At 34.1% G+C, this 72,089-nt stretch overlaps 1 long non-coding RNA gene across 1 annotated transcript; it reads right to left on the bottom strand.

Annotated features, from left to right (window-relative positions):
* Positions 1 to 19,592: 19,592 nt before the first annotated feature.
* On the bottom strand, positions 19,593 to 60,970 carry LOC143646149 (uncharacterized). The gene is made up of 3 exons (XR_013157341.1): positions 60,839 to 60,970; positions 52,108 to 52,172; positions 19,593 to 19,731 (listed from the first exon to the last, which is right to left on the bottom strand). It is a non-coding gene; the product is annotated as an uncharacterized LOC143646149 (long non-coding RNA).
* Between the last annotated feature and the right edge of the window lie 11,119 nt (positions 60,971 to 72,089).

The raw sequence follows: 72,089 nt of genomic DNA, 5'->3' as shown, positions 1-72,089 counted from the left end.
TTTCTGTGAATTTTAAAATTAAAATTTCCAAGTATTTATCATAAGAAATTATTTGTTTTAGAAGACATTTTGAATACTGATATAAAATTATTGCATACTGTCTTGCTGATAATTGACTATTTGATTTGAGATTTTTGGTGCAGGTCTTAACATAATGTTACAGAATTCCTATCTCCAAATAAAAAAATGTATGGTGGCATATATTGTTTGGAACTTTTTGGGAAAACCATGTAATTATTTTTGATAGCTTTAATAAATTAATAATGATGATATTAAAAGATAAGAATGCTTGAAATTATGGAAAGTGGGCTAATATCAAATAAGCTCACAGCCCTAATTAAATGAGACTTCGGGACAGCAAAAGCACACCCAAAATCAATTAATTTTATAACTTTGTTCAACCAAGAAACTGCAGTATTTCAGTAAATGGAATTTTCTTTTACTGTATATCGTTTTAGGAAATATAGGATACCTATTGTTTTCTCTAATTCATTGACTTGACATTTATTGTATACTTTTGACAACCATGACATTTAAAATCCTTAAATTTTATTTGAACTTATTCAAATGGAGGAGATAGAATTTTTTAAAAATCAGCTCTGAATAAAAGAGTGATTCTGAAGATGAGGCTATTTCTAGCTGAGAAGGGTACTTTTGGAAGGAAGCTTATTATAGCTGAGAACCACTCTGGGGCTGTCTCTACCATTGGGTTATCACTGACTCTTCCTTTAATGAGTATATGTTTTCTTCCTTTAGAAGGTTGTCAGCAGATGATTGCTAAATTATTCTTTCCCACTTTAAATACTATGTCATTAGAATTGCATTTGTCTTCAGAGTTATGTTGAAACATAATAAACAATTATGAAAACATCATATTACTATGACTATAGATCTAGAAATTTGTTACATGGGTGCTGAAAAGAGTGTCCTGAATTAAGTCATGAATTTTTATAAGGAAGATATATTATTCTAGGGGCAGGGCCCTTTAAAAATCAGGCTTGTCAAACAAAAAATTCAGAAATCTGTGACAGCGTGGGTGCCTGATGAAAGTGAGTATGCTGAATCAGTTCTTGAATCTTCTGGGACGACTTCTCACCTGCACTTAGCAGCTGTTTATTGCTTGGTTCACTGGAGCATATGATGCTGAGCCAAACCACGGGTCAGGAAAGTCATTTAAAATGATCAACCCTCTGAGTGAAGAGGTGATGAATCAACCAAAACTCCTTGAGGCAGCAGACCTAAGAGGAGATTTTGCACTTTAGGTAGCAACACATAATCAAATGAATCAGCAGCCTGCACATCTCCATAACTGATTTTTCTACCCTTGGAGAAAGCAAGCAGCAAACTTTTAAATGCTTTCCTCCTTTAATAGAGATATTAGTGATGAACATCAAACTATGCAGAAAACATTTAAACCTTGACCCTTAAGTATTTAGACAGCAATTTCTTGATGGCATTTTATCAGATTTGAATTCAACATTGACTTTGATGTTTTTTACGTATGTAGTATTTTCTCACACTAGTTAGAAATAATAAAATCAAAATATGTTTGTAATTAGTATAAAAGTGACATTGCTAATTAATACTGCAACAAACTCATAATGTATTTATTTTATTGAGCATGTTCTATGAGGCTTTATATGCATTACTTCATTTTAAACTTCACACCAAAGTATGAGGCAGATAGTTAGTCCCATTTATGGAAACTGAGTTGATAAAAAAGTTAACTAATGTTCCCAGGGCTGTAATGCTTCTGGTTGGGCCTATTTGGAACTTGAATCTAGGTCTCTCAAACTCGAAGTCCATGCTTTTAATCATATTATGATCAAATAGGACATACACTTAGATAATAGTTTTCATAAAATTAATATTTAATTTCTGAAACAACACTTTCTAGATTGTTGCAAGTTTGCTTGTTGTGTGGCATAGAATATTTCCAATGGATATATGAATTAAATGACAGCTTGTTATATTTATGTATTAATCACAAGAATGAGACCATCAGAATAACAGCACCTAATTTTGGAGTCCAGAGAATGCAATCTCATGTTAGCTGCTTACATGACTTAATCCTTATATTACCACAAGGCAGAGATATGTTATCAAGGCATATGAAAGGTGAAATAACTCGTCACTGCCAAATAAATATTAAGTATGAATGAAGAGAAATATAGTCAGAATTCTAAACTCTTCCTACTCAACAATACTGTATGTTAATCCAATCTTGATTTTTACTTTTACATGCCAAACACCAAACATTTTTGTACTTAGGCACAATTATAGGTGACTTATGGCACACATAGGTAGAGGGTTTGGGCCCTTTGTATATGTTATTCTGATTGGCCCACAAACATGGTATATAGCTTCATGGAAAGAGTCACGTACTCAAAAAATATTCAAGGGCTTCCTTGGACAAGATACTGAGGTGGGTGATATGTAAAGTCAAAATATTTTAAGAAATGGCCCTTGCTCTTTAGTAGTTTACAAATGGTAAGGCATAAACATATGCAAAAAACACAGCTAATTAAATGAGCATTCAAAACAATGATGCTTGATATACTTGACAAATATTAAATTAATTGAGTCCAGAGAGAGAAGTTACCATTTACACTTAATGTGGTCCAGTAATGCAGATGAGATATATTATATAAAAAACAGATGTCAGTTCTGTTTTTACTGAAGTTGAATAATTTGATATTAGCCCACTTTCCACAATTTCAGGTAACAGGAGAGCCAAAGTCTTCATCATCAGTTCTATGAGTTCCTTGAAATGCTAATGTTTTCAAGGTCACATCAGGCCCAAATATAGGTCCTTTTAGTTTATAAAAAGTCTTACTTTTTCCTATGAATTGCCTGAATCACGACCTATTATTTATCTTCCCTTGAGACCTGCACAATGCTGTCCCAGATTTCCACAGATAAATTTTAAAAAGGAAAATATTTTTGCATTTTCCTTTTTCTGGATAAAAAGGTTTAATGAAACTTGAGAAGAGATAGGAGAGGCAGGGGCACATCACAGGGATGCTGTAAGCTAAACATTGAGTCATAGACATACCAGTTCGTAATGTTTTCAGTCACGGAACCCCAGAGATTTTACTCTGGTTCTGTCACTATATGTGACACTCCAGGTTCAGACTAGCTCAGAGGCTTTACTTATCTCTCTTTCTATATATACCATTTCTCTACCTAACCTCTTATTTCTTAAATTGTTTAAAAGAATTCCCAATTTTTCTCATTTTGTAGTCTGGAGCCATTCAATGCTTTCCAATTCCTACTCCCAAATTATAGGCAAACCCACAAAAGCTTTCCAAACCCAGCAAACTCTCCTATGTTTTATATAACAAGATATATTCTCCATAGTAGATACATGTGTATATGTGTGAATGCATAGGTATGCATGTGTATATATATATAAGTGTGTGTGTGTATTAATGTACATGCATGCATACATATGTATTCTCTTTTGTTCTACAATGATAAGGATGTTATGGCAAATGACCTAAGGGGAAAATTGCTTATATGCCTATAGAAATCATTAAATCTCTCACCAAGTGAGAGATTTATTTTCATTTAAATTGCTCAAATGATAGAAACTGAATAAAACATGTCTGATTTTTTAATACTATTTATATAGAGCTAAAGTCTGATGTGCCCCTGCCTCTCCTATCTCTGTGTGTCTGTTTCTCTTTAATTTCCTGGATCCATGTAGCAAAATTTTAATGCTTCCCTGATGGTTTCATTGTTCATTTAACCATTTTCATATAAAACTTCAACCTACTAGTCACACTTTCATTAAACGTATTTCTTTCCTGTGGTCTTATTAAAATAAATATGGTGCCCTTCCCATCAAAACCAGCAATATTTTATGGTCATTGGTTAATGGGCCACAATAGTACACCCAAATGAGGAATATATTGTCTCCAAAATCCAAAGATTCCAACTAGGTGTTGTGCCTCTTTTGTGGTCTTAGAATGGGCCAGATGGAACAGTTTATTCTTCACATTAGAAGGGATATCTTGACATGCCCCATAACCACTGGACACCTAAAAATTACACTGAGGTAGAAGGTTCCTGTTTTTTATTGGATTTATCTACCATCTTTGGCATGCAAATGCTTTATCAATGAGTCTAAACTAATTGGTGGTATTTTTTGCTTGCTAGGCCCAATCAAAATGATATCAATATAATGGACCAGTGTGATGTCTTATGGGAGGGAGAAATGATCAAATTCCCTGGGACAAGATTATAACTTAGGCTAGAGAGTTGATATACCCTTGAGGTACGACAGTGAACATATGCTTCTAGCCTTGACAGATGAAAGCAAAGTGTTTCTGGTAGTCCCTACTAAGAACTATTGAGAGAAAACATTTGCCAGATTAATAGCTACATACCAGCTACCAGGGGATGTGTTGACTTGCTTGAGCAATGATACCACATCTGGAACAACAGCTGCCACAGGAGGTGACTGGTTAAGTTTACGGTAATCCGCTGTCATCCTCCAAGACCCATCTGTTTTCTGCACAGGCCAAATAGAAGAGTTCAGTGGGGATGTGGTGGGGATCACCATCCCTGCGTCCTTCAAGTCCTTAAGAATGGCAGTAATCTCTAAAATCCCTCCAGGAATCTGATATTGATTCTGATTTGCTGTTTTCCTAGGAGAAGAGGGAGCAGTTCTATTGGTTTCTACTTGACCTTTCCTACTGTAATAACCCTCACTCCACAAGTCAGGGAAGTAATGCAGGGAATCTGCCAGTTGTTGGTTATGCCTATTCCAGTTATGCATTCCAGAACTGGAAATAAGCACAGAATAGATCCAGGACTCACTGGACCCACTGTGAGATGGACTTGAGCTAAACTCCATTGATCATCCGACCTCCATAAGTCCCTACTCTGGCTAGTGGGCCATGATTTGGGATTCCTGGAATTAATGTCACTTCTGAGTCCATGTTTAATAATCCCCTAAATATCTGGTTATTTCCTTTTGTCCAGTGCACAACTACCCTGGAAAAAGAGGCTACAGGTCTCTTTGGGTAAAGCTGGAAGGAAGAGTAAAAGTGTAAATTTTTGCTGAGGTAACACATTCCCTCCTTCCAGGTGCTCTGGGTCTATGAACTGTCTTATATTTGGAAATTGATTGAGGGTCTGTGACTTTCTGGTTTTGTAATTCAAGTTTTACCTTTTTTTTTTTCTACTTGAGAAAGAACTCTTCTTAACAAATCAAACAAGAATTTAGTTGACTGCCCATGTATTTTACTTCTAGGTACCTTATTGTCTAGTAGCTAATGCTATAGGGCTCTATGAGTCAGCTTTTTTTTTTTTTTTTTTTTTTTTTTTGCATGGGCAGGCACCAGGAATTGAACCCGGACCTCTAGCATAACAGGCAAGAAGTCTGCCTGCTAAGCCACCATGGCCTGGTTGAGTGAGATTATTTTGAGTCTGCTGTCCATTATTACAGCCAAATCTACCTTTTTTTTTAGTGATTAAGTACTGCCATGTAATTTCTTCCAATTGGAATCTGATCATCCCTATTGTGCTTAAGGATTTCAGCTCGGTGACAGCAGTTCCCATAGTAATATCTGACCTACAGAGAAGAGGAACTACAGAGCTCTTCAGGGATGATGCAGTTAGTCTCACAGATTTACTCCTCACAGTCCTGTTAAAAGTCCTGGACATTCCTTGGTGTGTGAGCATGTATGTCTTCCATGATAAATCTACTCTAACGCTCTAATCTCTTAAGCCTTTGGATCCCAACATCTACGTTATACAAGAGCAGGTCTGGTATTTCAACCTAAGGTAATTTTGGCCAGCTTTTGATCCATATTTCATACAACCACCCAAACATACTGTTAATGCCCCATCTTACTACTCAGGTTAAAACAATGAATTCAGAATCTGTTTAGCAAGCTCATATCAATAAGTTCAGCCTGATCCAGCTTTATATTTCCTCCATCATTATCCCACAACCTTAATATCCATTTCCACATGTATTCCCCTAATTTTTGTCTATATAAATTAGAAAACTCATGCAGTTCTTTTGGAGTATAGCCTATCTACTCTTGGATCACACTTTATACCTCACCTTGTGGGTCATATTAGAACTTTTCTCTAGTTATAGGCTGGGAAGGAAAGAGGGGTATTGGGAAATGGATCATGAAAATAATTAGATGTGTCTTTCAACCCAGTTACCTCAGGGTATTCCCTTGAAATTTCACCCAATGAAACAATATTAATCTCTCCAGACAGAGGAGTAAGGACTATTTCCTCAGGGGAGGTAGTTCTAGGTTTAGCATGCACTGAACGGTTAATTTCTTCAAGTGGAGTTTGGATGGAAGGAGATCTGGCTGGAGGTGCATTTGTATACTCATTCATGGGCTGTTGTTAATGGTTTGGTTGGATGGTCAGGTACTTGGACAGAACATGATTGGAAAATTGGCAACAAAGATGTCTGAGGAAGAAGTATATAGATAGACCTTTCTGAGTGGCCAAAGTACACATGGTTCATCCAAGGATGACTTCAGCAGACGAAGGTTTTAACAATCAAGTAGATAAGATGACCCTTTGTGTGAATATCAGTCACACTCTTTCCATAGCCAATCCTGTTATTGCAAAATGGGCTCATAAACAAAGTGGTCATGGTGGTAGAGATGGGGTTTATGCATGGGCTCAGCAACATGGACTTTCACTCACCAAGGCTGATCTGGCTATAACCACTGCTGAGTATCCAATCTGCCATCAGCAGAGACCCACATTCAGCCCCTGATTTGGCACCATTACCCAAGGTGATCAGCCTGCTACATGGTGGCAAATTAATTATGTTGGACCACTTCTATCAAGGAAAGGGCAGTCATTTCTTCTAACTGGAATAGACACATACTCCTGATATGGGTTTACCTTCTCTGCATGCAATGTTTCCACCAAAACTACCACCCATGGACTTATAGAATATCTTATCCATCATCGTGGTATTACACAGAGCATTGCTTCTGACCAAGGAACCCCACTTCACAGCAAACGAAATGTGGGAATGGGCACATGGTCATGGAATTCTCTGGTCTTACCATGTTATCCATCATCCAGAGGCAGTTGGGTTGATAGAATGGTGAAATGGCCTTTTGACAATGAAATTATGGCACCAAATAGGTGGCAATACCTGCAGGGCTGAAGCAATGTTCTCCACGTGGCTGTGTATGCTCTGAATCAGCATCTACTCTGTGGTTCTGTTTGCCCCATTGCCAGGATTCACAGACCCAGGAATCAAGAGGTGGAAATGGGTGTGCCACCACTTACCGTTAACCCCAGTGAATCCTAGGGATCCTACCTCTGCAACCTTAAGCTCTGCTGATCTATAGTTTTTAGTCACAAAAGGAGGCGTGCTTCCAGCAGGAGACACAGAAATACCAATTGAACTGGAAGTTAAGACTGTTCCCTGACCACTTCAGATTCTCATGACGCTGAATCAAGAGTAAAGATAGGGGAGTACTATACTGTCTGGGGTGACTTATCCTGAGTATCAAGGGGAAATAGGATTGCAACTACACAATGGACGTGAAGATTTTGTGTGTGTGTGTATGGAAAAAGGAGATCCTCTAGATAGAGCATCTCTTACTATTTCCATGCCTTGTGATTAAAGTCAATGGAAACCTACAGCAACCTAATTAAGACAGGACTATCAATGGCCCAGAAAGTTAAAGCATGATGGTTTGGATCACCCCAACAGGGAAAGAAACATAGTCAGTTGAGGTGCTTGCTGAGAATAAAGGGAACATGGAATGGTTAGTGGCAGAAGGTAGCAATAACTATGAACTAAGACATTATGACCAGTTACAGAAATGAGGACTGTAATGGCATGAATATTTCTTCCTGGTTTTGTTATGAGTGGGTTTATATTTGTATATAGACAAATACCTTTTTCTTCTCTATCTTATCCATTTATCATATGACATATGTCGTATTGTTCATTTCATAGTATTTAAGTTGTAGGCTATCAAGTTTAAGAGTGAATATTACCCAAAGATTTACACCCTATTATGAAGAGATTTTCTGCATTTCCAGTTGCATGCTGTACAGTTGAGTATTGTAACAGGTGAAAAATACATCTGCTATTGTTTTGTTTTTTTTTTCCTTTGGTGATTAAGCATGGTTTAAGGTGCTATGTATAGCTCCAAGTTGACAAAGGATGGACTGTTCATGTCTCAACTTGGTTAGGCTATGGTGCCCAGTTGTTTGGTTAAGTAAGCACTGACCTGTTTCTGTGAGGACATTTCATGGACTTAAATCATCAGCAAGTTTATTGCATCTGTGGCTGATTAGATCTTCTGCAATGATAGACATGTAATCCATTAAGGGGAAGATGATGGCTTCAGCAATCAGAAGAGAGAACTTTCTTCTCTTCCTCAGCAAGCCAGCCTCTCCTAGAGAAATCATTGTAAAACTTCACTGGAGTTGCCAGCTTGCAGCCTGCCCTCATGCATCCCCACAGTTGCATGAGACAATTTCATAAAATCTCATACTGTGCACAGATAACTCCCACTGATTCTGTTTCCTTATGTGTAAATAGGGTCATTTCAGATAGAATTATTTAATTAAAAATGAGGTCATACTGGAGAATGTTAGGCCTCTAATCCAAATATGACTGATGTCCTTAGAGGACAGAAGAGGCATAGAGAGATGGTAGGTGATGCCAGGTGATGATTTAGAAAGAGTTTGAAGCCCAAGTGTAGCAAGCCACTACCAGAAGCCAGGAAAGAGAAACATGGGACAGACTCTTCATAGGACAGACTGTATCCAAAAGCCATTTGGGGGAGCATGGCTCTTCTAACACTATGAATTCAGACTTCTCTTCTTGAAAACTAAGAGCAAATATAATTCTCTTATTTAAACATCCAAGTTTGAGGCACTATGTTATGGAAGTCTTAGGAAACAAAAACAGCAGGAGATAGAGTACCTAGAATTTAAAATTTACACAAGTGATTGAAACATATCACCTTTTGGTACCTCCTAACTCCTCTTCCTTCTAAGCAGAATGTGTCTTACTACATGGAAGTTGTTTTAGATTTTCTGAGCACATAAATGGAAAGAGCTACAAATATTTTAGCCAGGAATTTGTGAAGATATGTTAAAGAAAGCTTAATTGTTCTTAATTTTGTGGTTCCACTAAAGGATGTAATAAGATCACATATTCTCTTGAGATATGTGATATTATGTAATTGATAGGGAGAATAAGAAAAATGGAGAAAACATTGAAAATCACAAAGATTTGGGGACTGTCTAATGCTGTGTAATGAGATAATGGAATCCAAAGAGGCAAGATGTGCCCTTGTCTGACTTTAAAATTGAATGAATGGGAGTACTATACACAGAGATTACATTAATAGTAGGAAGAAACTGTAGGAAAAACAATGGAGATGATGGGTTTGTTCTGGAGTATTAGTGAATTTGAAATATGAGAGAATATAACTGTGAATTCAATAGGCCTTTGGGAATTTGGTCTGAATTTTCAGGAGAAACTTGGGAGCAACTGTCACATACATTGTAGATGAAGCCATGTGACTGGCTGATATTACTGAGGACAGATCCTTAGGGACTGCCAACATTGAAAAACAAATTGTGGAAGAAGAATGATATAACAAAGGCTAAGAAAGAATGTTAGGAAAATTGAAAGAAAAATCTAGAAGGGAATTTGAAGAAAGAGTATCCCAGTTCTTTAATTCTCTGTAACAAATCAGACCAAAATTTGGGTGCCTAAAATAGAAACCATCAATTCCATTACTTCTCAAGGTTTCATCAGGTCAGGAATTCAGGAAAGGCTTGGCTGTGTGCATCTGGCTGAAGGTCTCTGATGTGGTTGCAGTCTGATGGTGGTTAAAAAGTGGCAGCTGTGTGCTGCTCATGTGTATATCTCTCTTCATTTAGTCGCAAGCCTTTTCCATGGGAGATCTTCATATTGGCATGTGGGCTTTCTAGTGGAAGGATGGCTTCAGAACAGAGGGACTGCTTCCATGGTGGCAGAGGGTTTGATTTCAAGTGTGCCAGCTCACCCGCTGTTCCATGATCTTTTATGACCTAGTCTCAGAAGTCATACAGTACCACTTCAGCAGGGTTCTGTGTATTACAAACCTGTCCAGATTAAAGGGAAGAGGATTAGATTCTACCTCTTAGTGAAAGAATGGCAAAGTTCTAGTAAAGCGTGTGGAATGAGTGAAATTATTTCCATCCTTTGAAAATTCAAGGTGCAACAAGAAGGAAGTTACACAAAGTGTCATATAATATGGAGAGATAAAGTACAAGAATTAAAATGTGACCCGTTAAGTTTAGCACTGGCAGAGAGGCATTTTATAGGTGTTATATATATATATATACCCAAGCAAATTTTCAGTGACTTGACAATTGATGAGAGGTGAGGAAATAGAGTAGGCACAACAATTCCATTTTTAAAGATTGAAGATGAAGAGAAATAGAGTAGACAGTACATGAAAGATTAAGCTTTTCAAATATCAGCTTTTTAATATGGAAAAAAGCTTGAGCTTGTATATGCTTAAGGGAAATGTACAGGATATGGGTTGGCCAATTATGGTCTTTGGGTCAATTTTGGTCCACTGTCTGCATTTGTAAATAAAGTTTTATTGGAACATGTCCATATTTTTGGGCTTCAACAACACAATCAAATAGTCATGAAAAAGAACATTTGGCCCCACAGTCAAAGATATTTATTCTCTGGCACTTTAGAGAAAAAGCTTGCCAGATCTTGATCTATAAGAGAAAATGGTAGAACAACATGAAAAATGTTGGGCTACTTGGTGAAATGAGAGTACTGAACAGGTGGAAATCTGTGTGGTAAAAAATCTGTCCAAATGCTGTTATCTTAGTTGTTGAATTTAGCAGGCCCTGAAACTTGCTTATTCAATGATTAAGAAATGAGTGAATGAATATGGGGGTGAGCTTCACTAACAACTTAATCCACCTTTAGGAGTAAATGATGAATAATGACCTCTGATTTATATTTCTTTTCCACTGCAGGGTGGGGGTGAGTACAAAAGGAGTGGGTCACTAGTTCTAATTCCCGTTTTCCCTGTAAAATAGTATTAGTGAGTTTTTGTTTGTTTGTTTTGAGTTGGGGTGGAGAAAACAGTTCAATTGTATGAGATATGCAACCTGAGGACTATGATGAATGTAATGGACTATTTGAGGAATGCAAGGGATATGCAAGCTTACATATTAGATGTTCTAGCTGCAGTGAGTGGCCTGTTGCTACCCAGGATATTTAATCTGTTGTCTGTTTTACCACAATCATGGTCAAAGTGATATTTCTTCATTGTTAAATAGGGAATACTCATCTTCACAGTATAGTCTTATGACTGAATCAAGGAATTCTCCGATAACGCCCAATAAATATTAGCCATTGTTTCTGTTGTTTACTTTTTCTCTATATGTGTATTTAAAAAATTAATTAGAGAAGTACTAAGTTTACAGAAAAATCATGTAAAAAGTACAATGTTCCTATTAACCCCCATTATTAATACTTTGCATTAGTGTGGTATCTTTATTAACTATTGATGAAAAAATATTATAATTGTACTATTAATTATACTGTACAGTTTACATCAAGTTGTATTTTTTTCATATAGCACAGTGTTATTACACCTTCACAAGGACAGTACATGTGTTACAATTCATGAAAGAACATTTTTGTAATTGTGCTATTAGCTATAGTCCATCATTTACAATAGGGGTCACTGTGTTGTACTATCCTGTGTTTTATCTGTTAGGTTTTTTAAACAGTTTTATTCACACACACTACAATCCACCTAAAGTGTACAATTAATGGCTTTTGGCATAATTGCAGAGGTGTGTATTCACCACTACATTCAGTTTGAGAGCTTTCTCAATGCCTGAGGAAAAAAAAAACATTCTTTATATCCCCCTGTTATTAATGCTTAGCTTTGGTACAGTACCCTTTGGTTGTTTTACGTATTTGGAAAATTGGCAGGGAGGATAGCATGATGGTAGAGGACATTTGATGAGGAATTAAATGATAGGGTTTTCAACATGAATGAAAATATAAAAGGCACAGATATTTCAATAAAAGCATAGTTATGACTCATCTTGCTTACTGTAGAAGAGGGGGAAAATGGAGTAAAAGTGAAGTTTAAGGTTTTCTTTATCATGAAAATGACAAGATATTACAACAGTATGTTGAAAATATGGATTCAAATATAATGATAATAAACATGGGTTCAGGTAAGAAACTCATTATCGTTAGGGATGCCAGTTTTGTCCTAAATAAATTCCAGTCACATTAAATTAAGGCAGATTAATATTAAGCCAAAAATTAGTTAATTGATCAAAATCATGCTTCCATACTTAGTAGATATAGGGCAGTTTTATTTTCATATTTTACTTTAATAGACATGAAATACGTGCTTTTCTGAATCTTTTTCCCTTATCAAGATTTTGCCTAGCTTATAATGGAGGATATTTTTGCAGTGGCTTTCAAACTGAAATTCTACCACCCCATGAGCAGAAGGGATAGAACATTCATGGGGTAATTTTACTTTTGTCACAAAGACAGAAGGGTTTTAATGGAAACTAGTGACAATGACAAAGAGTGCTAAATACACTACCCTACTGGGTCAGAACTATACAACCAAGATTATTCTCCTAATAACAAGCCTGTTAGGAAAGGCTGTGTTGCTCCTATGATAATACACATTAATGTGAAATGAAACTTTCTTTAGATAATTAAATGTAAAGGAAACCTACCTAGGTTAACTTTGAGGAATACTTTCAAAATCCCCATATAAATTAGATATTTTACCAAAGTAAAGGTTGTTATTTTATAAATCCCTGCAAATATGACCTAGTTTTAGAATAAGGATCTATTTCCTACTGAAATATATCTCTCTAAAAAAGAAAAAAAAACATTTGGTAGACAGAAAAATAAGATATTAAGGTAGAAGCTCTTTTTTTGAGAAAATTAAATTTCACTTCAACTAACTTCTTAGGCAAAAGGTTAGAAAAGTTATCTTAAAGATGTTTTCTTCTTTAACTCTCTACCACTTTAATCTAAATTTATAATTCATGTTTTCGTTTTTGATAAATTTCAAACACTGTTAATATTTGAGATCATCAGTATCAGTACTTTTCAGTATTTACAAAATGACAATTTATGATGATATTCAGGGCAGAAATAAGTAAACAAGTTGAGCATGGAGTAGATCTTTGCTTTGTGTATGTGTGTGTATGTGTGTGCACGAGTTTTTATTTTTCTTATTTTGCTAACAACTATTTGGCAACTATATTTATTCTTGTTTGGTATTCCTTAAAAACTCAGTGAGATATTTTGAGGAATTTTTATTTAACTTCACTTACCCATGAACTTATGCATTTTTTTGGTCCCTTAAAAAAAAAAAAGGCTGACCAAAATTAATAAATTAAAATAATTGCAATTTATGAGATTTTTTTGGAAATACCATCTTCGGCCACCAGAAATTAGTCATTGTATTCAAGAATTAAGATTCAGAAGAAGAACTCGTAGTCTGTTGCAGTGAATGCAGGAGCAGGGACAAAGGCCAGCATTGGAAAACACTGGTGACCCAAGCAGGGCAAGTGTCTCTTATGTTTTGTTTTCATTAGCAGGAGCTCATGGCATAACATTTATAAGAACAAATATAACAGTGTGGTAATTGGAGTAATTGGTTTACTGGTAGACCTAAAAGATGTGAAATAGAAGTATCTTTCCTGTTAAAAAGAGAAAATGTATGGCAGATTTTGGTACCTCAGAACATCAGAAACTGGTTACATGCAAGGATCCTCCCTGAACAAAATTTCCTCTAAAACAAATCACTTAAGTGAAAGAAAATGGAATATTTATCTCTAAGGAATGCAGGACAAAATCAGGATGCTATTAAAAATAATATTTTAGATAATAATTTAGCTTAGCTGAAGTTTAGTATAAGAAGGAGACAAATTTCATACTAGATGTTTTTTTTTTCATTCACTTATTCATTCTTCATTCAGTATGTCCTTACTGAAACATGTGTCAGTTTTAATTGCTGCCACAACAAATTACCAGAAATTTTGTGTCTTAAAACAGTGCTAACGTACCTTACAGTTCTGTAGTTCAGAAATCTGACATGGCTCTCATGGGATTAAAGTCAAGGTATCGGCAGGTTACATTCCTTTCTGGAATTTCTAGGGGAGAATGTGTTTCTGTGCTTATTCAGATGGTTTAAAGAATTCAGGTCCTTGCAGTTCTAGGACTGGCTGTGGGCCGAGGGCCACTCTCAGATGTACTTTAGCTCATTGCCTCTTTCTTCCATCTTTAAAGCCAGAAATAGCAGTTCTGCTTTCCTTCGCACTGTGCATCTTTTCTCCTCCATCTCTTTTGGGTGTCTCTCACTCTTGTCTTTCACTTCTGTTTTAAAAGTCAATATGTTTCGATTAAGTCCACCAAAATAATCTGAGATAGACTCTTTCTTTTAATGTTTGTAATCTTAATTCCATCTGCAAATTATTCCCTTTTGCCACTTATGGTGGCAAACAGATGCTCACATTCCAGGGATTATGGCATGGGAAAATTTGAGGGGTGATTATTGTGCCTAACAAAAAGTTCTATTATGAACCAGGATCTATATGATAGGTATCAAAAGTTTCATGTGTGGGAAAATTAAGAAGGAGCCTGTGATTGTAATTACATATGGAAGGTGGATAATCACTAGGAGTGCCCTAAATATAGAATTACACTTCTAATGTGTCAGACAAAGTAGGGTAGATTACGTGGATGTTCCTATAAACTGCTCCAAATATCTGGGTATTAAAATGAGAAGGTCTATTTTTCTCTCATGCATCATAGAATGATCTGCCAATTATAGGTTGGTCCACGTGATTCTCAAACTGGGTTCCATATAAAAGTAGCAGAGAGCATCTGAGAATGCTTGAAAAGACTCTTAAATATTGACTCTTAAAGCTCCTGCCTGAAAGTGCTCCCATCACTGCTGTTCACCTTTGACTGCTCAGCCATGTCACATGGTCACACCTAAGTTCAAAGTGGCATCGAAGATACAATTCTATAGTATGTTTGGGAGGGAGAACCATAAATATTTGGAGATCACTATGAATAATTCCAAATAGATTTGTATAAGTACTGAAGAAAGAAGGACCATACTGCTTGAAGAGGTATTTGTTGGTTGCTCACCTAATTAGAAGCTTCCCTGATGAATGATCTTTCTTTCAAGCTGGGGCCAAAAGATTGATAGGTGCTAAGAAGTGAATGCCATACAAGATGAGGAAGCAGCTGCCAGCAAGAAAGGATTCCACATGCAAAGTCTCAATGGGTGGCAGAAGGAATCCTGAAAATTTTCTAGCCGGTATATATGCAGACATATAAAACCTTCTATTTTATAATAAAGATTTTTAGTTTTAGGAAATATTGTACAACTAGATTCCACGTTAATCTTGTAAAAAATCCCAACTATAAATAAATCTGAATCAAATTCACAGTCATAGCTCTCCCAATATTCAAATTAAAAACGTGATTTTTTTTAACAAACTCTAAAGGGCCTCTCAATCAGTATTTTCTAAAGTCTCATCAGTGAATCACCTACACCAAAATGACTTAGGATGCCAGGTAAAATGTACAACCCCTGGCAACTAATAAGATTTAGAGGTGAGTTCCAAGATTGCATTTTTAGGACGCTCCCCAGGTGATTTGCTTCACTATAAGCTTTGGAAATAGAATTTTAACATAAGGAAAGTTTCAGAAATCTATATATTTTTGCATAGTTGCCTCTGGGGGTAATAAACAGTGTCATAAATGTGTGTCCATATGATGACAGGTGTGAGCAAATGCATCCTTATTTTTTTATGTTTATAATGGCATAAAGAACGATGTGCACACATTTCAAAACACCTGGAAGGCAAACAGTGCTGGTATTACCAGGTACATTAAAGGTTCATATCTACTGAACTGGCTGCAAGAAGTGCTGCTTTGATTGCCAGGGATTGATAGGGCAAGAGTGAAAAGCACCTTAATATATAAAATATGGATTCTTGCAAAGCGAGGGACAAAACAAACAAAAAAGCAGCAACTGTCTCTGTGGATTCCCAGTGGCTTGACTCGATTTAGAGGAGACCAAATTGAGCCGCTACCCAATCTTGTAGTATTTGCTATTTACCTATATAAAAGTCCCTGGTATTTGCTTTAGAGTCCCTAAGAATTACTTTTTCCCACTTCATCGTTCCCATACATGAATATTATAAACTGAATTTTATTTGCGTTATAATTGTCTTAGTAAGTACTTTGGTTTTGTTGTGATTTTATACCATAGCATATGAAATAAGCATAATATGTTTATGCATCGTTTTGTATTTGAATATAGACAAGTCATGCTTAAATAAATACTCTAAATCAATTCTGGAACTCAGAGTTTTGTGATTTATTTTTTATTTTTCCTCCTCTTCGTGTTGGGTCTATTATAGTCCAAAAGTTTGAGAAACAAGAATCTGGGATATTATAATACCCAATTTGTCTTGTTCATTTTGTTTCACTCTTAGCATCTCATGATAGATATCTCTTGCTCCAGGTTGCTCCCTAGGACCTCACAAGAGCTGAATTAAGTACTTTTCAGTGGAAACCCAGAAAAACATTTATTTACCACATGTTATCAGAGCAAGCACCTCAGAGAGCTGTAATTACCTTCCTCCCCTAATCTGCAGGCACTGGACACTTTCCAGTTGCTCATTCAGATCCACTCTATGGTATCTGGCCTGCTCTTTGCTCTGGGATGCTGCTGAGTATGGACAGAATCAAGATTGCCTCCTGCCCTCCGGCTTCCAGTTGGTTTAGAAAATATCAAGCACTAGTGTATGAGCAGGGCGTGGCAGGGAGGGAGTTCAATGCATTTATTCTAATTTCACCCCTTTAAAAGGTTCACCTTGGGCAGGATTTGTCTCTTGAACAAAGGGCACTGTCCCTTTCAAGGCTGCTTTATTCTTAGAACTCTCACTTAATGAGTTCACTTTCCTCAGAATTAGAGGAGATAATGAGGGCAGCTGCTAGCCTTGCTCACTTTTTCTCCTACATCTTTACCAGGCCTTTCTACTCTACTACACACCTAATATTTCTTATTGGCTGCTAACTATATTCCATGTATACAGATTCTTGCCCTTAAAAGTCCACTCTACCTCTAGCACAGTGTGCAGGATACATAAGTTAAAAGAAAATTTCTTTGATGGATAATATTAGTATTGGCTGGAAGTATTGATTAAATGAAGTTAAAGTACACATCTAGAGAAGAATGATTCTATTGGGTACACTGTAACTTTTAAAAAACATTTTCAATTTGTGCTTATTACTTTAAACCTCTGGTTATTTGTATTCCTAAAATTTCTGTAGATTACACTTCAAGCTACCAAGTAATTTTAAAGCAATAACTCCTTTGTAAAGATAATTTTTGCGAAGATGGTGGGACTCTGGTTCTTGAAGTAACCTTTTCAATAAAACTAGCATGCATCAGTAGTTCCTAAAATATGGTTAGATTTAGGGTTTTTATTGTTGCAATTATGTGAGTGTTTACTATGGCCTTTTGATTACATGACATTAATAACACAATATTTATCATATCTAGTGCCCAGTCTTTAAACATGACAAATATAATAAATATCAAAGTTGAGTAAACAATTTAGTAGATGAGTATTTTTGAAATATTTGCATCAGTCAATACACTCTGAAAGTGCACTTTAAATGGATGAAAATGTCACGTGCATTTCAAAGATTTTAGACGCAAGATTTTAGATTTTAGATTAAATCTTTAAATTCAAAGATTTAGTAGAAAATGTCCATATCAAAGATGCATTCAGAAATTCCATTGAGAGTTTATCTTCCTCTTCTGTGTAAATGTTGATTAAAAAACTGAATTACCACTGTTCATTAAAATAAGTGCATAATAAAACATAGGGTGCTCTACACACTTTTAGATGTACCTGAAGAGCCTGTTAGATACCTATAGCTCTCATCTACTAATACTTGAGCTAATACTTTTATCCACTAATCTCCAGCCAATACCTGAGATTAAAACAACCTGGCCTGCCTTCTGAATTATTTTTTAACACTCCATTGTACTTCTCCTTATGTCTCTTTCCGTTTTGGCTCACAACATGGTATTCTTTATGCTGTAGTCAAGGTAACATTTCCAGAGAACATATTCTTCTCCCTTTCTTGTTCAAAAGCCTGAAGTGTCTCCCCATGCACTGAGGATAAAATCAAACTTCATCTTAAATATACAATTCTCTGGTATCTAGCTCATGCTTAACCCTTTAACCTCATAGCTTAAATCTCTCTCAAGCACAGCCCTTGGCGGCCCTTCATAATGAAGTCCTTAAATTCTCCAAATAAATACCTAGAAGACATTTAGTTCTTATGATCTGGCAAGAACATAAAAATTACATGATACATGTGAGACCTCAGGTTTGTACATTCTGTATTTTGCTGGATATAAAATGTTGGAATATAAGTCATTTGCTACATCATTTAAAAAATACAGATAGCCCTGTATAGATACAAACATTTAGATTTTTTGTCCTTCAATCCTAAAGTATGTATTAATTTGGGGTTATCCATTTTATATTAGTGAGCAATGCTTAAATATACCTTACAATATCAGTATATTGAAATATATATAAGATTTAACTGTCTGTAGTCAAAATTATAGGGTTAAAGTTTTCTTTTTCTTTTCTATTTTAGAGCTGGTAAAGTAGAGGTAATTGCACAAAGGTAAGCATTAATAAAAGTAATCTCATTGAATCCTCTTTGGTCTTCCTGTTGATCTAAGACTATATTTAGGGAAAATGTTCCGTTAAACATATTCATTTATAGCAGGAACCATCATAGTTTACAAGGGAAAATTGCCCATAATATGCTCTTACTTTGTTAGAGACATTTGACAAGCATGTGAACTAACGTGTCTTGATTTTCCCTAAGAATCAAAGAATGCTGCCAAATGTTCTTCCAATTTCATATTTAATACTGAAACCTTTTGTGCATAGATTTATTCCTTGAATCTCATGGATTTTGTTTTTGTTTTTTATATTCTACTTTACATTGCTCAGCATTTAATATACCATTATCTTTCTTTTATCAATCATTTTCATGCTAGTTTTCTAAAAGGAATCTGGTCAAGAAGTTCATGATATCCAAATAATTGCACTTTAAAAGGATGACAATTTTTTGTCTTGGATAAAATTGCATTTTTTAATCAGTTTTTTATTTGCAGTTTTTCCTTTTGTTTTCTTGCCTTTCATTAAACCATCTCTCTTCTAATAGAGAACAGAACATGTATGGCATTACCAGAGACCTTATACTCTAACAAATATAGGCAGATAACTTCAGACAGGAAACCTAGTTACCAGCACCTATTACTGCTCTCCAAGTGACGGATCACTTTCAAGTACCTGTACTGGCAAGTGGCTATCCTACTTTCAGGAAGAGAGAGTTTGAAACAAGTGGTTTCCTCAATAAGCTTGGATGAAAAAGTCAATGTGAAACCTCTATCTTGTGTAGAATAATGCCATATTTTTTAAACTTACAGTCTGCTTGTTTTGCACTTGAATTCTACCTTCTTTTTTTCGAACCTGCCGACATGCAATTTTCCCCAATTGCATTGAAGCTTGTAAATGTATCTCCAATTTGTAAGTGTCTCTTTGAATTATTGTCAGTATATTTGGCCACAATCAAATCTGGCAGGACAAAGAAAGAAATAGATTCAGCAATAAACCTAATCACCTGAGAACTGAAAAATCTTGCACTTCACTCATTCTAATCATTGAGAATAATTTTTCAACAAATGGATATTTGTTGAAAAACTTCAAGAACTCATTCCATAGACACTTGAAGGAAAAGAAAGACATGTTCTGTTTCCCTAGAATATTTACAGAGAAAACAAAATAGAAATTAGTTTGCATATTCCCAAAATTGTTCCCTCTGACAAATCTTGATATAGTTAGATACTATGTTCTATTTTTTTTAATTGTTCAAAGAATACACTTAGAATCATGAAAAATATTTAACATATAAAAGTACATGCGTTTACATACAGGAAGCTTAATTTAGTTTCAAAAATTTTAATTTTGAAGTGATAAATAATAAATGGAACTAAAAAGAGTAAAAAGAACAAACTAATGAGAGGATAAGGCTTATGGAAAACATTTGTGTTAGTATCCTTCCATTCTGGGATATAAGTTTGGATAGATTTCCATACCTGGAGTATGCCCAAGAGAGTTATTTGAAATAAGAAACATGGCAAATGTAGAATACGAATCTGTCCTCTCTGGGCAGATTTACATGACTTCCTTTTTCTTTGAAACAAAGACACAGTCTTTTTCTTTTTACACAATTCAAAACATTTCAATGTCAAAGGAATGGAGGTGCCTTCAGATTAGCAGTTTTAAATCTTTGGTTTTAGAAAAGAATGGCAATATAAAGCAAATACTGGGGAAGGTGAGTGAAAATAATATCTAGTTTATCAAAGAAATTGTTTTCACAGCCATAAATATTTCACACAACAGTTATAAAACCTGAAGTGATTGGCTTTGAATTTTAAAAACGCTGAGTTGAAATTAAGGAAAAAAAATTGAAAAAATAAAGTAGATTTCTTATGAGGGGTCAGATAGAACAAAATCAATAATAAATCAGTTATTGTATCTGCTATTCTGCTATATGGGCCATTAAATATCAGCTTGAAATTTTTTGAGGTATATTCAAATAATCATGTGTTAAAAACAACATATATAAGTCGAGCTATTTACATTATAACTTGTACTATACTTTGTACAATTGTTTAAAATTATTCAAAAATGTTAACATTTTATTTATATAAACAAACAAACTGAAAATAAGATTTTGCCATCAAGGAAACCTTATTTCTCGTGCATGATTGACTCCTTGAGAGGAAAATAATTGTTGTTATATTTGTCAGCTTAACTTTTTATTCCCTGAAAAAGGTAAAGTCATAAATGTGATATTGGAACAATGATATGTTTTTTTGAATAAAAGAGCAGAATATAGACTTTTCTTAACAGATATTAAGACAAGCTACAAAGTTAAACTATTTAAAACATTGTGGGATTGACATAAGAATATATAATTAACCAACAAAACATATTGAAGAGCACTGAAGCATAGCTATATAAATATGGAATCTCAGAAAGAGTGATATCACAAATGGGGAATGGGTGAATTATTCGGTAAAAAGTGTTGAGAAAATTCCCCTCTGTATAAAAAAAAAGTTTAATCCTTACTGCATACCACACAAAATTCAAATGAGTTAAAGTTTAAATGAAAGGCAAAATTACAATGCTGATAAAGAGCCTCACCACAAGACAAAGACATGGATCCTTTAAATAACTCACCCACCCTTCTCTGCCTTACTTTTATCCATCAGTAATAATAATAAAATAGTAATAATAATAACAACAACAACAACAACAATATCAGTGTTATTTAGCACTTACAATTTACCTAGCATTCACAAAATTCTTTAAAACCAACAATGAGGAAGTCCAGGGAGAAAACTGGAGTTAGAAATATTCAATAACTTGGCCAGGGATACAAAGATAACAAATGTCAAAGCTGGGATTTGAAACCATGATATTGACTCCGCACTTAATCATGCCACATAATAGTCTCTCACATGGTTCTGCTGTAATGTAGAGTATGACAAGATGCTGCTGGTTTATCCTTTCTACAAGGTCACCTTGGGATAAAAGATACAATACTAACTGGTTTATTCCCTTTTAAGACTCACTACAAGGAAGAATTGCTTACAAATAAGTTAAATTATTGTTTCAACTTATTAAAGGCAAATTTGTCTTATTTAACCAATAATCTGAATAAAATAATTCTTAACATTAAGCCTTATTAAGTCACTAAAAAATATATCTACATGAAGTATTCCAACTTAAGTATGGTTAGGATTTGTTTTAATTCCTATTTACAAGTCACTTTATCGTACTAATATCTAGGACTGGTAGTATATATAAAAAAAAGGATTGGTTGTGCTTATTAGAGGTTCAAAGAATTGTGTGATACTCCAAAATTTAAGAACAACAAAAACGGTTAATTCATGCAAGCAGATTGCTATTTTGGTGTGCCAGTTTGAAAGGAATATGCACCCTCAAGAAGCCATGTTTAAATCCTGATGCATCTTCTGAAGCAGCTATTTCTTCTAATCCCTATTTAGTACTGTAGGTTGGAAACTTGATTAGATTATCTCCATGGAGTTATTACTCCCCCAATTGTGGGTATTAACCTTGGATTACAGGAGATGTGACTCCACCCATTCCAGGTGGCTCTTAATTATTCCTTAAAAGAGGAAATATTTTTGAAAGAGCCACGAGAACCATGAAAACCCATGCAGCTAGAGACCTTTGGAGATGAAGAAGGAAAATGCCCCCAGAGGAGCTTCTCCAAGAAGCCTAGAGAGAAAGCTAGCACAGGTCACTATGTTCGCCATGTGCCTTTCCAGTTGAGAGAGAAACCCTGAACATCATCAGCCCTCGTGAACCAAGGTGTCCTTCCCTGGATGCCTTAGATTGGACATTTCTATAGCCTTGCTTTAATCTGGAGATTTTTATGGCTGTAGAAATGTAAATTTGCAACTTTATGAATTCCTCTTTTAAAAACTGTTCTGTTTCTGTTATATTGCATTCCAGCAGCTACCAAACTAGAACATTTGGTTTCTAAGTTTCATAAAATATTTTCTTCCCTGCTACCATTTATGTGTTGTTTATCCCTAAATAGTATGAAAATCCATTTTGTTTTTCAGTCAAGTTTGGAAATGATTGTCCCACGTTGTTTTGAATATATTAGGCAGGTGGAACTATCAAAGGCGATTAAATGCTTAGATGTTCATTTGACAATATATACAGAGTTGTGTCTTCTAGAAATGCATGTTAAAATACCTACACTTTTCCTTCCCTTGCAAATGGTAATAACTGTAAATTTCATCATATTGCAAGCGGTGGTAAATTAAAAGAGAAAGCCAGTCATACAAAAAATGGATATAATGTTCAGAAACTTGAGTCATGCTAACATTTCAACACAAAATGAATGTGACATTGACTACAACAACTTGGCAATGTGCGCATGCATCTATTGAGTCTTAGACTGAGACCAACACAATGCAATATTCCATAACAGAAATGATTATCAGTTTCCCATTGTTTGCAGTTTCAAAATAGCTAATATGCAATGCCTCTTGTTCCTTCAAGTCTACCAAGAAGCGGAGAAGCTGATTTGCAAGTCATTTATATTAGGTAAACAAAACAAAATCTCTTTCTGTCACCACCCCTGTCTTCAAAGAATGAAAGAACGTGGTGGAGATTAATGGTCTTGATTAACTCCGTACAAGTTGTGGTTTCATGCCCCAGTGATTATTCTGTCATTATTCTGCATGAGCCGCCAAGAGAGCCACACAGGTTTTCAGCCACAAAGACAGACAAAACCAAAGGTCAAGCTACTTGGTCGTTTGATATTCCTTCATTCTGGCACATGTGCTTATGGCAAAAACCATTGCAGTTACATAATTAAATTGTTAACACAGATATATTGGCTTATGCAGTAGAATCCAACACAGAAATTACTAAAATGAGATGAAGACATGAAAACTCTTGTTCTTTTTAAACTGCTGGGCATATTCACATGATGAATGCCTTAGACAACTAGCTTTGATCAGTTTAATGAGGACTAATCTTGAAAGCAGTTCTCACCCTCTATTCCCCATAACTATCCCAAATAACATATCAAATCATTCTGTTTTCTGTTTTGTGAATTGTGGATTTCGAATTCCTGCTCCTTTCTTACATTCACCTTTATTCTACATTTTAGGAGAATTGGACATTTCACTTAGTTCCTCAAAAAGGCTCTAAACCTATCTCTTTCTATTAATCAGTAAAAAATATAATTCTGTGAGTTTATTTGTCAAAATAGAAAGTGTATTATCTGTACAATATAGTATGTGCCTCAAATTATAATCCTCTAAAACACAAAGAAAAGAAAAATCTCTGTTTTGTTAGGAAATACCTGCAGATAAAATTAAGCCTGTTCCTAAACTTTTCTGAATGCCCAAATGCATCCTTACTATTACTTCTCATCATCAAAAGTGCAGGGCAGGGGGGTTGCAAAGGTAGTTCATTGGTAGAATTTTTGCCTACCATGTGGGAGACTTGGTTTTCATTTCCAGTCCATGCATGTACCCCCCAAAAAGCAAACAAACAAGCAAAACAAACAAAAATTCAACATATGGTGCTGCAATAACAGGATACTCACATGGAAAAATTATTAAATGAGACCCCGCCATACAGCATACAAAAAAAAAAAAAAAGTTCAGGGTATGTGTCATAGAGGGTGTATCACAACTTTCATTTTCTGCAGCCAAAGATAGTCAGATTTTGAAGTCACAGAGAAGTATATAAACATTTTACAAAGGTAGAAACTGCGAAGAACAAGTTTTCTCATAAGCTTTGTTTTTCATATGCTTTAAAAAAAAATAGCTTGTTTTTTTTCTGAAATATTACCCACATAGTGAACTAGGTATTTGGCATTGCTTTCAATTTACCTATTTGTCTTGATATCAATTTGATTCCCAGCTTGTAAGTAATTGAATTATAGGAATTTTTACATTTCATGACTTAGAGCTATAATGTATTTCATATTTTAATAGTTTAACCTATGTAGCATCAGTAAGTCTTCTATATCCCTCAGTTCTTATTTGCAGCATTGTTTTTTTTTATGTAATAATATATAGGAACATACATTTTGTCATATATTTAAATGTGTCATGCTACTCATTCATATTGGAAAATATAGTTCCATTGTATATGTATCTATCACAAACGCATGGAGTAAAAATACAATCTTCAGTAGCAACCATTCAGATAAGTTACTGTTTATAATTACATAAGTAAATGTATATGGTAGCATTTTAATTAAATTTGGTATTACATAACTGTGTATGTGTCTTATATTAATCAATTGAAAATGAAGAGATTTTATTTAATACCTTTATTAAAGGGATTTTCTTGAAATAAGGGAACATTGTGGGAGCAAGACTTTCTAGAATTTTAAAGTCCACCCTACTAAGAGTGGTCAAATGCTTCAATTTTAATGTAGTTCATCTTAACATTGCAGTTAATAAAGTTAGAAATGGAATGAATATATAAAAAACAAAAGTGGCATGTCTGAATAAAAGGCCCTAATGATAAATAAGTTTGGGCACTTTAAACACAATTTTGCCAATCATATATCTTTCGGGTGAAATATCAATTCAAAAATATGTATTTAGACTTCCGGAGAAGATGGCGGCTTAGTAAGACGCGCGGATCTTAGTTTCTCCTCCAGGACAGCTACTAGGGGAGTAGAAACGATACAGAACAGCTCCCAAAGCCACGACAGAGATAAAAAAGACAGCGTACCCCATCCTGGAACGGCTGGCTGGCTGAGAGAACCCACTCTGGTGAGATCGCCAAGGGGCGCGGGCTTCACCGGGCGGGGCGGCAAGCGGCCGGAGTCACTCCCTTCCCCCTTCCCGGGCTGGCTGGGAGAATTGGAGAGGCGGTCCCCTCAAACCACGGCGGCTGGCGCCAACACCATGCGCGGCCCCCCTGACCAACTGAGAGAATTGGATTGGAAATCCCCAGGCCACAGAGAATGGCAACGGGGGTGGAGGGGTGCTTCTAAACCCGTGACTCCCGGGAACGTGCACTCTCCCGGGCGGGCCGCTGCGGCTGGCGTCCTCCCACCAAGCTTGGCTCCCCGGGCTGACTAGGAAATTCGGGCGGGTGCTTTCCCGGGCTGCGGCGGCCAGCGACACTCCCCGTGTTCGGACCCGGGCCAGCTGGCACTCTTCCAAGCCGCTTCGGCTAGCGAACCTCCCGGACGGCGAGAGTTTTCCAAAGTTAAAGGACCCACAGCACCTTTTACTGGTGGGACCCGCAGACAAACGTGTGCCACGAGCGCCACCTACTGGGCAGGATAAGAAAAACAGAACCCAGAGATTTCACAGAAAAATCTTACAACCTTGTTGGGTCCGACACCCAGGGAAATCTGACTAAATGCCCAGACACCAGCAGCAGAAGATAACTGTCCACGCTCAGAAGATTGAGAATATGGCCCAGTCAAAGGAACAAACCAATAGTTCAAATGAGATACAAGAGCTGAGACAACTAATGCTGAATATACGAACAGAAATGGAAAACCTCTTCAAAAATGAAATCGATAAATTGAGGGAGGACATGAAGAGGACATGGGCTGAACATAAAGAAGAAATAGAAAAACTGAAAAAACAAATCACAGAACTTATGGAAGTGAAGGATAAAGTAGAAAAGATGGAAAAAACAATGGATACCTACAATGATAGATTTAAAGAGACAGAAGATAGAATTAGTGATTTGGAGGATGGAACATCTGAATTCCAAACAGAAACAGAAAATATTGGGAAAAGAATGGAAAAATTTGAACAGGGTATCAGGGAAATCAAGGACAATATGAACAGCACAAATATACGTGTTGTGGGTGTCCCAGAAGGAGAAGAGAAGGGAAAAGGAGGAGAAAAACTAATGGAAGAAATTATCACTGAAAATTTCCCAACTCTTATGAAAGACCTAAAATTACAGATCCAAGAAGTGCAGCGTACCCCAAAGAGATTAGACCCAAATAGGCGTTCTCCAAGACACTTACTAGTTAGAATGTCAGAGGTCAAAGAGAAAGAGAGGATCTTGAAAGCAGCAAGAGAAAAACAATCCATCACATACAAGGGAAACCCAATAAGACTATGTGTAGATTTCTCAGCAGAAACCATGGAGGCTAGAAGACAGTGGGATGATATATTTAAATTACTAAAAGAGAAAAACTGCCAACCAAGACTTCTATATCCAGCAAAATTGTCCTTCAAAAATGAGGGAGAAATTAAAACATTCTCAGACAAAAAGTCACTGAGAGAATTTGTGACCAAGAGACCAGCTCTGCAAGAAATACTAAAGGGAGCATTAGAGTCAGATACAAAAAGACAGAAGAGAGAGGTATGGAGAAGAGTGTAGAAAGAAGGAAAATCAGATATGATATATATAATACAAAAGGCAAAATGTTAGAGGAAAATATTATCCAAACAGTAATAACACTAAATGTCAATGGACTGAATTCCCCAATCAAAAGACATAGATTGGCAGAATGGATTAAAAAACAGGATCCTTCTATATGCTGTCTATAGGAAACACATCTTAGACCCAAAGATAAACATAGGTTGAAAGTGAAAGGTTGGGAAAAGATATTTCATGCAAATAACAACCAGAAAAGAGCAGGAGTGGCTACACTAATATCCAACAAATTAGACTTCAAATGCAAAGCAGTTAAAAGAGACAAAGAAGGACACTATATACTAATAAAAGGAGCAATTAAAGAAGAAGACATAACACTCAGAAATATTTACGCACCGAACCAGAATGCCCCAAAATACGTGAGGAATACACTGCAAACACTGAAAAGGGAAATAGACTCATATATCATAATAGTTGGAGACTTCAATTCACCACTCTCATCAATGGACAGAACATCTAGACAGAGGATCAATAAAGAAATAGAGAATCTGAATATTACTATAAATGAGCTAGACTTAACAGACATTTATAGGACATTACATCCCACAACAGCAGGATACACCTTTTTCTCAAGTGCTCATGGATCATTCTCAAAGATAGACCATATGCTGGGTAACAAAGCAAGTCTTAACAAATTTAAAAAGATTGAAATCATACACAACACTTTCTCGGATCATAAAGGAATGAAGTTGGAAATCAATAATAGGTGGAGTGCCAGAAAATTCACAAATACATGGAGGCTCAACAACACACCCCTAAACAACGACTGGGTCAAAGAAGAAATTGCTAGAGAAATTGGCAAATACCTCAAGGCTAATGAAAATGAAAACACAACATATCAAAACTTATGGGATGCAGCAAAGGCAGTGCTAAGAGGGAAATTTATTGCCCTAAATGCCTATATCAGAAAAGAAGAAAAGGCAAAAATTCAGGCATTAACTATCCATTTGGAAGAACTGGAGAAAGAACAGCAAACTAATCCCAAAGCAAGCAAAAGGAAAGAAATAACAAAGATTAGAGCAGAAATAAATGAAATTGAGAACATGAAAACAATAGAGAAAATCAATAAGGCCAGAAGTTGGTTCTATGAGAAAATCAATAAGATTGATGGGCCCTTAGCAAGACTGACAAAAAGAAGAAGAGATAGGATGCAAATAAATAAGATCAGAAATGGAAGAGGAGACATAACTACTGACCTCACAGAAATAAAGGAGGTAATAACAGGTTACTATGAACAACTTTATGCTAATAAATACAACAATTTAGAGGAAATGGATGGGTTCCTGGAAAGACATGAACAACCAGCTTTGACTCAAGAAGACATAGATGACCTCAACAAACCAATCACAAGTAAAGAAATTGAATCAGTCATTCAAAAGCTTCCTAAAAAGAAAAGTCCAAGACCAGACGGCTTCACATCTGAATTCTATCAAACATTCCAGAAAGAATTAGTACCAACTCTCCTCAAACTCTTCAAAAAAATCGAAGCGGAGGGAAAACTACCTAATTCATTCTATGAAGCCAACATCACCCTCATACCAAAACCAGGCAAAGATATTACAAAAAATGAAAACTACAGGCCAATCTCTCTAATGAATATAGATGCAAAAATCCTCAATAAAATTCTAGCAAATCGTATCCAACAATACATTAAAAGAATTATACATCATGACCAAGTAGGATTCATCCCAGGTATGCAAGGATGTTTCAACATAAGAAAATCAATTAATGTAATACACCATATCAACAAATCAAAGCAGAAAAATCACATGATCATCTCAATTGATGCAGAGAAGGCATTTGACAAGATTCAACATCCTTTCCTGTTGAAAACACTTCAAAGGATAGGAATACAAGGGAACTTCCTTAAAATGATAGAGGGAATATATGAAAAACCCACAGCTAATATCATCCTCAATGGGGAAAAATTGAAAAATTTCCCCCTAAGATCAGGAACAAGACAAGGATTTCCACTATCACCACTATTATTCAACATTGTGTTGGAGGTTCTAGCCAGAGCAATTAGACAAGAAAAGGAAATACAAGGCATCAAAATAGGAAATGAAGAAGTAAAACTAATCACTGTTTGCAGACGATATGATACTATACGTCGAAAACCCGGAAAAATCCACAACAAAACTAATAGAGCTAATAAATGAGTACAGCAAAGTAGCAGGTTACAAGATCAACATTCAAAAATCTGTAGCATTTCTATACACTAGCAATGAACAAGCGGAGGGGGAAATCAAGAAACGAATCCTATTTACAATTGCAACTAAAAGAATAAAATACCTAGAAATAAATTTAACTAAAGAGACAAAAAACCTATATAAAGAAAACTACAAAAACTGTTAAAAGAAATCACAGAAGACCTAAATAGATGGAAGGGCATACCGTGTTCATGGATTGGAAGACTAAATATAGTTAAGATGTCAATCCTACCTAAATTGATTTACAGATTCAATGCAATACCAATCAAAATCCCAACAACTTATTTTTCAGAAATAGAAAAACCAATAAGCAAATTTATCTGGAAGGGCAGGGTGCCCCGAATTGCTAAAACCATCTTGAGGAAAAAAAACGAAGCTGGAGGTCTTGCACTGCCTGACTTTAAGGCATATTATGAAGCCACAGTGGTCAAAACAGCATGGTATTGGCATAAAGATAGATATATCGACCAATGGAATCGAATAGAGTGCTCAGATATAGACCCTCTCATCTATGGACATTTGATCTTTGATAAGGCAGTCAAGCCAACTCACCTGGGACAGAACAGTCTCTTCAACAAATGGTGCCTAGAGAACTGGATATCCATATGCAAAAGAATGAAAGAAGACCCATATCTCACACCCTACACAAAAGTTAACTCAAAATGGATCAAAGATCTAAACATTAGGTCTAAGACCATAAAACAGTTGGAGGAAAATGTAGGGAGATATCTTATGAATCTTACAATTGGAGGCAGTTTTATGGACCTTAAACCTAAAGCAAGAGCACTGAAGAAGGAAATAAATAAATGGGAACTCCTCAAAATTAAACACTTTTGTGCATCAAAAACTTCATCAAGAAAGTAGAAAGACAGCCTACACAATGGGAATCAATATTTGGAAACGACATATCAGATAAAGGTCTAGTATCCAGAATTTATAATGAGATTGTTCAACTCAACAACAAAAAGACAGCCAACCCAATTACAAAATGGGAAAAAGACTTGAATAGACACCTCTCAGAGGAGGAAATACAAATGGCCAAAAGGCACATGAAGAGATGCTCAATGTCCCTGGCCATTAGAGAAATGCAAATCAAAACCACAATGAGATATCATCTCACACCCACCAGAATGGCCATTATCAACAAAACAGAAAATGACAAGTGCTGGAGAGGATGCAGTGAAAGAGGCACACTTATCCACTGTTGGTGGGAATGTCAAATGGTGCAACCACTGTGGAAGGCAGTTTGGCGGTTCCTCAAAAAGCTGAATATAGAATTGCCATACGACCCAGCAATACCATTGCTGGGAATCTACTCAAAGGAATTAAGGGGAAAAACTCAAACGGACATTTGCACACCAATGTTTATAGCAGCGTTATTTACAATTGCAAAGAGATGGAAACAGCCAAAATGTCCATCAACAGACGAGTGGCTAAACAAACTGTGGTATATACATACGATGGAATACTATGCAGCTTTAAGGCAGGATAAACTTATGAAGCATGTAATAACATGGATGGACCTAGAGAACATTATGCTGAGTGAGTCTAGCCAAAAACTAAAAGACAAATACTGTATGGTCCCAATGATGTGAATCGACACTCGAGAATAAACTTGGAATATGTCATTGGTAACAGAGTTCAGCAGGAGTTAGAAACAGGGTAAGATAATGGGTAATTGGAGCTGATGGGATACAGACTGTGCAATAGGACTAGATACAAAAACTCAAAAATGGACAGCACAATAATACCTAATTGTAAAGTAATCATGTTAAAACACTGAATGAAGCTACATCCGAGCTATAGGTTTTTATTTTGTTTTGTTTTGTTTTGTTTTGTTCTTACTATTATTACTTTTATTTTTTTTCTCTATATTAACATTCTATATCTTTTTCGGTTATATTGCTAGTTCTTCTAAACCGAGGCAAATATACTAAGAAACGATGATCAATCATCTATGTGATGATGTTAAGAATTACTGATTGCTATGTAGAATGGTATGATTTCTAAAAAAAAAAAAAAAAAAATGGACAGCACAATACTACCTAATTGTAATGTAATTATGTTAAAACACTGAATGAAGCTGCAAAAAAAAAAATGTATTTATAATTTTTAGTAGATTGTTGATCTTCTTGTTATTGGGGTGTAAGAGTTGATTATATATTCAGGTTATAAATCTGTCATAAAATAAGCATATTATATATCTTTTTGCTTTTCTAAAAATATATTTAAAAAGATAAAACTTTTATATTTTGGTTGACTTCCATTTTTCAAATGTCTTTTATGGTACATGTTTGTTTTCTAAGAACTACTTGCTCAAACATGGCCAAAAGATGTCTTCTTATATTTTCTTGTAGATGTTTTAAAGTTTTCAGTTTCTCTTTTAGGTGAATAATACATTTGAAGATAATTTTTATGTGTGTTGCAAGGTAATATTTGAATTTCATTATTTTGCATATAAATGTCCAGCTGTTCCAATATATTTTTTTGAAATGACTATCCTTTTCCCATGAACTACTTTAGCATCTTATGAAAACACAATTGAGCATGTATACATGGGCTTTTATTTGTAACCTCTTTTCTGTTCTATTGCCTCAGATATTTATCCTTGTACCAATACTGCCAGTTTTGATAACTGTAACATTGTTATAATTTCATATCAGGTGATGTAGATTCTCCAAAAGCATAAAGTGCTTTCTTCTTTAGAGAATCATTTGAATATTCTATGTTCTTTTCATTTCCACATGGATTTTAGAAGCAGATAAATTTTGGGAAGAATTGATATTTGAGTTTTCAGTGTTGAGTTTTCCAAATCTTAAATAAGACATATACCCATATATTCAGGTCTGTGTGCTGATTTGAAATTATCTACCATGGAAAAGCCTTGGACATCTAATCCAATCTTGTGGGAGCAGACCTACTTTAGGGTGACCCTATCGATTAGGTTGTTTCCAATAGAAATGTGACCCACCCCCAATTCAAAGTGGGTCTTAATCCTTTATTGGAGTTCTTGATGAAAGCTCAGAGAGAGAGAGGGAGAGCTCAGAAAGAAAATGTCCCAGGAGAAACCAGAAGGGCCCAAAGGAGCTGAGAGAGCCATTTTGAAACCAACCTAGGAGAGAAAGGCTGGCAGACATCCTTTTGCCTTTCCATGTGACAAAGGAATCCCAGAAATCATTGGCCGTACTTCAGTGATGGTATACTCTTGTTAATGCCTTATTTGGGATATTTTTATAGCCTTAGAAATGTAAATTGGTAACCTAATAAATCCCTATTAAAGAAGCAAATCCATTTTTGGTATATTGCATTCCTACAGCTTTATGAAACCAAAACAGTCTTCTTTAATTTGTCTCAGCAATATTTTGTGATATATTATGTTACATTTCACTTTCCAAATGTTCATTGCCAGTATAAACAAAATATAATTGACTCATGCATAATGGCCTCTTCTTCTATGAATTGGCTAAATTCATTCATTGGTTAGAATGTCTGTTTTGTAAAACACTTAGGATTTTTGAAAAGACAATCATGCTCTCTATACATAAAGACACATTCATTTCCCACTTTCCAATCTGTATATTGTTTTTTAGTTTTCTTGCTTAATGCATTCATTAAGACCTCCATCATTGTTGAAAAAATGTAGAGACTATGTAGACTCTCTTACTTATCTCAGGATTAGTCAGTCAATTTTCAGTATTGATTGTGATGTTAATGTAGGTTTTTATCACTGATGCTATTTGAACAGAGTTAATTCCTGTTCATTCTTGGTGTATTGTAAGTTTTTAATCAAGAATTGGTGGTAGATTATGCCAGTGCTCTTTCTGAATGCATTGAGAAGAACAAATGCTTTTTTTTATTAAAGAAATTTATTAATATGATGCAGTACATACATTTATAAATGTAAAATCCGGGACAAACCCTATTAAGTCATTATCCATTTCCCCGTTTTCTAATGTTGTATTTGATTTTCCAATATTTTGATAAAAAATGGTGCATCTGTGTTCATGAAAATTTTGATGTTTTTCTTTTCGTTTTTTATCCACTTTTGATATAAGCAATAACTTCATAAAATGAGTGGGAAATGTTCCCTGTCTTCTATTTTTCTGGAAGTCTATGAAGAATTAGTTATTATCTTAAATATTTAGTAGAATAGATCAATGAAGCCAACTGGAACTTTTCTTAGTAGTTAGGTTTTCAATATGAATTCAATTTATTTCATAGATAATACACTATTTAGAATATATCTTCATTGCAGAGACATTGAAATATATGTTTTCTCAGGAGTTTGTCCATTTTAACTAGAGAAAATTATTGCCTTATCATTGGTAATATGTACTTATTATCTTTTTAATGTCTACAGGATTTGTAGAGATGATACTCCTTTCATCCCTGATAAGAGTAGTCTGTTTTCTCTCTTTGTGTCTCTTGATCATTCTATTTTGACCATGATTATTTTATTTATTTTATCAAAAAGCCAGCTTTTAGTTTCATTAATTCTCTTTATTTTATATCTAATTAACTTCTGCTTTCATCTTTAGTTTTTCTTTTTTCCTGCTTATTTTGGATTTCATTAGAATCGTGTTTCTTTTATTTCTTAAGAAAGCTGAGATTATCTACATCTTTCTTCTTTACTAAGATAAAAATTCAGTGACATACATTTTTCTTCAAAACTGGTTTTACTAGACCCCACAAATTTTGATATATTGACTTTTCATTTCATTCATAATGTTTAAAATCTCTCTTTGATTTCTTCTTTAACCATGGGTTATTTAGTAAAGTGGTTTTATTTCTAAACATTTGGGGATTTTTGATGTGTAATTTAATTTCATTGTGTTTAGAGTGTATTCTCAATGATTTCAGCCCTTTTAAATTTACTGAGATTTCTTTTATGACCTCCAATATGGACTATTATGCTTGAATATTTATGGGCAATTAAAATAATGTATTTATTGTTGATGGGTGGAATATTCTTATAAATTTTAATTAGGTGAAACTGGTTGATAATATTTTCAAGTATTCAGTCCTTACTAATATCTTGTCTAAATGCTCTATGGAAAGGAGAAATACTAATAAATACAAATATGAGTGTGGCTTGTGAATTTCTCTTTTCAATCCTATATAGTTATTTTCTTATATTTTTCAGCATTAGTCATTCCTCCCTCTAAAGTGCTGCAAAAGTCCTTGCTTAGGGTGGGCCATGGTGGCTCACTGGCAGAGTTCTTGCCTGCCATGCCCCAGAGGCAGGTTCGTTTCCCGGTACCTGCCTATGCAAAAAAAAAAAAAAAAAAGTCCTCGTTTAGAAACCTAGTTTATTCTAGTTTATTGGATATCATTCCACCTACTCCAGCTTTCTTTTCATTCATGTTTACATATTGCACATTTTTCCATATTTTATTTTTAACCTATTAACCCATCTGTATCTTTTTGTATAAAGTGTGTTTCTTGACAACAACTTATAATTGGGTCCTTTATTTTCGACAATCTATGTCAAAAATATGACAATCTATGACAATCTATGACAACCTATGACAATCTCTGACTTTAACGGAATGTTTTGAATATTTGCATTTATTTATTGCTATTATGGGTGAGTTTAAATCTATAAATTGTTATTTCTTTTCTATATATCCCATTAATTTCTTGTTCTACCTTTCACTCATTAGCTGTAACTCTTTCATATGTTTTCTGGGAGTTGCTCTAAGGTCCATCTTTAACATATCATTTAGTCTAACTTAAAATAATAATTTATAATATCAAGTATAATATTGGTCTTGCAACAGTATACTTCCATTTTCCCTCCAGCCTTTGTGCAAATGTTTCCAGAAATATTAATTTGGATGTTATTATTAGCCCTGTTATATATTATTGTTATTTTTTCTTTGAAAAGTCAACTTTTTGAAAGAGTTCAAAATGAAAAGAGAAATACTTACTCCTATATTTACACATTTCTGACATTCTTTTTGCTTTTATAGAACTACATTTTACATTTCAATTTGATATGTTTTCTACCTGTTAAAATAATTTTAATTATTTTTGCAGTCTATATTTGTTATCGAGGAATCTTATTTGCTTGTTTTTTCAGTCTCAAAATGACTTCATTTGTAAATGTTATTTTCGCTACATAGACATATATTTCATTTCCTTTCAGTACTTTAGATCAGCTGTTCCATTATTTCCTGGTGTAAATGGTTTCTAATAAGAAGTCTGTTATCATTTTATATTATTCTTCTGGAAATAATGAATGCTTTATTTTGGTTGCTTAAATTTTTCTTTTAACATCACTTTTTTTTATTTTTAAAATTTTTGATTATGATGTACTCATTTAGTTTTCTCTGTTTCTTTTAAATTTGGTTTTCTGAGCTCCTCGAACCTATAGGTTTTAGTTTTTATCAAATTTGTAAACTTTTCTGCCATCTTTATTTATTTGTATGCATTTTTTTCTATCCTTTCTTTCTGAAACTCTAATTATAAGCATACTGAGGTGCATGATACTGTCCTACAGCTCACTGAGGTCCAGCTCATTACTTGTAACTTGTTTTGCTTTATTACACTTTGTAAATATTGTACTTTTTACAAATTGAAGATTTGTGACAATTGTGTGTTGGTCGTCTAGCATAATTTTTCTGACAACATTACTCACCCTACGTCTCTGTCACATTTGTATTTTTTTTTACTTTTTTAATGCCATTTAATATATCATTTAGATATATTCACATACCATATAATGCATCCAAAGTATAGAGTCATGGACTCACAGTATTATCACTTAGTTATGTGTTCGTCACCACAATAAACTGTAGAACATTTTCATTACTAATAAAATAAAATAAATAAAACCAGATATATCATAACTCTATCCCCCCCTATTATTGGCCCATAGTATTGATGTGGTATATCTGTTACTATCGTTGAAAGAATATTAAAATAATACTGTTAACTATAGTTCATAGTTTACAATAGGTGTATTTTTACCATATACCATTCTATTATTAATTCCTTGTAATAGTGACGTGTTTATTTCAGTTCATGAAAGAATTTTTTGTATTTGTTCTGTTAAATACAGTCATAGTTCTACCACAAGATTCTCTGTTTTATACAGTCCCATGTTTTAACCTCCATCTCTTTATTTTTTTATTCAGTTTTATTCTACTTGGAGTGTTTCTATTATAATAGCTTCAAATTTACTGATTTATTTTTCTACAGGGTCCAAAATGCTATTAATCCCACCCATTGTATTTTTTACTCTAGGTAACCATTTTTCATTTCTAGAATTTCCCATATTGGTCTTTTAAATTTCGTTTTCTTTCTTATATTAATTTCACTTTGTATCCACAATTTATAATAATAGCTATTATAAGATACTTTTATAGTAATTCCATCCTCTTTTACATATTTGGATCTTTTTTTTTTTAATTGATTTTCTTTTATTTCCTTTAAGGGTATTCTTTTCCCAAATTTTTGACTGCCCTGCGATTTTTTATTGGATGATATTGTGAATGTTACATTTTTGCATATTCAAATTGGTTTTATCCATTAATTCATCATTCTGTTTTGTACTGATAGAGTTAATTAACTGGGGGACAAATATCCTTTAGAAGCTTGTCTTTTACTGTTGTTTCAGATATTCCATAGGAGCTATTTTCTGGAACTATTTTAACTCTGGTATTTAGGTCTATTAGTTTTCTGTCATTCTGTACAAATTACCACACATTTAGAGATTTTAAACAAACACAAATTAATTATCATAAATGAATATAGGTCAAAAGGGTATTGCAGGTCTCACTAGGCTCAAGTCAAGAGGGCAGCAGGTTTGTCTTGTTTTCTGGAGTCACTAATTTTTGGCAAAATTAATTCCTTGTGGTTGAAGAACTGAGGTACTAGTTTGCTTACTAACTTCCAGTTAAACCCATTCTTACCTTCAGAAGCTGCATTCATTCCTGATTTAGGGCTCTCTTTCTTCTTAAAAGCCAGAAATGGCAGATAGAATCTCTTTTCTGCTTCAGGTGTTTCCAGACTCTTCTGTCATCTCATGTTTGCAACAGATGCTCCTCCTACCTCTTCCACTTGTATAACTACGTTGGGTCCACCCAGATAACCCAGGCTTATCTCTCCAATTTAAAGTCCATAATCTTAGTGCCTCATATACTGTCCTGTTCTTCCTGTTGCACGGCATACATGTAACACCGATGATTAGAATGTAGACTCCTTTGGGGGACACTTGCTCTGCCTGTCACGTAAGGCCCTTCTGAGGAATCTCCCCAGGGCCGCCTGTAATCTGACACCTGTCCATTTTATCTGATGGGATCACATGTTGTTTCCAGCTCTGGGAAGGATTTTGCCAACTAATTGCTGATGATTTTTCTCTCAGACTCCATATACAGTCCACACCCCAGGCACAGATTCAAGACCCAATTGCATAGCTCTGAAGAGCTCTATGGTGCATCTCCATCCTGGACCTTGGGACATCAGTTTTAGTCACTTCTATGCTTCAAAATTATCATCTCTGTCTCCTCCACTCATCCAGACAGCTGCACTATATTCTGATTTCTGCCTCCTACACTGCACCCTGAAAAATAACATCTCAGTTATATCATTACTCTCAGAGGTCATCTTATGCTGCTGTTGCCCAATTACAAAATCATTGTTTCATACATTTTGTCTACTTTTCTAGTTTTTATACATAGATAGTATGAACACAATTTCTGTACCAACGAATCCTTCATGGACAGAAAATAAAGTTCTTCAATACGTGCTGAATATAGGAATGTATCCTACAATGATTTTTATGACATTTTCTGTAATGTAATAACCAATTGATTAGTTGGAAAAAATGATTTATGTTAACCTGAATTTTCTCATTGATTATAAAATGGAAAAGGTGGAGTTGTCCTTAGGGAAAAAATGATGCTGGGCAGAAATAGCTCCAAATTTGAATGGCATTCTGCTCTGTATTCATAAAAATGGGTGATGAAGGTACTCAAGATGCCAAACTACTGCAAAACTAGTAGAGAAAATGAAAGCAATATTTGCTGAAATATTGGATTTACAGAGTGATATTTAGGTTTTTGACAATATATTTGTAGCTTGAAAAATCCTTCTTAATTGAAATTTTTTTCAGGAAAATTAGATAGTGTATGTTTGAAGTTATCTAGTCCCTAATCCCAAGGCACCCATTTTTTATCTTATTGAAATAATTTCATTTATAGGGAGATTTTTGATCATGCATGCTATCTCAGGAGGACCATTATCCTTTTATAAAATAATAGGCTATATTTCAAAGAGGATACATATGTCCTGGATCACAATGGGCACAGTGTGTATTCTGAATGCATTAAGAGATCAATAAACCTGATGGATATGTAATTCAATATGAGTTTAAACATTTTCCTGAAGCCTTGAAACATGATAGAGTTGCCATAGACATCATTTATAACTTTAGGAATAAAGCTAAAAATCAATTTAGGTAAGAGAATTTGCTTAATTCCTAGCACAAAGTTTTTCCCACCGCTTCTGTATTAGGACCACCCACACCGCTGAAAAAAATATTCCTATCTAATAGAAATCAGAATAACCAAAGTAAGTACATTAATAAACTTACTGCATGATTCTATTTCCTTTTCATTAAAAGACAAAATAAAATGAGTTTTAAAATGTTACACTATTTCTAGATAAAAATAACAACTTTGTTTAATAATCTTTAATTTCAATGGGAATTTTTTTAATTAAAGCATTTTTTAATTATATATGGACTAAAGGACACCATAGGCTGCAAAAACTACCTGATATTAATTCATGCAAAAAGAGGTTAAATACAAAAAGTTTTTGTTATTGTTATTGCAAGTTGCATTTACTATTTGCAAAGCATACAGTGTAATTTTGACAATGTGCAAGGAAGTGATCAACTGATGTAATGAATTAATTGCAATATGCTTCACTTATTAAAGTGTCTTTTCTTTATGAAAATGTTAAAACATCAATACTCAGTGGATTTAAAATTAAATATTATGTATGTATGGACTTATGTCACATGGCATGGATAAGATCATTTAGCAATTTAAATGTTTTTTTTTGGGGGGGGGGGAGCAGCAGTGGTCCACAGTCCGGGAATCGAACCCAGATCTCCCACATGGGAAGGCAAGCATTCTACCACTGAACCACCCATGCATCCAGCAATTTAAATGTTTTTGAGGATTTAAAACAGTATTGATTATATGTGGAAATATGTGACATTTTAAAGCAACATATTGTTATTATAACTCTTTCTCTAAAGAATTTATACCTTAGGCAATGTAAAGTTAATATTAAGCACTCTATTGTGTCGACTTTTACAAGAATACTGCAGTGAAAAACTGCAAAAATAAAAATAAATAAAAATTGGATTAGGTCATAATATAAAACAAAATGGACATGCCTATTTATACAAAGTAAATAAGATTTATATATTGACCTTGGCTCTTTTAAACGGATAATGTGAAATATCCTTGTAAAGAGGATGCCCTTAATTCATTACTATTATGAAAATGCAAATAAATTTTGCTAATGCATTAGGCTTTAAATACAGAAATAGGAGGTAATGAATTTATTAAGTTTTTGTTTAAAAACGTACAAAGTTGTATTCCCTGTACTCATTAGAATTACAAATCTAAAACGGGTAAACTTTATCCTATCTATTTTTTTAAATAAGATTAAGCCTCAATCTATTTGAATACTTCAAATAAGTCAAAAATTGTTTTTTCATGTCTACGGCTTGTTCTTTGTAAGTAACATAGTTTGCAAATTTAGAAAAGAGCTTCATTCTTCTGGAATTTCAGGTCTCTGATGTAAACATTTATATATGAACCAGTTTAAAATATTTAAAATATGATAAAGGTGTTAATTTAGTACACAATAAGTAGATAAAATTCTATTTTAAAAGTAAGGTGATTTATTCTTAACAAAGTGATATTGTAAAAGCCATAGGCAGACTTTCTAGAAAGCTTGAGATTTTTGATTAGGGCCTGAAGATTTAATGGGAATGAATAATCAGAAATGAGTAAGTGGTAGAAAAAAGATTCAGACAGCACTGTGGCAGTACTGAAGCATTCTTAGGTAAGAGACAGTAAGAAGTGAAGTAAGAAACCACAGACACATCAGCTTGGCTCTCTGACTATTCCTTTCTTCAGAAATAATGTTTACAACTGTAGAACTATGCAGCTCCAGTGACTCAAGTCAGATGAGGTATAGGAATTTTTATTTGAATGCTGCAATGCATGGAGCCCCTTAATTTGAGGAGCTTTAATTAGTTTAGGTACCATGTACGGGGTAAAAAAGACTCAGGGAAGTTAGACAAATGGAGCAAAAGAAAAACACTTAGTAGGGAGGACTTTAGTTGATATAAGGAAGTGGATATGGGCATCATAGCAATAATTTACAATCAGCAGGGCCTAAAATCTAAAATCTAAAACCTGAAGCACATACACATATGCACACGTACTTGGATCTGCTACAAAGCCATATTATTCTCTGTAGACTCTTTACTCACCTACTTTATGTCATACATAAGTGCATCTTGAGCTTGAGAATAAGAAGTAATATAAAGATTGTGTGCTCATTTCTTTCCACTGAATGGCCAAAGCAGAATCTCAAAGTTTCTTAGCTCCTTAATAACAAATTATATTCTAATAGTATGTATGTACACATGCACATATGTACATACATGCATATACATGCTTTACATCTGAACTGAAGAGTTTTGTAATTTGAATATTAATGAAATTATCTGAGTTTAGAACATTCTTGACTGCCAAATAGTTATTCTCACTCTCAAACAAGTGAGTCTACTTTTGCTTCTTTAAATTTAGAAGAAATTAATTCTGCATTTGAAAATTTCTGAGTCATAAAATACTGCCTAAATATTAGGTGTGTGAATCATTTGGGATCTTAGCTTCTAAAAATTTGTATGTGAGTATGTGTGTGAAAAGGTATATACACAAGCACAAAATGGTAGTGATATATAAATATACATAATAGTATATAAATAAATATATATATACACACACACATATTATAGCTGGGATAAATATTTGCTTCATTCACACTTTTTCCAGGATGAGCAGATGAGATATAATTATTTTACCTTTGGCTGATCTAATTTTCTTCACAAAGCCCATTTTCTGATTTGTGGGAGAAATAATTTTGTCTGCATAATCAATCCAAATTAAGATCAACAATATTAACAAATTTAAATACTTCACTGAGGTGATCATATTGGATTAGAAACTCTGATTCCCAGGTAGCATGGGAAAGGGGAAGAATAGGGGTCTGGAGCATGGTATTATTTGCCTGCTCTGGTCTCCAGAAGGTTCCTTTCCTGCCTTCAGGTATTTGTATATAAAGTCAGTGACCGGCTTAAGTCTTTATGGAGACAGATCTATGGTTCTTTTTTTTTGGCATGGACAGGCACTGGGAATCAAACCTGGGTCTCCGGCATGGCAGGCGAGAACTCTGCCACTGAGCCACTGTTGCACCGCCCTTTCTATGGTTCTTTTAGGCTGAGTTGAGCTCCTCTCAGCCCTTGCTGACACTGAAGACACTAGAGGCCTGACAAAGACATTTCAATCATTCTATGGGGAGTCTGTCTGGCAAGGTCTCCAGCCAGAATGTCAGCTGCTTTTCTGTTTCCTCCCAGAGTAAATAATAATAATGTCTATGAAATTAAATCTCAGAGCTAAAACCAAAGAGCTCCTCTGTCTGTCCCTGCTATATCACTAGGTTTGCTGTTCTCGGGATGTTTCCTTGAAACTCCCAAACACAGAATAAATTCAAGATAAGCCAGCAACTCAGGTTACCTCCATTGTCTAATAAATGTTACCTCCTTCTTCCAAGGAGATAGCCTAGAGAAGGAAAATGCTCTGTCAGTTCTCTCACCTTTGCTGTCTTCTCCCTTTGTTTCCTTTCCAATGTTTCTCAAGCCTCTGTTATATATCTAGGCTTGATTGTTGATAGCATAAAAAGTTTTTTGGAAAAAAGTTCAGAATAAATGTATAAATGCAAAAAGGACATATTCTTATTACAGGCTTTTCATCCATTATAATGCTTAGAAAAATCTAGCAAGAACTTGGTCAACTTTAAAACATATATATATAATATATTAAATATATATATATGTATAATAAAGAATATAATAATAGAGAAGTAGCTTTAAGTACATTTGTGGTACATATGGAAGGAAATGTGCTCTCATAGTTTAAAGACTAGGTCTTCGTGATTTCCGAATTGATGTCAACAACCATTCCGTTTAATAGAAAAATAAAGGTTACTATAGTACATTTATTAATTATATCTTTTAGTAACAGTGATTACCATTCAGCTTGTGAATATGTACTTAAACTCAAGAGAACTGATTTCAATATATTTATTTTCGAGAATTATATTTGGAATGAGGTATATCTGTTTCTTAATTAATGTTTTTCAATTAAATGCCAAAGAACCAAATCTACAAACCATCAAGTACTGTAGTGGGAAAACCTTTAGTGGGGTTAAATAGAATTTCCTATACAAACTTGATTAACATGGTACTAAAATTTTCTCAATTTCATTGGCTAAATTGCATATGTGAAATATAAAATTTCAACACAAAAAAAGTAAATTCTAAATAAAACTCTGAATTTATCTCACCCTGTGCATGTACATAACTGCCCAACTCTGCTCTTGCTTTCATGCTCTGCTCTTACTCCCTTTCTCCCTCCCACACACATTCAAGCACACATACTTTAAAAAATGTAAGATTATTTAGTGTTAAAATGTTATAATTTCTCCTTCTGTTTCCATTATGATATTCTGCAATATAAGAAATTATTATATACGGGATCATACCTGTTTAAATTATATTAAATTAGAAGCTGTGGTTCAATTTCTCACTCTAGTAATTACGATGTAAAAAGTATTCTGATATGGATTCAGATAAAGTAAGATTTGCAGAAGGTCAGCACATAGCCTATTACCAAAGGAAAAGAAATGCTTTAGAACTTTGCTTATTTCTCAGCCAGCGTTCCTCACAGACTTGCAGACCGATTAAAGTGTCAGTTCAGCTGATAGCAAAGAATAAGAAGACATTTGCAAAAGGGATGCATGAGCAAACCTGCTTTCAGCACACATTTTTCTGACTTTAGTAAAAATTATAGTTTTCAGCAACATACCACTTGGAAAGTGATTGAAATAAGATTGCAAAGACAGTGACTCCTCTCTTGCACAGAGATACACCACATAAAGTAACTGCAGAGTAATGAACTGCAGTGTATTAAAATGAAGGATTTTTGAAAATTTGCTCTGTTAAATCCCTACAGTTCATGGTTTCATATCTAGCATGAAAACAGGCACGTTGCTACTTCAAAGAAGGTAAAATGCAAGAACTTTGATTCATTGGTTGCATATTAATCACTATTGAGTTAAAAGGCATACTCAACAGAATTATTGATATGCCTTGTTATAAGATTTTTATTCCACAACATGGTTTACAGAGCATTACAGGCATATGCACATAAATTAGAAATACAATTCTTTTAAATCATGAATTGTATCTATAATGAAAACCACTTCATGTTACATTGAGAACATATGTTTGGAGAGGGAACTTTTTTTTAATTTTTTTTGGTCTGGGAAGGTTCTGGAAATGGAGAATAAGTAATCGCTTGCCTTCAAGGAAAAATATAACATTTCAGATGCATTTTATGCTGTCTTACATTAATATTATTAAACTTTCAAATGACGATGAACTCCATCTTTTTTTGATGATTCTTATATCATCCTCACTATGCTAAATATGTAAGTGCATTGTTACTTGAGAAATAAATTCAGGAACAGTGAACTATAATAAAGATGCACACAAGCGATAATTTAACCCATGTCATGGTTAGGGGCAGGTGTCAACTTGGCCAAGTTGTGGTACCTGTTCATCTGATTGGGCAAGCGCTGGCCTGTCTGTGGCAATGAGGACATTTCATAGGATTAGGTCATGATCACGCCAGCTACATCCACAGCTGATTCCATTTGTAATCAGCCAAAGGGGAGTGTCTTCTGCAATTAGTGATGCTAAATGCAATCATGGGAAGCCTTTTAAGGAGGGCTCAGAGGAGACAGGTTGCATTCCTGCTTTGGCTGGTGAGCCTCTCCTGTGAAGTTCGTCCAGGCCATCCATTGGAGTCATCGGCTTCACAGCCTGCCCTGTGGATTTTGGATTCTGTGTTCCTACGGTCACGTGAGACACTTTCATAAATTTTATATTTGCAAGTGTTCCCTGTTGATTCTGTTTCTCTAGAGAACCCTAACTAATACAACCCATAACTCAAATTTATATTTCTTTCCATCATTTAAATTATATAAACATATATTTATTTATTTTATTATATGTTAAGTACTGGGCAAACTAAAAAGCATAATTTTTTTTAATATCAAATGTCTTACATTCTAAATTTTAATGGATTGCAATCTAACTGATCAAAGTAGTCAACCCCATTGAATATAGGTATTTATTAAAAGAGGTTTCTTTCCAAGTTTTATTCATTAGTTTCCTTATAGAATATTTCAGTTTTATTCATAATAAATGTGTGGGTATATGTTTATTAGTTTCTGTGTCTGTAAATTAGAGTTGGTTCCATCCTGACTTGCCCATCAAAAGATCTTGCTCCAGAAATCTTCCGTCTCTCCTGCGTCAATTGTTCCTCTCTGCTTAATCATTCTAATCAGCATACAAATATACATTTTTTCTGCTCTCTTAAGGAAACTTTATCTGGAACCCATCTCTTCCCTCAATTACTGTCCCATTTGTCTACTCTCGTTCCAAATAAAATTTTTCAAGTGTTTTCTCCATCCACCCTCTTACATCCCTCTCATAGCTCTATAACCCAAACAAAGTTATTTAAACTACTCAAGTAAGTTCAGCAATATTGCCACTTTACTAAATTATTCAACCCTAAGAAAGAATGGTGTTAAGAAATGTGCTACAACATAGAAGATCCTAAACACATTATGTTCAGTGAAATAAGCAAGGCACATAAGGCAGATAAGGACAAAATATATGATATCGCTTATAAGATATGCCTAGAAATAGCAAAATTGAACAGATAGAAAGCAGATTACAGGTGTTGGGGAAGCAGAGTTGGAGAGAACAGGAAATATTTGTATGCAAAAATTAAAATACACACACACACACACACACAGACAAATAAAACAAAACATAACCTTCATTTCCTAGAAGACAATGAAAAAAAAGTTTCAGAGTGGAGGAATTAGGTTTGTTTTTTTCTTTTTTAATTCTGCATATTAAGTCCTTTACTGGGTTATGGTTTTAAACTATTTTCTCCCATTTTGCAGGTTGTCTTTTCACTTTCATGATAATTTCCTTTGAGGTACAAAAGTATTAATTTTGATGAAATCAAATTTATTATTTCCTTTGATGCTTGTGCTTTGGATATCATATCTAAGAGTCCATTGCCTAATCCTAAATCATGAAAATTTGCTCCTATGTTATCTTCTAAGGGTTTTATAATTTTACTTCTTATTTTTATTTCCTTGATCAATTTTGAGTTGATTTTTTGTGTATGGTGTGAAGTAGGTATCTGACTTCATTTTCTGCATGTGATTATCCAGTTTTACCAACAAAATTTTGTTGATGAGTTGTTAAAAATCAATTTGCCATAGATGTGTGTAGGGGAGATCTTTTTCTGGACTGTCCAGACCATTTTTCTGACTTTGCTTCATTTCTCAATTTTTCATTTTTTTCTCATAAGACAGATATAAACATGTCCATTGTTTGGAAGTTCTACCATGATTCTTTAGAGTCACCCTCCTTCCCCCAAACTAGCTTCCATCAGCCACTAATCTATTCTGAACTTTTAGTAGAATCCTTATGGTTCATTTCTTATATTCCTTTTGTAGGGTCTCTTTTTTTCCCTCAAGGCACTGTGTTAAAATAATTAGATACCCACTCTCCAGGTGGACACAGTCCCATATCAGGGCATACATCTGGAAGAGAAGCTTGGACTGGATGTCAGTTTTCACTTGCCTTTTAGCTGATTATGCTTGTACAGTACAGAACCAGCACAGCAATCATGTTTGTGCCTGTTTACACTATTTTTGGAGACCTCATGCAATCTCATGGCTTTACCTATCATGTTGATGATTCTCATATATTTATATACCAAACTTAGATTTGATAAACATGAACTCCAGACTTATACATCCAACACCTCTCTTGATATTTGGAAGTCAATAGGTATCTCAAACTGAACATGTCTACCTCAATTTGCCAGGGCTGCTGTAAAAAGGACCACAGCTATCTTGCTTAAACAACTAAAATTTATGATCTCATTGTCTAGAAGCTACGAGTCTGATCAAGTATCAACAGGGACAGACTTCCTCTTAAAGAGAAGAATTCATTCCACTCTTCTCCCCTTGTTTCTAAGCGGTGACTAGAAGTCCATGATGTTCCCTGGCTTGGGTCATCATTCAATCTCTGCATCTGTCTGACTTTGTCTTACTGTGTCCAAATTTCTTTTTCTTAAAAGGACACTAGTTATATCAGTTTAAGAGCCACTACCAAGCCAGTGTGGCCTCATCTTAACTAGTAACATCTTTAAATATTTTTCTACAAATATGTTAACATTCACAGAACTAGGAGCAAGCAGGTGAACATGACCTTTGGGACACAATCCATAATAATGTCCCAATCTGAATTACCCCCTAAACCTGATGTTCTTATGATCTCTGTGAATAGCAACGTTGCCCAGTTGCTCAGAAACCCGCCCCACCCAACACAAAAATAAAGATACACTTGGAGTCATTCTTGATTTTTCTGTCTTCCATTCTACGTTAAACCTGTTAGCAAATCTCTGTTAACTCTAACTTTAAAATATATTCAAATCAAATACTTCTCAGTACCTTTCTACAAGCCACCCACCATCATTCTTTACCTCCTAATTTACCTCCCTCCCTCCCTTTTGATCAGTTTCTTCTGTTGCCAATCTTATCTGCCATTTTACACTGCATTTTATATCTGTTATCACTTTTTAAATGCTAACTTATCACTTTTAAATGATAACAGTTGGATATATTGGACCTGAAATGCAAGTTCATTTATTACCATCTTATTTCAGAATATGCTAGTGTATTATACTAAAATTCAATTCAACACATACTTAACATTCCTCTTATAAGTGGCAAGTCTAGTTCTGCTCAGATGAGAACTCAGATGTGGAACAAATTAATCCCAAAGTATTCTCTTGCATGTATAAGACTATTGTGAATTTTCAGTTTTGCCTGTTGCATGTATGAGGTTGGCTTCTCCTGATTTCTGTTGTGCAGGATCACTTTTGCCTCATCTGCAGAGACACAGAAGAACTTTCCCTTGTGTCATAAAGAGATAAAGAGTATAGTCACATTTGTGTAGATTTCTACTCTGACAGGATCTTACCTTACTTCTATGTGGGCCCAGTCATTCATATAACAATGTTCAACCCCAGTAAATCCCTGTATGTGCCCTCTTCCAAAGCTCAGCTCACTCTCATTTTCCCTCTTAGAAAGGGCAACTTCAAACAGTCATTACAGAATTATACTATTTCTTTTTTGGTATAATACTTTTCTTTTCTGCTCTATCATGGTTAGGCTGAAAAAAATAAAACTGGCGTAGAGGACAGCAATATCAACTAGCAGGATGATAATGACTATTGATCACTGTCATGCTTAGGTTCATGTGTCAACTTGGCCAGGTGGTGATACCCATTTATCTGGTTGGGCAAGTGCTGGCCTGTCTTCATATTGCTATGAAGACATTTCATAGAATTAAGTCATAATCATGTCAGCTGCATCCACAGCTGATTCCATTTGTAATCAGCCAAGGGGGGTGTCTTCTGCAATGAGTGATGTTTAATCTAATAACTGGGAGCCTTTTAAGGAGGATTCATTAGAGACAGGCTCTCTTCCTGCTTTGGCCGGTGTGTCTCTCCTGTGGAGTTCATCCAGAACCTCCATGGGAGTCATCAGCCTTGCAGCCTGTGGATTTTGGACTCTGTGTTCCCACAGTTATGTGAGACACTTTTATAAATTCTATACCTACAGATATTTCCTGCTGATTCTGCTTCTCTAGAGAACCCTGACTAATACAATCACAAACTTTGTTTTCTTTACTATAATTACATTTGCATAATGGAATTTCAACTGTCAACAACCTCATGAATAAATGAATTCCCTTCAGCATTAATTGTCTCATTTTTTAGTTTTTAAAAATCCATGTTTAGGTGAGATAGTTGTTTTTTCTTCAGATATTGCGTAAGTTTCTTGAGATAATGTGGAAATCAAGAAGAGAATGAAGCGGGACATTTTCTAATAGTCTTTTACTCAGAATGTTAAAACTAGTCTTACTGTGTCTATCACCCAAGCTGGAAGTCTCACCTTTTTCCTTTTTCTAAATCCTTTTCTAAAACCTCAGTGTGCTGGTTTGAAGCTGTTATATATCCCAGAAAACTCATGTACTTCTAATACTAATCCAATCTTTTGGGGGCAGATCTAGTATGGGATGGGACCCTCTGATTAGATTATGTCTGTGGAGGTATGACCTTGCCCATTCAAGGAGGGTCTGCATAAGTTTACTGGAGTTATTAAAAGAGCTGATATAGAGAACAGGCACCCAGATGCTTGGAGAGCCCACATAGAAAGCCACTGGAATCAGAAACTGAAAACAATACCAAGTACCAGGAGATGTCACCCACCTGCCTTCTCAGCTGACAAAGAAACCCTGGATGTGATTGGCCTTTCTTGTGTGAAGGTATCCTCTTGTTGATGCCTTATTTTGACATATTCGTGGCCTAAGAACTGTAAATTTGTAACTTAATAAATTAAGTTAAATTGTTAAAGCCAATCTATTTCTGGTATTTGCATTCTGGCACCTTTAGCAGAAATCAAAGCTTGCTTCTTCTCTCCAAGTTATTTTTAACTAGATGCCATTTAGTTAGTTCTGTTTTAATTCTTAGTATGCAACAATCATTAAAGAGTAAAAACCAACACTATTGGGATTGTCTAGACTTCATTCCTAGTTATGTGAAAATATACCTAATTCACCTTTCTTATAATCAAAGACTCCAAAAATATGCCTTACAAATCCATGCATTTTTGTTAAATTCTTACTATGTAAGATTTTCGGCTAGGCACTGTTAGTGACTGTTTATACTCATGAACACCATAGAACAAGAATAATTAATCACATTTAAACTGGTTGTCATGTTTTGAAAATAAACAAATAATTCACCAACACTTTTTATATAAACAAGATTGTAAATTCCATTTCCTGTCTCTACTGTGTTACAAAGTCTGATGGGAAATTGAAAAGAAAACAACATAATACATCAATATATATAAATTGTTATAAGTATCAATATAATGTATTATACATTACATATCAGTTCCTGACTTAGCAAGAATCTAATAAGCAAAATCACTAAAAATGAAAGATGTAAAGGAAAAATGCAACCTATATTCTTTTCTTAATAAAAAGTCTCTCACCTTTTTCTAATTTCTCCACTGTCTCCTCACTGCCTTTTAGCCCAGAAACTACCCACAAATCCTGATAATTCATCACTTTTTATTTCCCAATGAATGACAACTCCCTAATTTGAAAACTAGAACCAAGATTACCTTTATTAAAATAATTTTTCTTAGTAACCCATTCTGCCATGTTTATTATTTGGTTTATAGTTCCTCAGAACTTTGTATATTGTTTGCAGTAAATTACTCCACTGTATTTTCCATTTGTTTCATAGCCTCATTTTATTTGTTCCTTGTAAGATTGTAAAATTTTTTGCCAAACTTACTTTTTCAACATTTCATGTTCTCTCTAAGTCTGTTGTACTGGTAGAAGATCATTTAAAAATGAATTAATGTGTTAATGAAAAGTTGCCAACAGTGAATTTTTCCACAGCTTTTCCATTAATGTTCTACAAATTGACACAATTCAAAATCATAATTGAGGCACCATTATGAATATTGTGAACCTCTTAAAATTTTTGTTCACCATTAAATATGTAATTTTATGGTGATAGTAATAATGATATCCCATATGTCACAAATTTTTAACGTAATAACTTTGAGTTCTGTTGCGCTCATTACATTAAAGGCCTAATGACAAGTGAACTGAAATGAGCATGTTAGACTTCAAAGTCACTCGGTGACTATCAATCCAGATCTTAATAAGTTTTAATTACGTTAATACCAGTCAATTAGTCAAGCAGCTTAGCTTCATCTTTTTTCTGGCTCTGGTGATGATAGAATCATAAATGTTTATACATGAGAAAGTGAGAAGCCTGCCAACACTATCAAAGAAAACACTGGATTACTGTTGGTTTCTAAGACAAAATTTCATTGTATTGGGAAAACTGATAGCTTTGGAGGTAAAGAGGCAATTAGTTGTTGCTCATTTTCTAAGGAAGCTGTGAGGGGAAAAAATGTCAGTTTTATATTTAGTAATACACTCCTGGTCTCATTATCTAGATGTGTTGGACTGACTGTATAATAGGTTAACTCATTTAGTTCAAGAAATTATCAAATGAGAGTGTTGAACCTTATCAATACAGGGACCCAGATGCAAGCAATTATGGGTGTCTACTGGCATTTAAATTTTGCATTCTTAATGGGACAGAGGGATAGAAATGGAACCTTGTGAAACAAAACACTTAGTGAATTGACAGCCAAAGGAAGTGTTGAGCATGCTTGCTTGGTATAAGTCTAATATGCTACTTCAATTTTTGTTTTCAACAGAATATTCACAAACTAGTCATGACTCTACCCCCAGTCTTTTTTTTTTATTTTTTGTTACTCTCACTTGCTATCTATCTCCCACTTAGACGATATTCAATATCAACTAATATTAATTCATTACTTTTCTAACAAATATCTCTTCCTTTCATTAATATTATTCAACTTATATTAAAGTGCATTCAATACATACTTATTGGCCACATATTTTTGCTATGTGATATGTTTGTACACAAATCTCTGGTCTTCCATAGCTCCTTCTTTCCCCTCTTTTGTTGCTATTTTGTTAGTTCTTTCTTTTTAATTTTTAACTTCCTACTATAAATATTACTGATGCATTGGCACATAGTTATCTTCAAGAGGATTGTTCAGGAGGAAACATACATGTCATATGACAAGGACAATGTCCAGCTGTGGCCAAAGTGAAAAATCTCAGTGTCTAGGTTAGACAGACATTTCTACTGAAAAAAGATACCTGAAAACACAATTTAAATAAGCAACATCTTTTTTTTCTTTCCACTTAACATTATAATCCTTCCTGCTGTTTATTAATTCCATGTTTTGTTGAGCAAGATACCCCATTGATGGCTCAGAATAAGTCATGGAAGAAGATAGGATGGGGCTGAAAAAGCAGTGCAACCAGCTTGTGTTGAAAATTAAGCACATAACCCACATAATACACATACTATCTGATTTATGGTAATGTTATTAGCTCATAAGGTATACAACTAGCCACTAAAGTAACCCTTTCCAACTATCACCAAAACAAAGATCTAAGTAAACTTCCTTACCTTCAAACTTTTACATATTGAACAAAGGGGCTAAGCTTTTGTGACGTCTATTTTTTTTTTAATTATGATAACTGGTTTTGATATTGGAAAGATAACAATAAAGGGGATGAACTAACAACCTGATCCAAAAAACTGATACTTTTCTTAGGATGACACATTGTAATAAAGGTTCTTCTACTTACCACAACATGTGATTCTGGGCGTGCTCTTTACCTCTTTGAACTCTGATTTTCTAACACCAGCCAGTCTGTCAAGAAATAGTTATGGGGAGAGACACCTGGATCAGAGCATTTGGCAATAGAGAGGATGAGGTATTGTGGGCATTTGGAGCTATGTATCCCAGAAAACATGTTCTTAAACCTAATCCATCCATGTGGGTGTGAACCCTTGTAAGTAGGACCCTTTAATACTATTACTTCAAAGTGTGGACCAGTTAAATCAGGATGGATCTTGGTCCTATTGATGAAGTTCTTTATAAGTGGAATGAAATTCAGACCAAGAGAAAAGACACAGGACATAGCCGGAAGCTGAAAATCAACAGAACCTGGAAGAGAATGGAGAGCTCTGAGAGGCCTCCAGGTGCAAGGATCACCAGCAGCCAACCACAGAACACCACAGTGTTTTGGAAGAAAATATTTCCTTGATGATTCCTTGATTTATAGGTTTTCCTAACCTCAAAACCATGAGTAAGCATATTCCTGCCGTTTAACCTAATCCATTTCAGTGCACTTGCTTGAGCAACCTAAGAAACTAAAATGGATATATAGGAAATTAGCTAGAAAACATGGTGGTGCTGGGGAAAGGATTTCTTTTTCATTTTATTTTTTTCAATTGGAGAGATTTGAATCTTTCTGTATACAATGAAAAACAGTAAAAGAGAAAAAAATTAACTTTAAAATTCTGTAATACACAGTCTATCTATTCTATCTACCTTACAACATTGAAACAAGTTTTAAATTAACATTTTGTGAAAGTACATCCTAAAGAGTGAAGTGCTATACAAATGTCATGATTTTTATTATCATTATAACCCTCGTGAATGTCTCATATATATATATATATATACAAGTAGGCTGAAATTGCTAAATTTAAAGTATTCTCTAATTGGAATCCAAATAAGTTTTTGAATTTGAGTTCTGGCTACAGAAATATTTATTAGTAGATAATCAACAGGCCAATTTGCTTCACACGTTTTTAAAGAGATATGGAGCATCCAAATTAACTCCCCAAATCTATTCATATATCTAAAGGAAAGAAAAGAAGAACCCTTTTGCTTTTCTTGTTTTTGTGAGTGCTCTAATGAACAGTTACTGTGATAATCATATGTATTTTAGGCCAAAAATTATGAAGAATTATTTTTATAATTTGCATATATGTATTATAGTACATTTGAGGCCTTTATTTGTTCAATGTGGAATTTCTGCCTATTCAAAAAACTTAAAGCATTTATCTATATTTTAATATATAGAAGTTACTTGAAGTTTTGTGTTTATGATGTATTGTTTGTCATTTCTGAAATTGATCTAATGTTAGAAATTTGACCAATGGTTAAAACTCCAATCTAGAAATTTCCCCATGGGAAAATTTGAAGGATTTACGAGAGGCTTTACCTAGTAATTTCTGAATTACATTTCCATAAAAATTGGAACTCTTTTGTGAAAATAATGAGGTATCTAACTGTCTCTCTCACAATTTTTTGAGAGAATTGAGAATTTTCAGTTTACCCTTTGGTTGTGACTACAATCACACATGATACCTTAGGACATATGTGTGTTGGGAGTGAATCATGAGGATGTTTTCAGCCCTCACACTCCTCACATTTAAAGACACTATGGAATCTCTAGGTTCTTTCCCTCCATTAGCATTTAAAGGGGGGCATTTGTTTCTGAGCTTTATTGTAATGCCATTAAATATATATATATGTATATATTTTGCTGCCTATGGCATCATGTAACTATAGAAAAATAATGCATGAATAGGTGCGTTGAATTGTGCACAACTCAAGAAAGAAAATAAAGTACTTGATAGAAAGGTTCAATATGCTATGGGTTTTATGGAAGAGGAGATTACTTGTGTCCGAGGAGCTTTAGCTTCCCAGCAGCCTGGGTAAGGCTGCTGAGAAGCTAAAGCTATAAAACTAGGTCTCTTTTCAAGCGTTTAGTAGATTTTGTTTACAAATTACCATGAAATGTAAAGGGACTACAACATGGGTTTAATTCCAGATGACTTATAATATGGAGTGTCGAATTAATACATGATTGTAATATGAATTATAAGCTAACAACTTGCAAAATAAGTCACAGGTCATTCTCAGTCTAATAAATACATGCAGATTTAGTAACATTTAATTGAGTTTATTCTAAAAATTAAAAATTTCATTATTATTAGAAATCTAATAGATATAATTAACAGATTAGAGGAAAAGTAGATGAAAAAATATTTCAAAATGTCTTCTTTATGTAAAAATTCTTAACTAGCTAATAAGAGAAGAGAATGACTCTATATGATTAATATACAAATAGCAAAATAAATAAATAAGAAATAACAACAAAGAGCCTAAAACTAAACCAAACCAAACACCATCTATTAAAGAGAACACTTAATAGTGAAATAATAAATGCAGCCTCTTTAAATCAAGAATGAGTCAAGAAAGTCCAGTTACCACTCTTCAATATTTATGGGAGATTCTTAGGAGAGTAGGAAGGTGGAATAAATTATGAAGATTGAAAAAGAAAATTTAAAGCAACACATTTGCAGGTGATATGATTCTATTATATTTAATTATATTTAATAAGAAATTTTAGCCATTTTCCATTCATAGGACTGATACCATTTTTAATTTCCACCAAGGGTATAAATATACCCATTTCCCCAAGACTTTGAACTACAGAATATATTGTCAAAATTTTCCCCCAAGTATGTTAGGTAAAAATGACCTCTTCGGGGAGTTTTCTTTAGAGTCACTTTTACTATTGAAAGGTTGCTGTTGTTGTTGTTTTCTTCATATTTAAGGGCAGTTTGTATTTCCTTTTCTGTCACCTGTCTACATATTTGACTCTATGTGGGCTGTTGATTTATTCTCCAATTTTTTTGGAAGCTCTCTCTATATAATTCATATTTAAGGTTAATAAAATGAAAGTATTTTCTCCTCACTTTCCATTTAACTTTTAACTTTGTTTATACTATTTCTATTGGCAAACTCCCTTTAATATAATCAAATTGTTCAATCTTTACATCTGGATTTTTGGTCACGTCTAAAACATGATCCCTCTCTTCTCCTTTAAAAATTTAGATGTCTGATTTATTTAGGTTTTATCCTGGTTTGTGATGTGGGGATAGATCAGTTTTTATCCTTATCCATGTGACCCTCTAATTGTTCCAACATCACTTATTAAAAAATCCTTTTATCTTATTTATTTGAGATGACAATATTTTATTATGCACTATGGGTGCTTGTGTATGTATTTTTAATTTTCTATTTGGTTCCACTGGATTATCTGCATAGCAATGTGTGTTGTAATATCTTCAATTGCTAGCCATGACCACCACATGGCTCTTTCTTTTCAAGTTTCCAGGATATTTCTGCTTGCTTAACTTTCGAGAGAAATTATTTTGTCAACTTGTAAACCTCCAGAAAATAAAACCTGTTGGTATTTTATTGAAATTGCTTTAAACTTATAAATTAACTTATGGAGAATTGCTATTTTCATGAGTTGAAGTCTTCCTATCCAGGAACAGGGTTAGACCCAGCAGTTGGTCAAGACAAAGTCTTTGTATGGAGGCCAAAACTGGGTCCATGAAGATTATGGGAGTCATGTTTTCACTCTCTGAAGAAGTCATTTCAAATGATTAGAAACACTTAACTGTGAAATGTGTGACCTTGTTTTCGTTAAAATGTCCACTGTTCAAATGGAATGACTAAATAGCTAAAATGATCATCTATATATGGCATTATAGATTACAAAGAATTGCTTAAAAATTAGCTTCTTAATTGTCAAAGTAATTTCATCTTACCACTAATAAAATCATGTATGTGTAGGCTCTGCATCCCTGGCCACATGGTTATTGGAAGCCTTTAGTTTTTTTTAGTTCTAGAATTAAAGTTTTCACTTTCTTGCTCTCTGTTACCCATAGCCCTTGCCATGTGAAGTTCTCCAACATGGACATTTGTTTCCTCTGAGTCAGCCAAGAGATTAAAAGAATCTAGCAAGAAGGGTGCTGTGATGTTACATAGTGTATCATGTAATCCCATACATGTGATTACATACATGCCATCACCTTTGTTGTGTTTGGTTAGAGGTAATTCGTGGTTCCCAAACAAGCTCACTTAAGGGCATGGTTACAATATGCAGGAATCTTGAGGGTCACCTTAAGATAATTAAATAACTAACACAACAGATGAGACTGATAAAGATTCCAGAAACTCAACCAGCTTCTTAAACTTTATGACTTTATTTTTGTTTGTGCCAAGCTAAATTAAAACAATACTATTATGTTTGCCTCTTTTTCTCTTCCTTTTCATTTTTTATCTAGTCAGTTGCCATGCCCTATTCACTCTTTTTCTAAAGCACAGTTTACAATCTAATGGCCCACAGAGGCCAGGCAGGCAATGTATTCGAAGCTAGTGGCCATAGAGGAGACACAAGGAGTGGTGGGAGGGTATTTTTTCAATTTGGAGAATGAATACACTCTAAAGACCCAGTTACATCTGCAGTTTAGAAATATGGGCTTGGTATTCTTTGATAGTCATTTTTATTTTTTAAGTAGAAGTTAAAACTCTGTATTTACATGTGAAATTTTGAAATGTTTTAAAATTCAGTACAGAAAATGTACTTGCAAGGCATATCTGTCACAGTATACCAGTTTATGTGGATCTCAAGTTTAAACTAGTTCTCAAGTCTACTCCTCCACTATATCTTTATTTATTCATAAAATATTTGTATGTATGAAAGAAAATATTAATTTTAAATATGTTATAAATAAACATGTGATGGGTGTTGCAGAAACTAAACAAAATATTTTATTGTAAAACTGTATATGAATTTTTGAAATTAAGAAATATCTGTAATTATGAATATTTGGAAATTTGGAAAATTCCATAAAATGAACAAAAAGCAAATTGCTTTCTGACTTTTACTTGATATATACGATCTTACTTTGATACAGGCATACCTCAGAGATACTGTGTATTTGATTCTAGACCACTGCAATATCGTAATAAAGCAAGTCATGCATTTTTTTTTTTTTTGGTTTCCTGATGCTAATAACAATTATGTTTATACTAAACTGTAGTCTATTAAAGCTGCATTCACATTATGTCTTCAAAAATTGGTGTACATACCTTAATTAAAAATATTTGATTGCTGGGTGCAAGGGTAATTCAATGATAGAATTCTCATTTGCCATGCAGGAGACCTGGGTTCAATTCCTGGTCCACACCCTCCCTCTCCAAAAATAATATATCAACAAATGGTGCTGCAATAATGGGATAGTCACATGGAAAAAGAATGAAATGTGACCTCCACCATACAGCACATAAAATAAAAATACATTATTGCTGAAAAGGCTAACCAATACCTGGGCCTTCAGCAAATCATAATCTTTTTGCTTGTAGAGGGTCTTGCCTCAATGCTGATGGCTCCTGACTGATCAGAGTGATGGTTGCTAAAGGTTGGGTAGCTGTGGAAATTTCTTACAATAGGACAACAGTGAAGTTTACTGCTTTGCCACATGTTGGGGTAGCTGTGGAAATTTCTTATAATAGAACAACAATACAGTTTGTACCTTTGGTTGACTCTCCCTTTCATGAAAGATGTCTATGTAGCATGTGATGCTGTTTGACAGCATTTTACCCACAGTAGAATTTTCCAAACTGGAGCAGTCATCTCAAACCCTGATGCTGCTTTATCAACTAATACAATATGCAAGTTTGTGTATTATTCTAAACACTTTGTTGTCATTTCAAAAATGTCTGTAAAATCTTCATGAGGAATAGATTCTATCCCAAGATACCATTTCTTTGCTCATTCATTATAGGCAACCCCCTCAATTGCTAAATCATGAAATTGTAGGAATTTGATCATATCTTGAGGCTCCATTTGGAATTCTGGTTTCTTGCTATTTTCACCACATTTACAGTTACTTCCTCCACTGAAGTCTTGAACCCCCAAAGTTGTCCATGAGTTTTGAAACCAATTTCTTCCGAAATGCTATTAATTTTGCTATTTTGACCTGCTCCAATGAATCATGCATGTTCTTAATCATCTGGAATGGTGAATACTTTCTAGAAGGCTTTCAATTTTTTTACCAGATCCATTAGAGAAATCACTATCTATGGCAGAATTATGAAATGTATAGATTAAATAAAAAGACTTGAAAGTTGAAATTAAGTCTTGATACAAAGACTTCAGAATGGATATTATGTTAGCAGGCATGAACCCAACATTAATGTAATTGTAAATTTCCATCAGTGCTCTTGTGTGACTAGGTGCATTGTCAGTGGGTAGTAATATTTTGAAAGGAATTTTTTTTTTCTGAGCAGTAGACTTCAACAGTGTGCTTCAAATTTTCAGTAAAACATGTTGTAAATGGATGTGCTGTTATCCAGGTTTTGTTCTGTTTATCGAGTATAGGCAGAGTACATTAAGTGTGATGCTTAAGGGCCCTAGGATTTTCAGAATGCTAGGTAAGCATTGGCTTCAACTTAAAGTCACCAGCTGCACTAGCCCCTAATAAGAGAGTCAGCCTGGCATTTGAAGGGTTTTTTTGTTTTGTTTGTTTATTTGTTTGTATTATATGCTGTATGACAATGGTCACATTTCATTCTTTTTCGATGTGAATATCCCAAAATTGCAGCACCATTTGTTGAATGTTTGTTTGTTTTGTTTTTGTTGGTTTGTTTGTTTTGGGAAGTGTGTGGGTCAGGAATCAAATGCAGGTCTTCCATATGGCAGGCAAGAATTCTACCACTGAATTAAACTCAGACCCAAGTATTTTTGAAGTTTTGAAGCCAAGTATTGACTTCTCCTCACTATCTATGAAAGTCCCAGATGGCATCTTGTTCAAATAGAGGGCTATTTTATATACATTGAAAATCTGTTGTTTAGTGTAACCTCCTTTATTAATTATTTTAGTGAAATGTTCTGGATAACTTGCTGCAGCTTCTAATTGGCATGTGCTATTTCACCTTGCACTTTTATGTTATAGATGTAACTTCTTTCCTTAAATCTCATGAAGCAAACTCTTGATATCTTTGCACTTTTCTTCTGTAGCTTCATCATTTCTCTTGTTTTGCATAAAATTGAAGAGAATTAGGGTCTTGCTCTAGATTTGAATTTGGTTTAGGGGAATGTTGTGGCTGAGCTGATCTTCTCTCCAGATCACTGAAACTTTCTTCATATCAGCAATAAGACTACTTTGCTTTTTTATCATTTGTGTTTTCACTGGAGTAGTATTTTCAATTTCCTTCAAGAACTTTTCTCTTGCATTCACAACTTGGCCAATTCTTTGGCTACCATGTCTTGGCTTTTGACATGCCTTCCTCACTAAGCTTAGTCATTTCTAACTTTTGATTTAAAAGTGAGAGGTGTGCAACTCTTCCTTTCACTTGAACACTTAGAGGCCATTATAGGGTTGCTAGCTGGCCTAATTCCAATATTTTTGTTTCTCAGGGAATAGGGAGTTTGAGGAGAGGAAGTGATATTAGGGAATGGCTCATGAGTGGAGCAGCCAGAGCAAGTAACATTTAATGATTAAATTTTCCATATTGTATGGGCCCAGTTTCTGGCATCCCTAATTACAGTGGTAACACCAAAGATCACTGATCACAGTGATCACCAGAAAATAATAAAAAAATTGAAATATTGTGAGAATTGCCAAAAGGTGACATAGAGACACAAAGTGAGCAAATGCTTTTGGAAAAACGGCACCCAGGATGCCATAAACCGTTGATCAGTTAAAAAAAAAATAGTGCTATCTATGAAGCTCAATAAAACAAAGTATGTCTATGTATAGAAAATGTTTAATTGGACAACATATAAATCATCTCTTTACTGAATGATCCTTACACTAGCCTCTGCAGCATTTCTCAACCTGTCCTAAATTGCACTTCCCTAAAATATAAATTTAATCACAAGACTTTTTATTTAAAACCTTCATATTATGTTCTCAAACATGCTAAGCTTACTCTATAACTCTTTAGCTATATTGACTATATCTTCTGACCCATCTGAAATTCTCTCCACTTTCTGGATTTACATTTGTGCTGGTGCTTTTGCTTATAATTCTTTTTTTCCTGTCCGTTTTTCCTGACTTCCAATGTCTCCAAATTTCAAATTCAATTTCACTATTCATCATTTTTTACAACTCTCTGGATTTCCCTAAAATTACTTTGATCTCTGCTTCTGCTAATGTCTAATTTCACTTTAAATATAATGACTTTATAACAACTATATCACTGTCTTTTGGTTTATGCTATATGTACTTTAGTTTCTATATGGTTAGGTTACAAGCTACTTGTGAGCAAAAATTTTCTCTTGATGGAATCTTTTTTTCAAAGCTCCTCTTCAAGATAACTATTCAAGCAATCTGTAGAATTTCATTTAATTATTATAAAGTCATTTTTAACTATGTTGTTAGATTTGTATAATCTTCACACACATATAATTTATGAATTATTTAAATATTATAATGTCCTTGTGAGTTTCATATGGCAAGTCTTTGCTTGCAGAAAATCATAGAGATAAGCAAGCAATTAAACCAAGAAGTTATTTTGTGAAAATTTCTGACAAATACAATAGAATACAATTTTGGCTATTTACTATGTTGGTGACCCAATCCATTGACTTAACATGTCTACTTCATATATTTTACAATTTTAGAATGAAATAATCATATTTTATATTTCATATTTACCATATAGTTGAGGCTCAGTAAATATTAGCTCTTTCTTAACATTATTATTTTGAACATCTAAGAACCTCATTTCTGGGGTTTAGTTTTCACTTTGATATCAGAGAAAAGTTTTAGAAATATCCCTGTGTCACTGGTGGGGAAAAATATTAAACAGAATATGAAATAAAGAACTAGATTATGACATGTTTAGAACACTGAAATTCTTTTCAGTTTTCATGGCTATTCTTTGCGATTAGATATATTATTGAACTGTACATCCTCTAAACTCAAATTTGAATTAATATGAAAGTAGTAGAAGAGAGAGCTGATGAAAAAGAAACTTTACCTCTTTGTAGCACTGCATTAGCTCTAGTTCTCTAATTGGCTTTCATCCGATGTGTGTGATTTTTTTTTTCTTTTTTCCCAAGTTCAGGCAAGTATTGACCTTTTTCTCATAAAAGAAGAATTTATTCTCATTAAGTTTAATGGTGTAGCTAATACTTTCATTGAGGTACCTATTAAGCTCCTTTCTGGCATTTCTAAGATCACGTAAGGTTCTGAACTTGTCAAAGTGAAATGTCAACCCATCAAAATGCCCAATTCTCATTTATAAATGTACTAGCCTGAACTGAATCTCCTCATTTTTTTTTTTTTAGGTAATTTGTTGAATCTGCTCTGAAGCTCTGATTTGGTCATTTCCCAGAAAAATTGATTCAGGATCTTTTGCCATACCATCTGTCTTGTTTGCCCTTTGGTCAAATTTGTTATCATATTTAGCATCAAAATTCAAATACATCATTATTTATTTTTTCAACCAATGCCTGAATGCATATGCATTTATTGAACAGGTTCATCTATGCTTTCAAAAGAGATATCTGTAAGAGGCAAGCTTTTATATCAAGTCCTGCCATCGGATTATTCCTTGCCTGAGTTCATTAATCTGGAATATGCCCATTAGAACTAATTTATTGAAAAAATATGGGCATTGATTCCATTTCTATCACTCTTAACTACACTGGGTTGTCTTTAGGTATTAACTAATAGTTAGATAAGAAGTAAATACTTGAGGCAGTTTTGGTTTGAGGCTAATAAATGTTGACCTCTGCCAATGCGTTAGATTTTCCTTACTCAAATATTTGCAGGTTGACTGTGTCATGCATATTCATCTAAGCATCCATCTTCTTGATTTAGGAAGAATTAAGGCACTGAACCATGAAACTATTCATCAGTGGAGTAGTTCTAAGAAGGATTTTGTGAAATACAGAAATCACATCTTTATCCTTTAAACATTCTGTCTTCTTCCAGAAAATATCTAAGCTAGAACTACATTTCGTAAAATTTGGCATTGCCTGACAAAGACATTTTTAAACAACATGGTCAAAAAGTCTTTATCTAAATGATAAACCTTCTGCTGAAAAGTGCGGTGATTTCTTTTTTCTCTGGTAATTTTATATGATTTTCTAAATAATATCATATTACATAACAATTACTTAGCTTTATGATCTCTCAGTTTCTTGTGTCAATTCCTAGAAATAAGTCATATTATGTGTGTATAAAGATGTATTTTTAAAAGAAATTTCAACCTACTGATGGACTAGCTCGAGGCTCAACTTCAATGCTTTGTAATTCTTTATGTATTAATCAATTCAAAATTAGGCACAAATAGTATTAATTACTCTAATTCATTATGAAAAGAGTTATAAATATATACAATACTTCTTACAATTTTGGGTCTTCATAAAACTGGAGGATAAATGATAAAGATAGACAATTATTTAGCTGTATAAAGAAACAGTAAATGAACAAAATTCTGTGGCATATCATGATGTTTCATTAATATGCCAGTAATATTAATACTCTTGAATATTTTTGAATATTTAGATTTTACAATTATACTACTATTTATGTTTAAAATTTATATTTTTGATAGGTATGGTGACTTTGAGATAATATTTAATCCCTTAAATAAAAGATAAAGGCATTGATATCAGAGGAATAGCTCAAGTTCACCTAACAAGCTACTGTGAGAGTTACTAAAATGCCTAAGGAATTGAGACTATGTGCATCCTTACAGTTAGATTTTCACCCCAGATCCAGTTGAGTTTGATGATATTAAATTAGACCTCTTAAAGTTTGATCTGTTCTTAAAATCAAGTATGTTAAGGAAAATATAAACCTTTTCTTAGAAGCTTAAATCTAACTGATTAAATATTAAATATTGCTCACTTTTTAATATCATCATTAATCTGTAAATTTTGTATAATTACATCCATGATAACTTGGGTTTATGTTTTGGGCACTGCTGTATGTATACCAATGGAATTACGTGTCAAAATTCCATTTTTATGATGCTGCCCAAACCAATATTTCGATACATCTGTAGGCTCTCCCACTTCATTGCAGTTTTTGCTGTACAGCCATTTTTCCTTACTGTGCTAAAATATTTGCCTACTGGTGTTTAGAATCCATTTACAGCATTCCTTCTGAAGGAACAGCACATATTCAAAACAGATGAAAGCCTTGCAATTTCTTTGATAATGAATCATAAGTTTACTCTATAGATACAGGCTATTATACCTTTTTTCCCCCTCAGATTCTTAACATAATTTAGAGGGGAGATGAGTTGCCAAATTCCTCAGCGCCTCTGGCCCATTCACTCCTATAATCACAGTGATAGCACAGGTATATTTGGTACACTGAAGATGAGAAGGTGTGTTACTGAAACTCAGCATTTGCTTGAAGAATGTGCAAGTGAACAAAATGAATCATTTTTAGCCAGCCATTTGTATATGAACATCAAAAATCATTATCTATTGTCCTAAAAGTCATATCATAATCCACTTAATGGATGTTACCATGATTGAATTATCTAAATCACTCAACAGGAATCATGATATATCAACTGTAAAAAAACTAATTTTCAAAGGTACTTCTCTAGAACATTGCATTAGCAATTTAATTGGTTCAGGGTGACTATAGTCATCCTTAGAAAACTCTATTTAGAAGGAATTTCCAGACTTTGCTATTAAAATATTTCTTTTCTGCATAACAGAGTCATAATGATTATTTTTCCCAAATATTTTATAAAATTACACTGACATTGGGTATAAGGACAGCATAAGTTTAGAAAATGTAAAATGAACACACACATATAAAAACTTTGTGTGTTTGTGACAACTAAAAATGTCTACATTTTCTTATAGGTATGCCAGTTGAAATAATTCACAGTATTCTTGTTTTGGAAAACAGGCATGTTCCTATACTGTTGGTGAGAGTATAGATTTATATACTTCATGATGGCAAATTGTCAGTAAATATCACATTTAAATCATTCATTCTCTCAGATTCATCGCACATGTAGTCATTTGTTAATTTGATCTATGAATACGATATTTGTTCATTCATTTATCAAATTGTCTTTGCCCTTGTCGACTATTGACATTCTAGAAGCCCATCACAAAACCTGTGGAACAGATAAAGCAGCTTCTTAAACTTACTGCAGTAAAGAGGAAAATCACCTTGACGGAGTTGGAACTTCATCTCAAAATGTGAAATAAGAGCAGGGTATTTTCTTGGTTTCATGGTCTGAGTGACATGTAAGTGAATCCTTCAAGTGAGGGACTGTTATGAAATGACTTTGATTGGTGAGAACTGTGAAGGGAGTGCCTTGCACACGGTCTTGATGAACAACCTTTTGTTCATTATTCCTTCCAACATTTACATTCACCACTGAAGGGAGTGATGTGGGGGAAAAAAGGGAGTTCAAGAAAATTAAAAAAAAAAAAATTCTCATGACTATTTTAGATTCGCTCCATACCTCTTGCTTCTCTTACAAGAAAGATGAGGGAAAGCCTAAGCTCACAGGATGCACTATAAGGCCAAAATCACCATGGGCCATTATTTCTCCCTGGCCCCTCTAATTTCTCCTTGGCTCACTCTGCCCAAGTCTGGTTGTTAGGCCATTAATTCAAACATGGACTTCTGCTTTTGCTTTGGCTGTTCCTCTTGACGTTTGTGTATTCTCCAAATTTCTAAATTGTTCAAGCTTCATTCTCCTCCCACTATTTATTTATTATCACCTCTGAAAGTCAGAGGTTTCAGAGACTGAAACACCGTCTCTCCAAGAGCATCAGCAGTTTCAGTCCTCTACCCTATATCACTGATACACCTTTCCAGCACCAAGAAGTTAAAATGATCTTTGCCTAGATATCCCTGAAGATTGAGAGGATGATCAAATGAGAAGTAGGTAGTATAACTGAGAAAGTAGGATTTAAGAAATTATTATGACTGCTGACTCATTACACAGATATCCCTTTTTAGTTCTTAGTGTGTTAGAATAGCTACAAGGAAACACTGGAAATTGTTGAACCATAATCCAGTAGCCTTGACCTTTGCTAATGATCATATAACTATATAGCTTTTATCCTGTGACTGTATAACAATCATAAAACTTTATATCTCTATAGATTGCATTAAAAACTGCATGTTTTTTTAAATTTTTAATGTAATTTTATTGAGATATATTCACATGCCCTATAAACATCCAAAGTGTACAATCAGTGGTTTACCATGTCATCATATATTTGTGCGTTCCTGACCACAGTTTTTGAACATTTTTGTTACTCGACAACACATATAAGAATAAAAATAAAAATGAAAAAGAACACCCAAAGCATCCCATGCTCCTTAACCACCCTATTATTTATTTATTATCCTTATTTTTTACCCATCTGTTCATATACTGGTTAAAGGAACTATCACCCACGATGTTTTCATAATCATATGGTCACACTGTAAAAGTTGTATAGTTATACAATCAACTTCAAGAATCAAGGCTACTGGAATACACATGTGTATTTAAATTTACAAATAGCAGTGTTGTGTAAGTAATATGAATGTCGCCTTAAAGCCCTTAGATAATTTTGTCAGATTATCTATATGCTTTACTTTACAACAGTTCAAATTATTAAGGTAATCCACCATTAAACATTTTGTGGTACCATCAATATCCTTAGTTGGGAGGTTATTGCTGGAAGAGCTGAAGTTCATTAGTGCTCAGGATTCACAAGGTATTGAGCTGAACTCTTTTTCAAGATCTCATTTCTCACTTACAAGATCCCTAAAAAATTAGAAATGTTAACTGATTTTGTAGATATGAAAACTAAGTCATAAAAATGCAATGATCTCCCATGATCAGGCAGATAATGGATTGCAGAATTCAAGATTTGACCTCAACCACCAGGCTGTTAGTTACTAAGTTAAATACAGCTTCTATATATATTTATTTCCTTTCTTCTTGCATTAATATTAGGTTATTGTGAAGCTTTGTTCATAAGTCTGGTGTTGTTTTATTATTATATCTTCATTTACCCCTTATCTTCATGATTGGATTATGTATCTGAAATTTTTCTAATTCTCGATGCTAAAGCTGAATGATGAATTGGAAATAGGTTTGTAACTGGAGATAGGAGACCTAAATGCTGGCACATTCTGGTTCTATCATATAATTTCCCTGGCTCTTATTTGTCAGATAAAAGAAATTGTTGAAGTCTCTTATCGATAAGTTCCATAAACAATTTATGATTTCTAGAAGGGCCATACTGTGCACCATGGATTTATATGGTCTGTGGTTATATAAGATGGTTTGGAAGGGTTTATATGTATGGGGAGTCCAAGCAATTATATATCAGAATCATTGATCTCCTTGTTTTTAGCAAGAAATAATTATTGTCCAAAGGCCCACCAAACAGGTTAGAACATAGAGAAGGAGATATTTCTAACTTGTATATGAAAACAATATTTCAATATTCTCCTTAGCCATTTTAGAAAAGATGAGTCTATTTGTTGAGAAAGCGGTGAATGCTAAAATGAAAATGAGATCCATAGAAACGCTAAAGAAAGCCAAAATAAAAGTTAACATATTTCCACAGTAACCATGGTTTATTTTGTCTTTTGTGCTATTTTTATTGCTTTTATAGAATTTCAAATTGTTTCAAAACAATTGACATGACAATCTAACCCCGAGCTCCAGGACTTCAATTAACTTTGAAAGAGATTGCCATATTTTGTGTTTGTGCAATCCAAGGCATACTAGAAGTAAAAAATAAGAATCATAATCAGAGGGATCTTAGCAAATAGTTTTCACTTGAACAAAGATAGAATTCCTATCACCGATATATTTAAAATTGTCTAGCTAAGAATGAATTACATAAACATTCATATACAAAACAAGTGACAGAATGTCAATAATACAAACCTTTGAACTCTTACATGAGACTATTTTTAAAAGAAGAGCTTTCTGAATCATACGAAAGATTTAAGCCATGATTCTTGGTTTATTACTATTTTGGAATAAATAAACATTAAGTAATTATAAATAAATAAATCATAAGAGACTAGCCATATGATCATGGTCAATTTACTCACCATATCATCTGCCATCTCTTCATCTTTAAGAATAAATATCTTGCCTAGGAACATTTGAATCTTACCCAGAGTGGGTGCACAATGCATATGAGATGAAAGAAAAATAAAACTAGAAATGTTCCTATGACACAAATAAATCTCAAGGAGAACAAATTGAGTCTGCTGAACACAGATTTAAAAATAGATTCTCATGTGGATGATGAACACATAAGTAGAGAGGTCTCGGCAAGTGTCCTGAATTTGTGTAACAGAGCCACAAAAATAGGTCTTCTCAGGTTATACTTGTTAAACCACCAGAAAAGTGGGAAACTACTTCCAGTTTAACTACAAGTGTGGGGTAGCTGAACCCTCTACTTAAAGTTGATGTGCAATGTTGATATATAAATGTATTAAACCTAGTTTGTCACTAATTAATATGTGAAAATTAGAATCCATCTACTTTGTTACATTATTTTGTAACATAGTTGCCAATACATAAATATAATTCCTAAAAAGGTATGTTTTAAGGCAGCATCTTCTTTCCCTATAGTCTTAAGTTTACAGAAATTCAGCTTCTATTTAGTAATTAAGAACAGCTAGTTTTATTATTTCTCATTAAATTGATTTTAATTTGTTAATGAACACAATATATTAGAATATACACACCATGTATATGCATATATACCATACACAGCCACACACTATATATATATATATATATACACACACACACACACATATTCTATATATGCACATATATATATGGATTGCATGTGTCCTATATGCCAAAACAACATATCCACATACTATATAATTTCTGAGTCTATCATAGACATTGTTTCAAGTGGTCCTAGAAGGAATAAATTTTAATAGATTGTAGAGCCATGAAAAATTTGTATTTTGATAGCATCTTTTCCTGTAAATTTTGAAAGCTCCCATTACAAAGTAAGATTCAAGGGATCACAATTTCCTGCATGCCACACAGTGCTTAATGCAGCAAAAGACTGGCGTATCTTGTCAGAAGAAATATCTTTAAAGGGTACATGAAAATGCTAGAGGAACTCCTGCTTGAACCAAAGCATTTTTAACGTGATTATATTATTGCATGTGCATACTATAGACCTAGTTGTAATACTATCTGTTAGAGAAAGCAAAATTAGAAATGACACTTATGTATTTGAAAATATAAATAAAAATATTTTCAATGACTATCACACATTTAGAATCCCATTAATATATTTTTTGTAGCTCTAGGATAATTCTTTTAAAGTTCCAATAGCATGTTGATATTTGAAAAGGATAAAAATATCCCTTTCCTTGGAAACAAAATATCTGACATTTTCAGAACTGCAAGGTATAAAGGAAAGAAATGGCATCCATGGAAATGACAGGCAGGACAGCCAATCAGCCTGTGAGAGATATGCCATTGCCAAAGGCAACTCCAAATTCACTGAACAGCTTGAGTAGGCTGCGATGAAGCCTCATGTTCAAGTTTGACATTAGGTTCTTGAATTAAGGTTGAGGGAATTTATGAAAGTGAAACATATTTTATTTATTGTAATGCTATTAAAATCCAGAATATTTTTATGGAGATGTGATTTAAAATACTGTGTAATACTTATATAATAGACTCTCAATGCTTACAGAATTCATACTTTCAATTTCATAAGTACTTAATTCAATACTGAGACAATCATTCTAAGTTATCATTACATGATGTTTGCTAGGATATGTATCATGATACTTAGAAATAAAATAAGCCTTTGACATACTGTGGTTAGATGGTGATAGAAGGATGTAGTAAATTTCCAAATGCTGCAATTATGTGCTTGTAGTTATTTGTACTACATGTTCATATATATGTGGGTATATATATAGCAATATTTGCATAATCAATTTTCAAAACACTTAAATGTGCTTTTGCCCTACAAATTGTGTTATTGAGATAGCCCTACAACTACAATATTTTTTCTTTGGCAAAAAAGTCCTGAAAGTGATGAATATATGTATACAAATGAAGTAATGTTTGTATGAACCAGGACATAATGCAAACCAAGAACATTGCATGCCATGCTCTTTTTGCCCTTATACATCATTTGTAAATTGTGGGTTTTTAAAAACTAGATTAGCAAACGGGACATTGGTCACATCAATGGTACTGGAGGGGTTGCAGGAGAGGAATTCAGGGCACTTTGTTTCAAGGCCCTGCCACTATAAGGGTGATCCAGAGGTCTGGAAAACTCTGCAGCCATTGCAGGCAGTGCTGCCCTGTCTCAGAGCCTTCCACCGATGCACTGTTGCACCGTTACAGGAATATGGTTTTAGAGTGGCAGATGCTCAGCCAAACTGCTCAAGAAGAGTGCTTCCTGCCTCCCTACCACCATGGAAATTCCTGTGAACACACCACAAGGACAAAAACAATTGCCTGTCTAGAAATTAAGGATCTTGCCAGTGCTGTTTTTAGCTTTGCAGCTCCCAGAGACTCAGAATTTCATGTAGAAGAGATGGGAAAAGTTGTCAAACCTAGTAGATGTCACTAGTACAATCTATCTCCATGTCTTTAACATCCATACCCACCACTCCTCTATATATTCACATATAAACACAAAAGTGGGAAACAAAGGACTTCCCTCCATCTTATGTAACAAAGCCTCCCTCATGTCAAGGAAAATGTTCTAACCCCTCATCAGGAAAAGGACAGTCAATGTCCATCAGATCAGTTATGTTTCTATGCCTAAATCATATTCATTCTCTTACTTGGGTCACAAAACCACGTCAGTCACCTGACACCTGAACATTAAGTCATAAAGATAATCATCACCAAAAAATGTTTATAAGATAATAAGGGAAAATGAGGGACAGTAAAGTTCATGCATGCACACATAAATATATCTTTCTATGTAGATGTGTATGTATATGCTACATATGGGTATATATGTATATGTATACATTAAATATATTATATAAAATATCAATAACATTTTAAAATTAGATATTATAAAATATAGTATAAAACACTTATATATAAATATCTGAAAATCTTGTTTCAGCAACTGTTGACAAGACCAGAGGTGGTATTTACAACTTCTTTACCTTTGCAGGCCATATTTTTTTTTGCCCTTAAGCATCACTTAAATTGTTCAGGATTTCTGTCTTGTTGGGACAACCCAAACTTCAATCTTGAAGTTCTGAACCCTTTGTACTCTTGCCTAATTTTGCTATATCTAACCTTCCATCCACACTCAAAATTGGACTTGGGATTAGAAGGAGATACCCAGAAGATCCCAAGACGTGTTGTTCTCTGCATGCACTGTGCTGCAGCAACATACCATTCCGTTAAGAATAAGGAACACCCAGTCAAAAGAGGAAAACTCTTCTTGGCCTGTGTGTTTGGTGGCAAGAGACATGCCCTCTGGAGTCTATGGTACTGCTTCTTGGGCTTAAAACTCTTTCATGTGTATTTCCAATATAGCCAACAGTGGTTTAAATACTGTTCACATAAGCATTCTATGCATGCCATGAAATCACTTCTACTTCATTTATTATACTAACAGTGACATCTCTTCCCTACAAGGTATCCAATTTTTTTCAACACAGTTTATCCTCAATTTAACCTCTGAAAGGATAAAGAGACATGTTTAAAGAAAGATTTTGCATCAATGATCCTGAAAAGCAGAGTAGATTTAGTAATCCTGACATCACATTATTTCTATAGATGGTGGAAGAATTAGCACAAGGGCTATATGGAGAATAAATGTATGAGATTCTATTGGCTTGAATTACGAGGTAACAAATTTAATGGATTTCGATTTGTTAACACACACATTGGACATATGAACACATATTTATAAAATAAACACTATATATACACACTGTATATACACAATTATCATATTAAAACTTTCATCTTAAAGATATTTTTGCAATTCCAGATAGAACATTTTAAAAATGCTATAAATCATACCTTTAACCTATGTTACTTCACATTAAGAAAGATAATGGGAAAAATGTTATATTTACCACAAAAGTAAATTTAGAAAACATAATAAAGAAATTAATATAGATAGATATTATAGATAGATATCTGTTCCATGATATATAAATAAGGTAGGTATTTTTATTTGTCCAATTTTACACATGAAAAAAAATCCTGAGACCCAAAGAGTTTAAACAATGTCACACAGCTAATAAGTGACATAGCATACACAGTTTTGAATCATGATGATAATCTAACTTTCTGCTAAACTAGTAGTGATCCATAAATAATTGTTAAGGGGAAACCAGTTCTAACAATTTAAGGCAATTTTTGTCATCTTCTAAAATGTGTTTCACTTATAGAAATTACTGTTACCAGAAAAAAAGAGCTGCTCTTACTTATTTTTTAAAACCCTGATGCTGACCACATCTATTAATCTAAAATTGCAGGTGATAAAATATCCTAGAATATCTCAGATAGAATGCTTCTTGGTGGTTCATTTATTCACATATTTGATAGATACTTACTGTTTATCTGTCAATTTATTGTACTATAAATATTCTGCTAAACCCAGGACTTCATGCTAATTAAAATAGACAATGTCCTGTATATGGGAAACAGATATTCTTGACATTAATGGGCACGTACTTATAAAATGAGATAAATCTAATGGGAGTCACATAGGGGGAATTCCAATAGATCAATTGGAAGAAGTGAAGTTTATATAATCTGGATTTGGGAGTAGACCCACATAGTTGGAAATGTAGGTAAGAGAGATTTTTAACTGGAGGGGTACTATATTCAGATTTTAATTTTGAAAATATAATTCTTGCTGCAGTGTATAGAAGTGACTGTTTACATTAGTGCTCCAATATGTAGTAGAGATCATTT

The sequence above is a fragment of the Tamandua tetradactyla genome, chromosome 9 (assembly GCF_023851605.1).
Source record: "Tamandua tetradactyla isolate mTamTet1 chromosome 9, mTamTet1.pri, whole genome shotgun sequence".
NCBI lineage: Eukaryota > Metazoa > Chordata > Mammalia > Pilosa > Myrmecophagidae > Tamandua > Tamandua tetradactyla.
This window is presented reverse-complemented; position numbering and strand designations above follow the sequence as displayed.